This window comes from Lactuca saligna, chromosome 9 (assembly GCF_052625555.1).
Source record: "Lactuca saligna cultivar CGN05327 chromosome 9, ASM5262555v1, whole genome shotgun sequence".
Classification (NCBI taxonomy): Eukaryota; Viridiplantae; Streptophyta; class Magnoliopsida; order Asterales; family Asteraceae; genus Lactuca; species Lactuca saligna.
The window spans coordinates 93,659,767-93,731,855 of NC_136425.1; the positions used below are offsets into that span (position 1 = coordinate 93,659,767).

General features: G+C 38.3%; 1 protein-coding gene across 1 annotated transcript; it reads left to right on the forward strand.

Annotated features, from left to right (window-relative positions):
* Positions 1-19,753: 19,753 nt before the first annotated feature.
* Positions 19,754-20,230, forward strand: LOC145016588 (uncharacterized). Its single transcript, XM_078974856.1, has one exon. The coding sequence runs from the start codon at positions 19,754-19,756 to the stop codon at positions 20,228-20,230; it is 477 nt and encodes a 158-aa protein (XP_078830982.1).
* Positions 20,231-72,089: the final 51,859 nt, after the last annotated feature.

The window sequence follows — 72,089 nt, forward strand, 5'->3', positions numbered from 1 at the left end:
TTACCCTAAGTTGTTTTGAACTTATAAACTTGTTTTTTAAATGTGGTAATGTTCATGCTAATCCATTTTCAAAGATAATTGTCAATAGATTCATGTTTTGTATTAGTTTAAAGGTTAGACTAATTACATGAAAAAGTTTGATTTGAATTATCTTGTTCTTATGAGTTGCTTAGATTAATAGAAAAGTTGAGTGAAAAAGTTGTTTTCAATCCAAATTAATCTAAGAGTTGAGTATAAAATGTGTTTGTGTAACTTATCCTTATGTTACATGAAGAGTCACATTAAAGACTCATAAAACTCATAAAGTTGGCAAAGGTTACAAAAAAAGATGAAGAGTCTTGTCCTTAAGTTATGGAGGTTCAAGAGTCACTTCATTAATAAATAAATAAATAAAATATGTAACCTTAATTAATTCCATAAGTTATAAAATAAAGAAAAAATTAATTCTTTATTAGTTTAAAGTCTTCCATAATTTGTCCACAAGTTATGGAACTTGAAGAGTTTTTGGATTAAAACTACTTTAAATACATAAGTTATGGAATTAATTAGTTTTGAATAGTTTCAAAACTTGCCCTCAAGTTTTGGAATTTGTAAAGTTTTCTCTTATGAATACTTTAATTCCAAGTTAGCCCTTAGAATTTTAAAAGTTAAAATTCAATCCTTATACTTTATAATATTATAAGTTAATAGTATTTATATGTATAAGAGTAAAGTCGGTCTTACCGCTAGTACGCCTCATTCACGAAGCCGGTCTATAAGGTGGGTATAAGGTTGTTGCCTATAAAATGGCAACTTAATGGGTGTCTACTCTCACCCACCGCTTGCTTGACTGGTGGAGGGTCGTTAGCCGAACGGGTTTGACATGACTATAATTCTCCCTTCATTAAAAGTATTAATGATAAATACTAAGTAACTAAACTCTTAATAATTCCCAATCTTAGTTACTTAGGAAAATGTGAATAAGGTGCTAATCCATGAAATTACACTTTGCACTTTGTTTGAGTCGGTTAGTGGAGCGCGTGTGGTTAACCGGCACACTAACTCGTATTTAACAAGGTAGGCAAAGGGTGACATAATGTTTATCATAGTATCGGTGGAGCGTGTGTGGTTAACCGGCACATCGATTGAGGAATAAACACTTAAGGGTACCAAGTAATTTGCATGGTTACTTCACACCTTGTTTTGTGATCCTCGGCATCCCAGTCACAAAACCTGAAGGGCACACTCGAGATTGAAACATGCCATTGAACAGTTCAATGAATCTCAAAAGATCTAGGAGTTTCAAAACCAATTAAAACCTAATAATACATTCCGTTTATCTTGGTGGAAATTGGTGAATCGTCATTCACCTACCTTCAAATTGTTTTATAGCTTGGATTACGGCATACCTCTTCCAAGTTATAAAATAATTTGTTGGGTCCTAGCCTTAATATTTCATATTGGGTGTCATATTAAGTACTCAAAGATCAACTATCTTGAATATCTCCCATAACATGTCTGAATTAGACATTTATGATCTTCCCAAATCTCTTGAAACAAGCATTCCTAATGAAGATGATGTCCCATGGATATCATACTTCTTTCTCCTCCTCCAAATTATTCTCCCTACCCCACAAGTTCTTTAAAAGTTTAAGGTCACTCAAGCCCTATTGGCAAGGCAAGGTCTAGGTGTGACCACATCTTGGAGATGTAGTCACATATTGACAAGCCGGGAGAGTTGGGTGTCAAAGTCTTGAGAAAGTTGGTGGTTCAATCACTTTCTAAGTCACATAGTGAGTTCCTTTGGGACACCTATGAAAAAGACTATGACAAGACCCTTAATGATCTTATCTATTGTTAAGATCAACTTCCTGAAACTTTATGGACATTGACAATAGTGACACAGGAAATCCAGGAAAGCATTCTCTTCCCAATGGAAAGGGATCGGCCATAGTCAACTCGGTTGAACAAATGGTAAAGAGAAAAGCTAAGTCTGTGATAGTCCTATGTACCATTATCAAAGGTTCCATATGTTTATATTGCCAAAGTAAGGGTCATTAGCTGCGAAGCTGCCAAGTTTACCTAAGGATGTTAAAGTCAATAAGATTGACTCTACTTCAGGTAAAGTCCACTAATCTAACTCTGTTAAGTTTCTATTCTGAGATTCCGGATACATAATGTGACTGGGTCACATGGTAATGTTTTAAGAATCAAAGAAAAGTAAAGGAACTTAAAAGAAAGAATATGTTGAATCTGATCGCATAGATGGATTTCTATCGCGTAGTTTGAAGATCGGATTCTTGAGCTACTTCTTAGGAGTTATGAGATATTGCTAAGGAATAGACAACAACAAGTTTTCGTATGGATTGTAAGGATAAGTTTTTCCGCATAGTTTTAAAATAAAAAAAAATTGATTTTATTTATTTTAAAAAAAAATATCCTTACAATGGCATTTGAGGAAAAATTGTTGCTTATATGATTCCATTAATAGCAAGAGTGGAAATATGAAATTGATTCCTTCATTTGTGGTAATGTCTAAATTTACCAAATAAGGAAAGATTCTCATCACCCAAGTCTCAATTGGACCGGAACTTGGAATCATGCGAGTTGTATAGCATGATGAATGAGAACTTTCAAGTATTGGAAAAATTAAGACTAATTACTTATTCACATGGATGTGTGAGTCAAGTAATGGACTAAGGAATCGAGTACATAGTCATGTGCACTGATTAAGTCCACCACAAAAGGTGTAAGGCTATTCGTCATAGTTTACTAAAGCTCAGTAAATATGATTATACTTACAAGCTTAAGTGTAACTCTGAGACATTGGAAAAGGTTTCAATGCATAGTAGAGCGGATAAGAAGAATCAAATTAGGCAGAAGGATAAAAGTTTCTCAAATCTGAAAAGATGGGAGAGTACTTTAGTATCAGCTTTGTGATCATCTTAATGATTAAGAAACCATATCAAAAATTTGTTCTCTAAGGAAGTCTTAGTGCATTCTTATGACTAAGAAGAAGGGATCTTGAAATTGTTGAAATGGTTAAATCAAGAAGATGAGTCATACTTCGTTTCAATACAAGTCTTAGAGTCATACTCCAAGATTGTAATTTGAGTGACATGTCTTAAAGAAGGTTTAAAACACTTGACAACTGTAAGAGTAAAAGTTTTCTACTCTTGTACATTTGAAATTGGTAAGTTGTGATGTTTTGGATAAAACAAAGACCAACTTAGGCTAATTGTGTGAAGTGTTTGTCTTGATTAGAATCCACACTATCTCTTGGATATTTGACAAGGGAGTCTTATAGGTCAAGAGGACAGTGGGAGTCTTAAAGGTCTTGAAAGTCTCAAGAACTAATCAAGAATGAAACCTGAAGTTCTTCACTAGCACACGACTTGAGGTTTATAACCTATCGTGTTGACATATCCTATGACCATTCCAGTTAAAGTTGGCTTTGCATATGAGTTCTTAGAGTTCTCAATGTGTTGCACAACAACTTGGAAGCAATGGTAGGCCCTTGAGCTACCAGGTGGCAAGAAATTAAGATTGAGTTCAGTCCATATGAGTTTGGATTTGTCATTAACCTTGTCTTGTGACTATGGTTTTGACAATTCACATGGATAAGAACACATACACCATTAAATCTAAGTGTCATAAAGTTTCTCTCCGATTCATGAAAATGATGGTGAGGAAACACTTTCACTAAGTAGAATTTAGCTAGATAGAAAATGTGATATTTTGCATTCTCAAAGTCGTTAGTGGAGCGTGTGTGGTTTACCGGCACACTAACTTGGACTTGTGAGAAATGGCAAAGGTCAAAACGATCAAGACTATGATTACGGCATCCCTTTTCATAGTTCTTAAAATTGTTTTGACACACCCATGAGCTATCTAAGGGAAGGTGTATGTTTTTGATAAAGTCTTATCAAAACAATCTAGTATCAGAAATCTGAACTTTGGTAACAAAGTCAATAAAGTATTGATTTCTAGAAGTCGAGCTTTCTGAGTATATGTCAAAGCTAGTGGGAGCATAAGTGTTATGCTAATAATCATCATGTTAGTGGGAGCATGATAATTACAATAAGTATTGCAAGCTAGCAATGTTAATTATAGAAAACAAAAGGTTTCAATTGGGAAAAAGTTGTTTTGCTATAATTAAGGGAGAGGAAATTATACTTCATCTCAAATCTATAAGCTTAGATCGTGAGGTTTTAATCATTTAGTCAAGGATATATATGAATTTCATGTTGGAATGGCTCAACATAAGGAAATTCTGTATATGGGTCCATTATTTGCGTTCTTAAATTTGATTATGATTACGGCATCCCTTTTCATAATCTGAATTATGAGAACTTGGCAAATTGAAATGGAAATGTTATAGCAAAAGATTGGTTTAGTCTTTATGTAAGACGTCATGAATCGTGTCCCATATGCTTCGGATATAGGATCGATTACATGTGCTATATTCATCCTTTCTAAAAATTTCCCAGTGCCTGGGGCATTAAGAAGGAAAAAGCTTTAGAACTGGATATGACTAAAAGGATTAAACAATTGTCGAGGACAATCTAAGGTTTACCAAAGATTGGTTGCTCAAGGACAGTTGGAAGTGTAGTGATAATTCTGGAAGGACCATATTGACATAATCTGTAAGGAGGCAACTCTTGTTCAGAAATGATAGTCAAAATGAATCTGGAAATGTTTCAAAGTCAGAGATTTGAATCTGTTTAAGATTAGGAAACTTAATGCAAAAAGGATGTTTCCAAGGAGTTGATCTCCTTTGGAATACTCTGTAATGATTGTTGCCAAGTCTTTGTGAATTTGTGCATAATCATTACAAGAGAATCAATGCATATAAGTTTAGAATCTAACAGATTTCAGTAAATGACATGAATTTGGAATTCTTGCATTTGCAGTAAGGATTGTGAAAAAAGAATTATTGAAGTTATGTTCAATTGATCCAGTTCACAAAGTAAAGATCATAGACAAACATAGTATGCATACTTGGTGTATGGCATGACTAGTGTTTAGAAAACATAGTGTGCATGCTTGGAGCATGGGACAACTATTGTTTTAAATTCAAGAATAATGTTGATAGCTGAAACAATATACAATAAATAATGTGTAATCATATGGTGATAAATAAAAAGTGTTTTATTTATATTCATAAGTTCTGAGACCATATTGGATTCAATTATTATTGTGTTTCACTTTGCATGTTTTGACTTCCCGAATAAACTAGGTTATTCTTCCGGAATGACTAAGTTATTCAAACCATCCATAGTCGGTCATATGTTGGAAGTAGATATGAATTAAGACTGTCATGGGTTGGCTTGTAGAGGTCTAAGTTGTTGGACAAAGGGCTACAACACTCATGAGTGCTCATAAGTTCTGAGTATTGGATTCAACCCGCGCTCATTGGAATCACTTCATGGATTTTATCACGAGTGATCATGAGACGATAATATCTTATATTCTTCAAACCTAGAGATATGAGTTGTTACTATGAGTTGGTTGTACATTGATTGCACGAAACTGCATTTGGTAACTCGGTGCTATAAAACGTGTCTTTGTGTATGATTCAACAAGTAGTAGAACAAGCCATATGAGTCGAAGTTTATCCATTCCTTTTACCTTCGGGATGAAAGCAATATCTGTGGGCCCCTCGATGATTTGATGATGAAAAATGGAAGTGCTCGGCCGGGCCAGGACTGATTTGATTTGTTCAATTAGTCAGTCGTCATAAATCGGAAATCGGGAAACAACTAATGGACAGAGAGAATGATTATAATCCATGTCTCAGTCCATATGATATCTAGAATGGAGGAATATATGATCCCTTATCTAATGGACAAGTCGTTGACAAAGATCAGAGTTCATCTACAAGGTCAGAGTTCGACAGAAGCTTTTGAGAGCTACGATTGCTAGTTGGTTCCTGAAGTCATACGCAATAATAGTTTTAGACTTATCCAAGTGGGAGACTGTTGGATTAATGTCTAAGTCCATAACTATAATTGGTAAGACTTGACCCGACCCGGCATGGTCCATTTGGGTTGCATGTCATCATGCACTTGGATAGACTATAATGAGAGAAATAAGACACTTACGGTTATTAATATATTATAAGTTCTAGTATATTAATAATAAGAATAATGAGATTATTTAATTAGTATTGATCAAGAATTAATCTAGAATTAATTAAGTGATCAAAAGAAGACTAATTAAATATATGGGTGATCCAAGATTCCTTATGTTGGACTAAGTCCATGGGGTGACCCATGGATACTCCATGGAGGTTAAAACCCATGGAGCATAAGGAATGGGTAAAGTCATGAGTTACATGGTGTAACCCTAATAGCCACCATATAAAAGAAACCCATGGCTCAAGAAATCGTGACTATGACTAACACTATGTGTGTATGTATGAGGGCTACACGATTTCATGAAGTGTTCTAATTTCTCTCTAAGTTATTCCAAGTGTATTTGGTGTTGTGTGAACCATTTGAGGTGTCACACTTGGGGCACTAAGCACTCAAGCTTCATGAAGACAAGCACCATTAAAGAGGTATGTATTCTATCTTGTTATATCCATTATTTTGTATGCTAGATTAGGATAATACCTTGGATGTTCATATTTGCATGTATAATAGAGAAAACATAGATCCAAGGTATTTAGGGTTGCATGTACACTTAGGAGTGTTAGAATGCTCATAACCCAACATTTTCCTGTTCTTCTACACTCTCGAAATCTTCATCAGTGTAGTTCTCAATTTTCTTGTCAACCACCTGCCCCGCAACTGTAGTGGTCATTCTGATTGGGTCTTTTATAATGCATTTCCAAATTTTGAAGTCCTTCATCTTTATGTATTTTTCAATTCTATATTTCCACTCGGGAAACCCATCATCAGACATGAGCCTAGGAATTCGCGTGGTGTTGCCCATGATAGCATCGAGCTCTTGAAAACGGGTTTGATTTTGTGATTCCATTTTTTATTTAAGTTAAAATTAATATTTAAAGGTGAATTAAAATTAACTGTTAAAAAAAATTTTAATTTACTGCTGAAACGAAGTTCACTGCCGGAAATTGTTTACGGCCGTAAACTATCAATTTGCGGTCGTAAACTGTAAAATACACGTTTTGAAATCGTGTTTTAAGTAAATAATATTATGGAATATTATGTGAATTTGAATTTTGAGTTCTAACAGATAGGTTTTACTAGAAATGAAGTAAAACTATGTTTAGAATCACTCATAAAATGTTAGAAGTCTTATGAGATTCCAATTAAAAATCAAATAGTAAAATATAGCGAAAATATAAAATTTGGAATAAGTAAATTTTTATTATTGAAAGTTGTAGATAATCTCGTTAGAAACATTTAGGCGAAAACCTCATCGAAATCCGAGTTATAACGAAGAAGTTATGATTAAATGAAGATCCGTGATAAATCCGGAAAATAACTTGTCGCGTAAAAATTTAGTTTTCGATAAACTAATTTTTAGCCTTAACTTGTCATGTAAATGAAAGTTGTAGAGCTCGTGAAAATAATCAACTTTCATATAAAGACCGTTTGAATCTGCTTCGTATAAAGAAGTTATGATTTTTCGAAGTTTCAGCTTAGCGGTAGCCAGCTAAAAACTCGAATTTTAGATCGAGTGATGTTTAGCCGACACAACCTAAACGAGAATTGAAGGTCTTGTCATTAGTAGTGCAATGGTAAAAAGTCTGACGAAAACAGACGTCGGATGAAGAAGTTATGAATTTGTAACGGATTTTCCTGTCCCGGTCTGTTAAAAATAATAACATTAAAATTAAATCAAAATTAGCCGACGAAGTCTAAACGAAAGTTATAGAGCATACTTTTAGCTTCGTGTGCATATAAAGAACGTCAAAAACGGAACTCGTGTGCAAACGTTATGGATTTTACAAGATTTGGCACATTTTTCATTTAATTTTCGTGTGAATAGTAAATGCCACGTCACCCTCGCTCGGAGTTGGACACGTTTCCGAAGCTGCAGCGTGGCAATGCCCGAGTAGCGACGCGTGTCGCACTGACGTCCGGAAGGCCACGTGATCCTCGCATGCCACACGTGATCCAAACCTCGTGCCATCTTCCCATTGGACCGAAGATGGGTCCAATCCGAGGCTACCATCTGCGAGCGAGTTGTTCCGACCCTCGCACCCGAAGCCGCGCCCTGCTGGTAGTTGGTCCGAGCCTCGCAGCCACCTGCCTCCCTCGCATGCGCGCCATCTGGAGCCCCTCGCTGCTGCCACGTGTTTCTTCTTCCTTCGGATCCGAGCTCCTCCTCCCCTATAAATAGACGGCCAGCGAGACCTCTCGGGTAGTTTGAGAATTTTGGCATATTTCACCCCTTTTTCTATATTTCGACTATCCCGACATCCCCCGAAGCCCCGGTACTTATTCTAAAGCCCGAAACACGCCCCGAGACTCCCGAGAAGCCTAGAAAATTTATCTTTTCGGTTTCGAAGCTCTACCTTCGCAGATCCTGGTTTTCAAGAAAACTACCGGTTTTCAATGATGAAAGTCATATTTAGAGCCGAAGTACTGTCCAAATTAATATTTTAGGCCCCAGTTATTTCACAGGGAGTTTAATATATAGAAATAATTTTATGTTATGTCTTATATGTGCTACGTGCTTTTTAGTGTTATTATTCCGGGTTATTTTCCCAGGTTATTTTTATTTGCTATTTTTAATAGCAAAGAAATACCTTTGACCATGTGAATAGTGAAAGGACTTAGATTCACGTTGGTACTAGTATGTAGCCTCTAGCCATGTGGAACATGTCTTCGTAAGAGAATGAATTTTATTCTATGGTAGTGGCAGAAGGTTAGACAGGGCTATAAGCCTGAAATCTACCGAAATGTTAATCCGAAGTTGTATATCTTCTGTGCCGTTTGATCCAAAGCTTTATTGATATATACCAAGCATGGAAATTGTTATGTCTCATTGATAGTATATCTTTAAATCAAATCAATGATTGATATGAAATGTTTGTCACATGATTCACATATGCCCTTGTTGTTCCTTGTTCCTCTTTGCTTCTGCCCTATTAAAGTATATATATGGCATAGCGTTATATTGTATCTATTATTAAAGTCACTAAGCGTCACCACTTACCCTCTCGATGTTTAACAAATTGCAGGAGATAAACATCCAGTATAGTTATATACTAGTAGAAGATTTTTGAATAGTTTGAAACTATTGTATCGATAGAAGCTTATGAATAGTTTGAAACTATTGTATTTTGCACTCCCATATGTATAAAACTATAGAATCCTAGGAAGTTATGTAATATATAACACTTTAAAATAGTCGGTTTGTATTCAGTAGTTTGTAATCTCTTTATCAATGTAAAATATTGATTTTATGAATATGCAAGTAGCATGTTTTGGAGTAACTATATTGTGAAGTATGAAAGTTTGGGTCTTTCATAAATACGAAAGTTAGGGTCTTTCATAAACCTGATGATTTTTCGGTTCAAAAATTTTAATAGTAATTCAAGAAATTAATTTATTTTACTTTCAATAATTCAATATGGTTAAAATACGGTCTTCAAGATTAACCGACTTGCACCAAAATAAGGTTTACGACCCAAGAATCTAGACTTCATGGTAGATGAATTTGACTAGTTTGCGGTCGTGAACTCGGTGTTTACGGCCGTAAGCTTGGACCGAGAACACAGAATCTTCGATTTTTGGATGATACAATAAATCCCCTTTTCTGAAACGCACGAACTAGCACCAAATAAACGACTGTAGAATTCCTTTGACGCCGGTCTCACTCTGATACCAATTGTAAGGTCCAAAATCGGATCTTACCAGAGATCAAAAGCAGACAACAATCACACAAAATGAAATAATAAGCAAAGATTTAACATACCAAGCTTGCATACGTTTTATAGCTTTAAACGTCTGATACAACTTGGTGGGAACGTGAACACAAAAGGCATCAACAACCAATACGTCTGACACAACCCTATATATATAGACACCTGAGACAGTGTGGAGTTTACGACCATAAGGTGTTTACGGCCGTAAACTCAGTTACAACCGTAAACTGACAATTAAAGCTAATTAGAAACATACCCCTATTACTAACTTCAAAACCTAGACCGAACCATTGTTCTAAGCCCTTAAGAATACAAGAGCAAAAGCAGTCTATGACCGTACACCCATGTGTAGCCGTACACCCCTCAAAACACCCCTAAAGGGCCTTTAAAATGCAATTCTAGCTTCAGAACTTGATGAGCAGTAGTCCCACAAGCTTCGCCACCATTCAAACACACTTTAGTACACATGTTACCATGAGTGTACATTCGTACACTTCCTGGCCATACACCCACGGCCGCGCACTCCATTTAGTGTCCGTACACTACCTTTAGATGAATCACATGTGATTCTAACACTTGGTCCAAGTGTTTCCTAGTCCCTAGAGGTGTTTCCTTGCATTTGGTTGCTTCTAAACACTATATTCATGCCAATATATGTCATTATATGTCATTTAGGACACGTTGTCTCTCGGGATTTCACTTGCAGAAGTTCTTATCCTTACGCACTAATTTGTTTGAATCACCTACATCAGGTGAGTTCATATCCCTATAATCAATCTTTTAAACTGTTTTAAATGCTAAGTTGAACACAATGTTAATTGTGTAAATGTTTTGTTATAAATATCTTTTAAAGGATTTCTTATGTATTAACAAGTGATCAAAACGTCTCAAAAACTCTTTTAAAGTTATGTTACTTTATAGTTTACAAAACTCTTTGTTTTTAAAGTACAATCGTAAGTTAATAGATAAATCGAGTCTTCTTTTCAACTTAGTATCATTTCAAGTAAACGTACTAGTAAACTATAATAGGTATAGTTTAGGGGTTTAGTTCATACTATAACAAGCACATAAAAGAACATATTATAACATGTACAGAGAAGATCATACTCTAAGGAGTACAGGGAGGAACACACTATAACAATAACAGATGAACAATTCTTGAATTACACACTTATACGATGTTCTTAGTACTGTAGGAGTACATCATATCCTTAATTCACTTTCAGAACAAATTAATATGTTAATATATATTTCCGAGTTTGCATTAACACTAGTACGATTACACGTAGCTGGGTTAGTAGGCACGAGGTGATAAGACATAATAATATATCTTTCTAGGTTTGCGTTAACACCAGTACGATTACATGTACCTGGGTTAGCACGCACGAGGTGATAAAACATAATAATATATTTTTTCGGGCTGGTGTTAACACTACTACGATTGCACGTACGTGGGTTAGCAGGCACGAGGTGATAAATCCTAATAATATATCTTTCTGTTGAAACTAGTATGATTACACATACCAGGATTAGCAGGAACGAGGTGATAGCAATATATTAAATCGAAATTATTTATACAAATTTACATAACTTATTTGTAACATGAACATTAAGTGGAAAGGGACCTTTAATGTTAACTTTATGATTCATTAGTGTATACATCACAGATATATATATATATATATATATATATATATATATATATATATATTAATTTGGTCTAGGAGATAGTAGGATATGTGCTTTCCACCTTACTTCCTGTTGCTTGTTTGGTTGTGTGCTTAGGGCAGATGTACCGAGTATACTATCTATCCGATTCTAGTTATATATGTATTTCATATACACCAAGTAATCATAAGGACTACCAGGTATAGGTCAGATCATAGTAAACTAATTCAAATACATCGTTTTCTATTACAAGAAAATACTTTTCAGAAAGAACACGAAGTAGACTAAACTAGAAACTTACCAGTAACGGGTTTAATCCGTTTTATTAAACCAGTATAACTTAAAGGATGTTAGGTGGTTAATACTATAATACCTTAGTTTATACATCAGGGGTATATATAATTAATACCTGTTCGGTAGTTGGATGTGTGCTTTCCGCCTTACTTCCTGTTCCTTGTTTGGTTGTGGGCTTAGGGCAGATTCAGACAATTAACTATCTGTTTGATATTAGATTATATATAGATAGTATAAACTATGTGATTATAGAAGGAACCACGGTGGTTACCATTTTTACTAAAAGAAATAAGGGTTTTCTTAAAGAATGTTTTCATCAAATATAAAGGAACTGTTATAGTTAACTCCGTGACTACCAAGAGAATATGCTAGGGTTATATACAACAATGATCTCACAACCAATGGGAGGTGTGCCTTCTGCCTCATTTCCTGTTCCTTGTTTGGTTGTGTGCGTAGGGTAGATACACACAATCTATTGTTTGTTTCCAATGCTATTTATATAACTTGTATCCACTTAGTACTCATACAAATGATTGTTTGTAGAGTCATTTTTACTTATCTTTCATCAAAGCAAGAAATATAGGATTTTCTGGAGGAACAAGAAAACTTTTCTAAACAGAACTTACAACTTACTACAACCTTCTCACAACTTACATTACATCACTAAAGTCTTATGAAATCACCAGCTTTAGTGTTGATCGAATCTTTCAAAGTAACTTGTATTCTCAGGAAACTAGTAGACAGGTACGTGCGCTAGGAATTCAGAAGATGGAGCATAATAGGTTCAAGTCTTGTTTTGTTATTTATTTTATAGTCTATATTATGTGAACCACATAATTTGTAAACACTTTCTTTCTAATAAAATGGTTGTTTCTTACTTTGATTACTATGATGCATGTCTTGTGATACTAAACATGACGTCCTCGACCTCCAAACGTTTCTGTCGTTCCGGTTTTGGGGTGTGACACATATACACACTATAACATATGATTTCAAAAATCACATGTGATTAAAAATATTGAAACAAATCAAAAATCATACCTGATTTAAATCTGTCCGCGTTAGAAAATATTATGTTATTTTAAACATAACAAATACTAAAACAAATCAAAAATCACACGTGATTTAAATCTAGTGAAATTAGAAAACCATATGTTATTACAAACATATGAACACTATACCATATGATTTCCAAAATCACATGTGATTATAAATATTGAATTAAATCAAAAATCATATCTGATTTAAATCTGGTCTCTTTAGAAAATCATATGTTATTTCAAACTTTCTTATTCACATTACAGAATCATATATGAGATTAAATCACATATGATTATAAAGAATCTTTGCTTATACATTTTTATATACTTAAATCACATGAAATTTATATAGAATTCAATCACATGAAATTTTAACAGTAGAAAATCACATATATGATTTAAATTTGTTATGAATAAGACATATTCTGGAAAAAGCACATGTAATTGCCATCTATAATATACATAAATATATTAAATCAAAAATAACACTAAAGCAAAAGGAAAAAAGTTGACTAAGGTATAAAATGAACCAAAATCACATATGATTATGATCTATTATGAAACATTTTATGCTTAAAAAATTGAAAACTAATAGTCACAAATGAATGTTAATCACAAATGAATGTAATAAAATTCTCTACATCATTTCTTGGCATCAAAACTGCTTGGACAAGTACAGCTGTTGTGTGGTTCTTTTTTACCACATATTGAGCATTTTTTGGACTTCTTTTGAGCTATCATAATTAACTTTTTAATTTCACCAACAAGCCTCTTATTTCCACATCCTTTATTGTATAGAACATTTGGAAAAAAATATTTCACCTCTTCCGAAATAGTAACATTATAGAGTTTCTCAAGGACATCCGAATTGTGATTGGTTCTTCACTTGTAGAATTTCTCTTCACATCATTCAACAAAAGTTGTGTTTTTTCAGCAAAAGATGCTAGCTTCTGCTTCTCAACTCTAAATATATCTAAAGCAGGTTCAAAATTAAAAAAAAAAAAAAATACTTTATTAACCATTTTCATAACATCTACATCCTCTTCGTTAAAAACGTCTCTCGATAGATGATAATTTGAAGATATTACATCCTTTCTCCATCGCCTAAGAAATATTGTTCAAGTATTTCATTAAAAATTTTGTACATCAATACTCTAAAAGCAAGTCTGCAAAGTATACCAAAATGATTAAAATGTCCACAAGTACAATTCCCTTCTTTTTCAGCATATTTTAGTTCCACCTATAACAATAATAAATTACATATGATTATACAAGTAAGCATCACACATTCTATTGTGTCACAACTAGCAACTTAGGGCTTAGATCGTGAAGCTTGTACATAACAATTTCCTCTATGTAACCTTGTTGCATCTAATTAGTGAAGCTACATTGTTATATGAATTCATGTGTGCATACATTTAGAATCAAGTTGAAATAGCCTCATGTAAGCCCAAATTTGATCCAATAGCTAAACAAAATCAATTTTGGCCCTTTGCCCAAGAGTCTTTGGCCCAAACGCCCTATTGGACCGAAAACTCCCATCCTTGGGCCTTATGGGGCCGAAAGCTTTTCCTTGGAACTTATTGGATCCAATTAAATCCGAAAAGCCCATACTCACTCCAAACCAAAAACCCTTCTACCCTTGAACTTTAATGGACCAAAAACCTCTTAATTAGCCAAGCCAAAACCCGAAAGCCCATGAAATTAGCCCATTTAGGCCAAAATCATATAGGATTTTGGTTTGTACAAGACAAAAAAAAAGAGAAAATAAATCAAAAACATTAACACCTCATGCCTTTACATTCTGTTACTCTTCATGTATCCACACCATGCATATTTTTACCTTCCATACATCCACACCCTACACCACATTGTACACCATGAAACCAAGTCAATTTTTCTCTCTCTCTTCTTAAGATCGGTCGCAAGCACCTAGACATATACACAAACTAAACACATTTTCACTCAACCTACTCTCCAAAACACTCTTCCTTCCTTCTCTAATTTTTGTATACCACCCTCAAGAGCAAATTCTTCAAGAAACTCATAAGAACTTGGTAAGTATTCTTGAAAACCTCTAGTTTTTTATACTTCTTTAAGCTAAAACTCCACCTTTACACACACCATTTCGTGTGTAGACCCTAGAACACTAGCAATTTTCAAGTATTGTTTAGGTTGTGCAAGGCTAGGCTTAAAATCTTCTTCACTTCCTTCCTTTAACTCATGAAATCAACAAGCTTAGCTTCATACCCCATGCTTTTTCGTGTTTTTCATGTATTTTCGCGGGGGGGGGGGGGGGGGGGGGGTGGATATAAGTCAAGTTTTATTTAACCATTGGATATTTACATCCACCTACATATTTATGTAACAATTTGAGCTTATAATGTTGAATATATCATGGTGATACACTAGAAACTTGTGAATTAGATGCCTCATGTTTTCTAGATTATGTTTATCCTTTGAACAATTGCATGCATCATGGTTATGTGTTGAATATGGAACAAATACTTGTGTAAAAAGGTTATTATCTTATATACCTTCAAAAAAATCGTGATGAACATGTTCATTAACATACTTTTAAAATAAAAATTTGTGGACATGGGTTCCTCACTCAAAATTTTCGAAATCATAGTATGTATATATCCATGCATGTGTACTTTTGGATACATACATACCCCCTTTTTAAAAACCTACACTAATATTTGGATAAAATATTGAGTTTATCATTTATTGTCTAACAAAAGTCGTGACAAATTTTATTTAAACTTAAACAACATATTTGGTGTGATAAACTTGCAAAAATCAGTAAAAAGGATGTTAAACATAAATACAAAGGTTGATATTTTTATAAAAATAATATTATTAGTAAAATAGTCGTAAAGTTGTCATCATCATTTTTGGATGGTTTATAACCCAAGATAATATGCTATTTTTGCAACATATGTTACAACTAGACATATTCACTAAAGTCTAATTATACAAAATGTTGTAAATAGTTTAACCAAAATCACATACAAAACAGTTTTATGACAGAAAAACGTGAGTGGCATAAACTTTCTATCACAAAACTCATATTGCATAACTAATAACATGTATGTCATGAAATCTGGGAATCACACGTCATAAACCAGCATATTACCAAATTCTGTAAATTGTGTGTCATAAAACATTTGTCACGAATTTACACTAGTGATGTTATTTAAATATTCAATAAAGAGAGTAGAACTTTGTATAAAACGGTTAATGCTCTAGTGAGACACTATCTTCACCATACCAACCTAATTTAAACCCTAAGTCCTATAATTATAATCAAAGTCTCTTGGAGGGAGATCGAGATAATTGTGTATAGATCTATATGGGGATTGACACACCCACACCTGAGTTGTTCGCTACAGCTAGATAGGGCCAGTCTAGGGTGACAAATATCTTACCAAATCTAACACTTGAAGAATGTCATGACAGGCATAACAGTGACATCAAGCATGGTTATAATGACTCGCATAGTGATTAACAATTCCATCTTGATTTACGGGAAAACTTACACTTCACTAGTTTTATAAAGTATAAAACTACACATTATTTTCAATACTTAACTGTCACTATTCCAGTCTTAGGATCTAAGACTATAGTTTCATACAATCAAAAAATATGGGAGTGTCTGGGAACATACATTCACATGATTCAAATAAACGTGCATACATATATTCATGGTTTTGGAAATGAACATACAATTCACTTTTATGGAAAATATTGGATTTTCTCGAAGCATACAACATTTTTTTGTTAAGCAAAATAGATACAAACTATTTTCATAGAAAAATGCTTTTAAACTCACCAACATTCTATGTTGACACTTTTCAAAACAACTTGTATTCTCAGGAAACTAATAAGCAAATTCTCGACCCCATTGATTTTGGATGTTTGTTGCATTATGAAATTTAAAATTTTTTCGCTTATGTGTAACATTTAAACAATTAGAAATTGTAAACTTATGAACATTGTAATTATGTCCATTTATATTCAATTATGATGATACGACACAATGACGTCATCCGTTGCCGAAAGTTTCCACCGTCCTGGTTCGGGGGAGTGATAGATTGGTATCAGAGAATAATTTATAGTGAACTAGTATATCTAGTCATACAAGATATACAACTATAAATACAATGGGACTAAAACACTTTGAATAAAAGTATGCTTTAAAAATATAAGTATTTTATAAAAAGTATACCCACATGTGAGTACATTAACAGTAGAGTCCTAATATGAAAACAAATAAAAAGTATTTGGAAGAGTTGGACATCGCGACTAAACTTAGACAGTTATGTAGTCATATCTAGGGTAAATATAGTCTAATCAACTATATTTAGTCGAGATATGACCAACATGTGTTTTGGAGTGGTCGAGGTGGACAACAAAATCTAAAACTTACCAACTTTAAATCAAAAGGGGTCTAAAAATAAAACTAAAAGAAATAAAATACTATAGGGGTATTTTGGTATTCTATCTATTTTCTCGTACTTATATATTCTCGTACAGACGCCATGGCAGACTTTCATCACCTAGGAGATCCTTTTCCAGCAAACTAGGGGAACTAGGGATGGATAGAAGAGGATCTATAGGAGAATTTGGAAGAGATCGAAGAGGAGGAGATCGATGAGGAGCTCGACGACGAGGAGGAAGAGGAAGATGATTCAGTCGAAGAGTCCAAAGTCATTGACCCTCCCTACATGGCGAGGGAATCAGCGCATCGATGGTGCTACAATGACCCTAAGCCTCTCTGGGCTTATGATATTAAGAGATGGAGCAGGCACCAGAGGTAGTGTCCACCTTTCAGTATGGAGAGAGGGTTTTATGATCTTTTCCATGGAGGACCTTCCAACCGAACACTTTGTGTCTTGGTTCGACAGATCTCAGATATCAGTGATATGGCTCAGACGACATCAAACCGAGTCGGAGAGATGACAGCTCTTGTGGAGCTCATGGCTGCATGCACCCAGGACCTCGCGAAGGATCTCCACCATATGGACCGACTTGTTGTGGACCTTACTACCGCGCGAGCAAAAGTATGGGAATACCATATGAGACATACTACTCTTGAGTAAAGGGTACTAGAAGTCGATCGCGGACTAGCTAAGCTACATGGTTCTTCCACTTCATCCCATACACGGCATGGGACTACTTGGCGAGGGTAGGATCTATCCTACTCCCCCACTATGATAGACTATTGGGTATGCGTTAGTGCTACCGCTTCTTTTATTTTGCAGGATCGACCCTACGTTTAAGTAATTACACTACTCAGAGGGTCGTTATGTTGTCGGATTATTAACTTGATGTAGTATATTATGTACCACTACTTTATTACTAATGAAACAAATATGTGTTTTATTTACGGACGTTGTTGTCTTTTATTTATTATTTGTTCATTTTTATTTGGTATAAAAGGATTTCAATTACATGTACAAAGTAATACTCAATAACTACTAGCTTGACATACATATAAATGCAATGTTACATTACAATAGTGTTCAAAACGTAACTCTACTAAAAAAACTTACCGTAAATTCCATCTGTTGCAGTAAAATGCCGCCCCGAATGTACACCAAGCACAAGAACACCACAGCAGCAGCACCACCACCACCATCACCGCCTCCACCACAAATTGATTCGGCTGCATTCCAGGCAGCAGTTTTAGCTGCAGTCACTGTGGCTTTGGCACATATCAATAACAATGGTGCCAATAGAGGCAGAAGTGGGAATGGAACGGGCAGTTCTCACCACGGGGTTAATAAAGGGCCTCAACGAGTATTCACATACAAATTATTCACAAATGGGAAGCCAAGGCCATCCAAAAGAAGTGGGGGTGTCATAGCCCTATCTCGATGGTTTGAGAAGACGGAATCAGTCTTCGAAATTTGCAGATGTCTGGAAAAAGCAAAGTGAAATTTGCAACATGTACTTTTGCTAATAGAGCCCTTTCATCGTGGAATGGCCACATCAGGGCTCTAACACTTCCAGTAGCAAACTCGATGGCTTGAGAAGACCTCAAGACCATGATGCTTGAAGAGTACTATCCTAGAGGGGAGGTAAAGAAACTAGAGAAAGAATTGTGGAATCTCGCTATAAAGGACTCCGACATTGAAGCTTACATTGCCAGATTCAACGACCTGAAAATCTTGTGTTCAGGAATGATCACCTATGAGAGTAAGAAGGTTGAACGTTTCATTTGCGGGATAACTCCCCCAATTCAAGGGAATGTAATTGTTGCAAACCCAACAACGTTCGACAGCACCAAACACCTCACGCCAAAACTATGTGACCATGGAGTACAAAAGGGTGCAACGACTTACGTCACTGAACCGAAGAAAGGAAGTGATAACAAGAAAAACTCAGGAAATAAGAGAAAGGGGTAACAAACTTAGGATCTACGAAGAAGCAACAGATAGTGGCGCTTCACGCTGCTACCACTCCTGTCACACCAGCACCGACCAAGCCATATGCCGGTAATCTCCCAAAATGTGATATGAAACTTTCATCATCACGGTGTGTGACAAGAGATGCACTGCACCAGCTGCAATAAGAAAGGGCATACCTCCCGATACTGTAGAACACCAACACAGCAGACCAATCAACCTACCAACGCTGGTGTAAGACAAACATGTTATGGGTGTGGAGAGACTGGCCACTACAAAAGAAACTGTCCAAAGGCCAACAATCAAAATACAGGACGAAAAGGAAGAGTCCTAGCAATAGCACATGAGGAGGCTATGAAGGATTCGGCAGTAGTCACTGGTATGTTCCTCCTTAACAACATATATGCATGCATTTTGTTTAATAGTGTGGCAAAAAGAAGTTTCGTGAGTCATAAATTTAAATACCTAGTCAATCAAATCCCCAAAAATTGAACAAAACTTTCACGGTGGAAATGGCTAATGGGAAAACAGAAACAACCAATGACGTATTCATAGGGTGCACATTAACTTTAAATAACCACTCTTTTCAAATCGACTTAATGTCGGTTACTATAAGTAGTTTTGATGTGATTATCGACATGGATTGGTTATGCACCCACCGTGCGGATATTATGTGCTACGAGAAGGTCGTTCGCCTTCACCTACCCAACAATGAAACCCTAGTTATATATGCTGACAAAACAGGTACGAATCTTCGTCTCATCTCTTGTATCAAGGAACAAAAGTGCTTACACAAAAAGAACCACGCCTTCCTAGCCCACGTGGTGGATAAAAAGAAAGAAGAAAAGAACATCAAGGACATCTCGGAGGTGCATGATTTTCCCAATGTGTTTCCTGAAGACCTTCCGGGAATACCTCCCGAACGACAATTGAAATTTCGAATCAACTTTATACCCGGAGCCACACCGATCACCAAAATCGCCATATAGACTAGCTCCTACATAAATGCAAGAGCTTTCCAGTCAATTGACTGAATTACTGGACAAAAGGTTTATAAGGCCAAACTTCTCTCATTGGGGAGCTCCAGTCCTATTTGTCAAAAAGAAGGATGGTTTGTTTCACATGTGTATCGATTAACGTGAGCTCAACAAGCTCACCATCAAAAATCGATAACCTCTTCCCCGAATTGATGATCTATTTGACCAGGTTCAAGGAGCAAGTTACTTTTCAAAGATAGATTTAAGATCCGGATACCACCAACTACGGGTCGGAGAAGAAGACATCCCTAAAACTACCTTGCGAACCCGATATGGTCACTATGAATTTGTCGTAATGCCCTTGGGTCTAACGAATGCGCCTGCAACATTTATAGACCTGATGAACTGAGTAAGCCGACCCTATCTTTACAACCTTGTGATTGTATTCATTGATGATATACTCGTTTATTCACAAAGTAAAGAACAACACAGCCAACATCTGCGGCAAGTTTTGGAAACACTAAGGGTAGAGAAGTCGTACGCAAAAATCTCCATGTGCAAGTTCTGGATCCACAAAGTGGATTTTCTGGGTCACGTGGTCAATAAAGAGGGAATATATGTGGATCCCTCCAAGGTTAAGGTAATTGAAGGTTGGGCAACTCCAAGAACCCCAACGGAGATCAGGCAATTCTTAGCCCTTGTTAGTTATTACTGGAGGTTCATCCAAAATTTCTCCAAGATCACGAAGCCACTCACCGCATTAACTCAAAAGGGTGTACCTTTCATTTGTGAGAAGAAACAAGAGGCTACTTTTCAAACATTCAAACAAGCTATATGTAGTGCTTCGGTACTATCTCTCTTAGAGGGAACGGAGGACTTCGTGGTATATTGTGAAATGTCTAATCATGGGTTAGGTTGTGTAATGATGCAACACGGAAAGATTATAGGCTATGCGTCAAGGCAACTAAAGACCCATGAGGTGAACTATACCACTCATGATCTGGAGTTAGGAGTTTTGGTCATCGCTCTAAAATTTTGGAGGCACTACCTATACGGGACAAAGTGCACTATCTTCACAGACCACAAAAGCCTCCAACACATCCTGACACAGAAAGAACTTAACATGAGGCAGCGGTGATGGTTCAAGTTCTTGAACGATTATGAGTACGAGATCCGTTACCACCCGGGCAAAGCCAATGTGGTGGCAGATGCTTTGAGCAGAAATGAATACTCAGGTCACCGAGCAAGAATGCTAAAAAATAAACATTTATTCCCATTTGTCTTCACATATCAAGGAGGCTCAATGCCTTGAGGCCAGAAAACATCGCAAATGAAGCCTTGCGCGGGATGGACAAGAATCTTTCAATCAAAGATGACAGAGCCTTCTACATCATGGATCGGATCTGGACCCCCTAATTTTGGTGGTTTTGAAGACGTGGTCATGAACGAAGCCCACAAAACAAAGTACTTCATTCATCCGGGATGCGAAAATATGTACATGGATCTCAAACAACATTATTGGTGGCTGAATATGAAAGTTGAATAGCTACCTACATAAGCAAGTGCCTAAACTGAGTTAAAGTAAAGGTAGAGTAACAGAAGTCCTCGAGTCTACTACAACAACCATAAATACCCAAGTGGAAGTGGGATTAGATAACAATGGATTTCATAACCAAGTTGCCCAATACAACGGGCAAACTTGAAACATTTGGGTCATCGTAGACCAGTTGACCAAATCCTCCCACCTCCTGCCAATAAGTGAAAGCGATAAAATGGAAAAGTTAACCAGGATATACATAAAGAAGATTGTGAGATTACACGGCGTGCCAATATCTATTATATAAGATAGATATAGTAGATTTACCTCTCGGTTTTGGTAGTCGCTTCAAAGGTCACTGGGGACCGAGCTCGATCTGAGCATTGTCTATCATCCCCAGACAGATGGACAAAGTCAGAGGACCATCCAAACCATAGAATATATTCTAAGGGCATGTGTGATAGACTTTGGCAAGGTATAGGATGTCCACTTGCCACTGATTCAGTTCTCGTACAACAATAGCTATCACACAAGCATCAAGTCCACTCCCTACGAGTCCCTATATGGACGAAAATGCAGATCACCTCTTTGTTTGGCGGAGGTAGGAGACACACAACTGGCGAAGGGACTGGTACCCAAAAGAACCCTAACCGGTCCTGAAATCATTAGAGAAACAACTAAGTAGATCGTCCAGATTAGGGAACGACTACAAGCGTCCAGGGACAAACAAAAGAGCTACATGGATAAAAGACAAAAGCCTTTGGAATTTCAAGTGGGTGATCATGTGCTACTAAAAGTTTCTCCTTGGAAAGGGATGATACTCTTTGGGAAGCAAGGAAAAATGAACCCAAGATACATCGGACAATTCGAAATACTTGCCATGACTGGTTAGTGGCTTACAAGCTATAGTTACCACCAGAACTCATCAATGTACACCCTGTCTTTCATGTGTCAAACCTGAAGAAATGCTTATTCGATGAAACACTGGTTGTCCCGCTTGATGAGATAGAGGAGAATGAAAATATCCATTTCGTCGACGAACCGATGGAGATAATGGATAATGAGGTGAAACGAACAAAGGAAAGTCGCATTCCCATTGTAAAGGTACGATGGAGTGCCAAACACAGACTTGAATTCACATAGGAACGCGAAGAGGAGATGATGCAAAAGTACCCCCACCTTTTCCCTAGTTGTAGAAGGCTACTTTAGAATGAATTTCGAGACGAAATTCCCTCCGACATACAATAATCGAAATTGAAAAAATAATATAGTTTAGATCTTAACTTGATTGCTATATTGCAATAACAATTTGAATCCTTCTTGTAATTGACTTCTGAAAGCATAGTGCCTCAAATGTTGCACCTCTAATGGATTCACTAACACCATATGCAACAAGATGAATAATGAGAGAGGTAGGACGCTCCAAAAACATCCTAGGGTTTCTCTTAGAAGGTTAGGGGCATTTTTGGCTTGCCAAGGGTTCCTTTTATGCTTAGGCTTCTAGGGTTTTCGATTAGGAAACCCTAATACATTTGCTTAGGCCTTAAGTAGCCCAAAGACCCTTCAAGAAGGCCCTTGGATGATTTCTATATGGATCCCTATATAGAATTCATCTATCCTTCCTTTATGGATCCTAAGCCCAACTTTGTAACTATCTTATAATTACAATATATGTCCCCTTTATTTAATTAATCTCTTTCAGCCACAAAATTAATTCTTAATAAATTGTTGACTAATATTAATTAAACAATATAATTTCCCGTTTAATATATTTTTCTTATAATATGTTAATAAATCATAGTTAATCTTTTTTCTCCTTAATTCATCCTATCAATTGCTATGATGAAGGCAACCCAAAAGGATCATGCTCACAATCGGGTCAAGTACATACCAAAATAGTAATGGGCTTAAACACCTAATCCAACAGTCTCCCACTTGGATAAGTCTAATAACTATATTGCATATAACTTCAGAACCTAATCAGCAATCATAGGTTTCAAAGTTGTTGTCAACTCTACTCTTATCATATACGCATTCTTTAGATAAGGGATCATATATTCCTCCATTATAGATATCGTATGAACTGAGACATGGATGTTAATCGTACTCTCTGTTCATGTGTTGTTTCCTAATTTTCGATTTATGATGACTGTCAACAGACTACAATTGAACACATCAACTTAGTCCCAGCTTGGCCAAGCGCTTAGGGTGTCATCCCTAAATTATAGAGGGGTCCACAGATATCACTTTTATCCCACTTTCGGTAAAAGGAATGGATAAACTTCGACTAAAATGCTCGCTTGTACCTGCTCATCAAATCACCCACAACAATATGTTTTATAACACCAAGTTACTGGTGCGTTTATGTATTATCAATGTGAAACCGACTTAGAGAATACAACTTACACATCTCGGTTTCAAGAATATAAGATATTATCGTCTCACCAATCACTTGTGATAGAAATCCATGAAGCGATCCAAATGAGTGTGGGTTTAATCCAATACTATAATCTTATAGTAACACTCATGAACTCTGCAGTATACTTGTTCTATGTATAAACACTTTAGACAATCTACAGACGGATTCATGACAGTCTTCTTTCATATCTACTTCCAAAGCATGAGCGACTATGGAGGGTTTGAATAATATTATTATTCAGGAAGTCAAAACATGCAAAGTGAAACACAAGAATAATACTTAATCCTATATGGCCCCAAACTTTTGAGTATAAATAAGATACCTTTATTTAATCACCATATTGATTACTCATTATTTGTTGTTTCAGATACTCAACTTATTAATTGAATTGTAACAATAATTGTCCCATCCACCAAGCATGTAAACTATGCTTACATATGGTCCATACTTTGTGAAATAGATCAAATGAAAACATTTCCAACGATTCACATTTCACAACTCCAAATCCATATCATTAGTGTAAGAATACGAAATTCTTGCCACTGCTAGATTCTAAAATTTGATGTAACGATCCTTTTGTAATGTCATAGAGCCAAAGCCACCAAGACTTTGCCAATGAAATTACAAATTGCTCTATTGGAGATTGCTACAATGAAATTCCATAGACATGAAGTCTCATATCCAAAGTACATTCCATTGAACTTTAACACTGAATTTTTCAAACAAAATTTTCGATTTTTATAAAAGCATAATTCCATCAATATTCATAGAACAACCCCTTTTTAATTGTTCAACATTATATTACAAAATCCCAAGATCAAAATGTCAAGCTCCAAACGTGTGTGTACGGATCAAGCCGGCGCCTTCCCACGGTCGTCACTAGTACCTGAAACAAATAACATCAACACTGTAAGCACAAGGCTTAGTGAGTTCCCAAAATACTACATATAACACATATTAGCCACTCAAGACTATAACTCTGTGGGTCCGTGCACCCAAACTCTGTGAACCCTCAGGTTCTAATTCTGTGAACCTTCCGGTTCTAGCTCTGTAACCATGCACAGCATCAAACACATAAAAGTAATGCAGTACAACACATAACATACATGGCATACAAATACTCTAACACATAACTCTAGTTACCAACTCAAGGTAAAGTATAGTGAGAAGACTCACCTCGTGTGTCTCGTAAACCGTAACCCTGAAATCACTAAACACTCGATCCGCCGAGCTGAAGTCCCCCTATAGCACAATATATCTCTAATTAACACTTTCTCAACTAGGGTTGACCATACCATAACAGGACAATCTAGGTCAACGCTGGTCAACGGTCAACTCTGACCGGACTCGGCGAGTGCACTATGGCGACTCGGCGAGTCTGAGCGCAATCACCAATTTCCCTGAAACCCTCTCTTGACACGTCGAGCATCCCTTCCCAACTCGACGAGCTCCACCTGGCACGAGTTGTGGGGCCACCACGACTCAACTCGCCGAGTCTCAAGAACGACTCGGCGAGTCCGGTTTGACTCGGTCCACCTGTCCATCCTGACTCCCCCCTTGACCCACTGAGTTCACTCATCCCAACTCGGCGAGGCCACTCGCTGAGTGGTCGTGCAACATTCAAGCTACTCGCCGAGTCTGTTCTTCGGACTCGGCGAGTCCGTGCCATGCACTGACTCAATCTTGCTCAAAAGGCCAGACCCAGTCCACTAATCCATAGATCCAGTCCCCCCATGCTTATTTAGCACGTAAAGTCACAATCTTGATGCATAAATATCCTCTACATGATCACAAATGATGATTTTGACTCTATTACTTCAACACAAGGCCAAGGACTCCATTTTCACCCATAAAGCTTGATGAGTGAGGCCCTCTGGACCTCTATGGATCCAGATCCATGGTCTCAACTCAAAGAGGGAATGAAAAGGGCACCAAATCACCCCAAAAATGATCATATTAAGCCCTAACTTGCATCAAGTTCATCAAACAGGAAATTGTCCGAAAATAATACCTCTAGAGTGATGATCCAAGCTCCAAATCCACGAAATAGCAACCTCCTTTGCTTCCTCTTGCCTAGAGCCTCCTTCTTCTTGCTAAACAACACTCACAAGGTCAAGATTTGCTCTCAATCCTTCACCAAACGCTCAAGAATTCTAGGGACACACTCTGGGGGTTGGATGAGCGCAAATGACGGCCATAAGGCCCTTTAAATAGGCCACAAACCCGGAGATTTAGGGTTTCACTACACAGCGCAGACTCGCCGAGTCCATACCTTGGACTCGCCTAGTCCAAGCGCGCACCTTCGCTCAATCCCGCGTCTCTACTCGGCGAGTCTGAGCCCCGACTCGCCGAGTCCCTCTTACAAAATAACATAATTAAACTTTCATTATACCTGGTAAAAATCCGGATGTTACAACTCTCCCCCACTAGAACTGGACTTCGCCCTCGAAGTCCCGCTCTAAAACAGCTCCGGATGCTGCTCCCGCATCATATCCTCCGGCTCCCAGGTCGTCTCTGATCCCTTCCGATGTTGCCACTGAACCAATACCAGCGGTACCTCCTTGTTCCTCAAAACCTTGATCTTCCGATCCCTAATAGCCACTGGTCTCTCCGCATAGTTCAGGCTTGCATCAACCTGAATATCCTCAAGTGGAACCACTGCCGACTCATCGGCTATACACTTCCTCAACTGCGATACATGAAAAGTGTTGTGAATCTGTCCCAACTCTGCTGGTAACTCCAGCCGATAGGCTACCCGGCCCACCTTGGCGATCACCCGAAACGGGCCAATAAACCGGGGTCCTAATTTGCCCCTCTTCCTGAACCGGATCACTCCTTTCCAAGGAGAGACCTTCAGGAGAACAAAGTCGCCGTCTTGAAATTCCAACTCGGACCGGCGCCTATCCGTGTAACTCTTCTGCCGGCTCTGAGCGGTCAATAACCTCTGCCTGACCAGCTGTATCTGCTCTGTCGTCTGATTCACGATCTCTGTACTGCCCATTACCCTTTGCCCAACCTCTCCCCAACATATGGGAGTCCGACACCTCCTACCATATAACAGCTCAAAGGGCGGCATACCAATGCTCGAATGATGGCTGTTATTGTAGGAAAACTCCGCTAGAGGCAAATACGAGTCCCAACTACCCCCAAAATCCAATACACAAGCTCGAAGCATGTCCTCGAGTGTCTGTATCGTCCGTTCACTCTGACCGTCGGTCTGGGGGTGGTATGCGGTACTAAAATGCAACTTAGTACCCAATTCCTCATGAAATTTCTTCCAAAAACGGGAAGTGAAACGCACATCGCGGTCTGAAACAATCGAGATTGGCACCCCATGCCGAGATACAACCTCCCTCACGTAAACCTCCGCCAACTTCTCTGCTGAAGAACTCTCACTGATGGCAAGAAAGTGAGCGCTCTTTGTCAACCTATCCACAATCACCCAAATTGCATCAACTCCTCTGGCAGTCCTCGGCAATTTGGTGATAAAGTCCATAGTGATCTGTTCCCACTTCCACTCGGGAACCTCCAATGGCTGCAACTTGCCATGCGGTCTCTGGTGTTCGGCCTTTACCCTTCGACAGGTCAAACACCTCTCGACAAACCATGCTACATCATTCTTCATACAGGGCCACCAATACTCCTTCCTTAGATCCAAATACATCTTTGTGGCCCCGGGGTGGATCGAAAATTTCGATCTATGAGCCTCCTCCATCAATGTAACACGGGTACCGCCCACAAATGGTACCCAGATCCTGCCCTGATAAGTCATAAGGCCTCGACTATCCGATACAAACTCAGAAACCATCCCAACAACCCGCTCTCTCCTCTGCATCTCCGGACGCACGGCCTCGGCCTGAGCCCCACGAATGGCATCCAGAACTGGAGCTATCACGGTCAATCTCAAACATACATCTCGCAGGGGAGTGCTCTCCGCCCTGCGGCTCAACGCGTCGGCTACCACATTAGCCTTGCCCGGGTGGTACAAGATCTCACAATCATAGTCCTTGACCACATCTAACCATCTCCTCTGCCGCATATTTAGGTTAGGCTGATCCATCAAGTACTTCAAACTCTTATGGTCCGTGTAAATCGTACATCGAACCCCATACAAGTAGTGCCGCCAAATCTTGAGGGCGAACACCACTGCCCCCAATTCCAAATCATGTGTGGGGTACCTTGTCTCGTGAGGCTTCAACTGCCTCGATGCATAAGCTATCACATGACCTTTCTGCATCAATACCGCTCCCAATCCTAGGATCGACGCATCACAGAATACCACAAAACCTTCCATACCTTCCGGAAGGGCTAATACTGGAGCTTCACACAACCTTTGGCGAAGCGTCTCAAAAGAGGTCTGCTGCTCGGGACCCCATGCAAATGCCACACCCTTCCGGGTCAATCTGGTGAGTGGAACCGCAATCTTGGAGAAATCCTTAATAAATCTCCGATAATACCCTGCCAACCCGAGAAAACTCCGTATCTCAGAAGCTGACCTCGGCACCTCCCACCTTATCATTGCGTCAACCTTGGCCGGATCGACCAATATCCCCTTCTGGTTAACGAGATGTCCCAGAAACTGGACCTCCCGTAACCAGAAATCGCACTTGGAGAACTTTGCGTAAAGCTTCTCCGCTCTCAAAACCCCAAGCACCTCCCTCAGATGCTCCTCGTGCTGCTCACTAGATCTCGAATATACCAGAATATCATCAATGAAAACAATCACCGACCGATCCAACATCGGCCGACATACCCTGTTCATGAGGTCCATGAACATAGCCGGGGCATTAGTGAGCCCGAAAGGCATCACCACAAACTCATAATGCCCATAACGTGTCCTGAATGCTGTCTTCTGGACGTCCTCATCCCGCACTCTCACCTGATGATAGCCCGACCTCAAATCAATCTTGGAGAACCAAGATGCTCCCTATAGCTGATCGAATAAATCGTCGATCCTCGGCAGCGGGTAACGGTTCTTGACCGTCAGCTTATTCAATTCCCGGTAATCAATACACATGCGATGCGAACCATCCTTCTTCTTCACAAACAAGATGGGTGCTCCCCATGGCGAGCTACTCGGCCGAATAAACCCCTTCCCCAGCAACTCCTGAAGTTGCGAGGATAACTCCTGCATCTCTGGAGGCGCAAGGCGATACGGCACCTTAGCAATAGGTGCGGCCCCCGGAACCAAATCGATGCCAAACTCCACTTGCCTCGCGGGAGGCACTCCTGGTAACTCTTCGGGAAATACATCAGGAAACTCCCGCACCACCGGAACTTCCTCCACAGAGCTTGGTCTCTCGGAGATCACTCGCGTATCCATCACATACGCTACAGAACCCTTACAGCCCTGCTGTAAACACTGCCTCGCCCTAGCAGCCGAACAAAAGGCTGATCCAGAACGTGTACCCTCGCCGTACACTGAAAGAACTCCCCCACTAGGATCTCGTATAGTCACCAGCTGTCGCTCGCAATCGATAACCGCACCGAATCGGCTCAACCAATCCATGCCCACTATAACACAAACATCACCCATCGCAATCGGAATCAGGTCGATCGGAAACTCGACCCCGAATATCTCCAATACACATCCCCGGAAGACCTCTGTAGCACAAATCACCCTGTCGGCGGCTATGGAAACCCGCAGAGGCCGACTCAATACTCCACGACTAACACTGATACGCTGACTAAATACCAAGGATACAAAAGATCGACTCGCACCCGAGTCAAATAACACTAAAGCAGGTACAGAATTCACAAGGAAGGTACCTAAGCATAGCATGATATAAGCATAATATCTCAACACCATAAACAATAATGAAAAGGAAACATACCAGCCACAACGTCGGGCGCGGCGCGGACCTCTTCCGCAGTCAGCTGGAAGGCTCTCCCCCGAGCCCTCGGTGCCTCGGCCTTCACGGGCCGACTCTCTGCAGCAGTAGCTCTGATGGCGGCGGGAGCAGACCCCTGAGATGCTCCGCGCAGCAGCGGACACTCCGCCTTCCGGTGTCCAGTCTGGTTGCAGTGGAAGCACACTGCAAATCCCTTGGGGCAGTCCTTAGCCATGTGCCCCTCCTTGCCACATTTGTAGCAAGACCCTGCCCGACAGGCGCCATCGTGACCCTTGCCGCACTTCCCACAAGTGCGGCCCTTCTGGCTCCCGGGTCTGGGATCAGCGGGCTTGGCCCGCTTGGCTGCCGGCTGGGACTGTGCCGGTCGCCGATCCCTCCCCATAGACTCCGCCTCCTCCCTGGCCTGAGTCTCAAGCTCAATCTCCCTCTTCCAAGCATTTGCCTGAAGCTCGGCAAATGTCCGGTACGAGGAGTTCGCAGCGAACTCCCGAATATCCTGCCTCAAAATGCTCAGATAACGGCTCATACGTGCCTGCTCGGTGGACACGTGCTCAGGGCAAAACATCGCCCTCTCCTGGAACATCCTCGTAATCGCTGTAACCAACTCGGTACCCTGCTTGAGGGTCAGAAACTCCTGCGCCAGACGTTCCTTCTCCACCTGAGGAACATACTCATCCCGGAACATGGAAGTGAACCTCTCCCAGGTCACTGCCGAAAGCTCAGTCGGTGTGAAATGCGCAGTCACAAACTTCCACCAGTCCTTCGCTCCCAAGCGAAGCTGGTTCAATGCGAACCGAACCTTCAAATGCTCAGGGGACGAGCAAGTGAAGAAGCATCCCTCCATATCAGATATCCACCTCATAGCTGCCACCGGGTCCTGCGTACCATCAAACTCTGGTGGCTTGGTGTTGCTGAACTCCCTGAACAACATCGCATCACCTCCCTGGGGTCTCGCCGCAGCAATCGCTGCGGTAGCTGCTGCGACCGCAGCCTCAGAAAGAGCGGCATAGCGCTCGTCAAATGCCTCAATCAAAGCGGTCTTAATAGACCCGAACATCTCTGGTATCTCGGCTCTGATGACCGCAGCCACCTCCTCATGAATGATCTGCCGAATGTCCTCATCACTAGATCCGGCATCCTCCGGCATGTGTCGTGTCCTCACCATGATCAACCTCTGAAATACAACATGCGATAATTAGAATTCACTCAAATACTCTTACATTCAACAATCCATCCCTCCTTGATTCTTGGCATCCCCGGATTCTTATTTGGACTATGTACCGCACCGGTGCTTTGAGTAGTACGGGCCCAATACTACTGTCCGCACCGTGTCAGTACACACCCCAAATCGTCCTCTTCGGATCCCAGTCCCCAAGTACTCTATTATACTTAAATCACTCTGGAACAAATCTCACACAAAGCCCTAGCTGCTACCTAATTACTCTTAGCATCTCATAGCAGCTCACCATTCCCTAAGCTAAGGCATCACAAAACAGGCCACTCTAGTCCTATCAGCAATACCTAGCCTGCTCTAGCATGCAAACACATCACAATATTAATTATTTCATAACAAAAGGTATTTTGGGAATTCACCGTTCGGGCGCTGACTGATCGTACACACGTTTCTTCCTGGAAAACCCTTTACTCTTAGAAAATTTTGGTTTTTATTTTTGAAAGTATCTCTTTAATTCCTCAGTTTGAGTTCAAATACTCCCGAAGGTGTACCCGAATCCCTCAAACCAAGGCTCTGATACCAATTTGTAACACTTAATTTTTCAAACAAAATTTTCGATTTTTATAAAAGCATAATTCCATCAATATTCATAGAACAACCCCTTTTTAATTTTTCAACATTATATTACAAAATCCCAAGATCAAAATGTCAAGCTCCAAACGTGTGTGTACGGATCAAGCCGGCGCCTTCCCACGGTCGTCACTAGTACCTGAAACAAATAACATCAACACTGTAAGCACAAGGCTTAGTGAGTTCCCAAAATACTACATATAACACATATTAGCCACTCAAGGCTATAACTCTGTGGATCCGTGCACCCAAACTCTGTGAACCCTCAGGTTCTAATTCTGTGAACCTTCCGGTTCTAGCTCTGTAACCATGCACAGCATCAAACACATAAAAGTAATGCAATACAACACATAACATACATGGCATACAAATACTCTAACACATAACTCTAGTTACCAACTCAAGGTAAAGTATAGTGAGAAGACTCACCTCGTGTGTCTCGTAAACCATAACCCTGAAATCACTAAACACTCGATCCGCCGAGCTGAAGTCCCCCTATAGCACAATATATCTCTAATTAACACTTTCTCAACTAGGGTTGACCATACCATAACAGGACAATCTAGGTCAACGCTGGTCAACGGTCAACTCTGACCGGACTCGGCGAGTGCACTATGGCGACTCGGCGAGTCTGAGCGCAATCACCAATTTCCCTGAAACCCTCTCTTGACACGTCGAGCATCCCTTCCCAACTCGACGAGCTCCACCTGGCACGAGTTGTGGGGCCACCACGACTCAACTCGCCGAGTCTCAAGAACGACTCGGCGAGTCCGGTTTGACTCGGTCCACCTGTCCATCCTGACTCCCCCCTTGACCCACTGAGTTCACTCATCCCAACTCGGCGAGGCCACTCGCTGAGTGGTCGTGCAACATTCAAGCTACTCGCCGAGTCTGTTCTTCGGACTCGGCGAGTCCGTGCCATGCACTGACTCAATCTTGCTCAAAAGGCCAGATCCAGTCCACTAATCCATAGATCCAGTCCCCCCATGCTTATTTAGCATGTAAAGTCACAATCTTGATGCATAAATATCCTCTACATGATCACAAATGATGATTTTGACTCTATTACTTCAACACAAGGCCAAGGACTCCATTTTCACCCATAAAGCTTGATGAGTGAGGCCCTCTGGACCTCTATGGATCCAGATCCATGGTCTCAACTCAAAGAGGGAATGAAAAGGGCACCAAATCACCCCAAAAATGATCATATTAAGCCCTAACTTGCATCAAGTTCATCAAACAGGAAATGGTCCGAAAATAATACCTCTAGAGTGATGATCCAAGCTCCAAATCCACGAAATAGCAACCTCCTTTGCTTCCTCTTGCCTAGAGCCTCCTTCTTCTTGCTAAACAACACTCACAAGGTCAAGATTTGCTCTCAATCCTTCACCAAACGCTCAAGAATTCTAGGGACACACTCTGGGGGTTGGATGAGCGCAAATGACGGCCATAAGGCCCTTTAAATAGGCCACAAACCCAGAGATTTAGGGTTTCACTACACAGCGCAGACTTGCCGAGTCCATACCTTGGACTCGCCGTGTCCAAGCGCGCACCTTCGCTCAATCCCGCGTCTCTACTCGGCGAGTCTGAGCCCCGACTCGCCGAGTCCCTCTTACAAAATAACATAATTAAACTTTCATTATACCTGGTAAAAATCCGGATGTTACATGAACATCATTCTTTCATAAAAGTTTCTAATCTAGACATAGATTCTCGATATCCAACTCCCAATATGGAAACATTCCCATATTTTCCATATAACAACTCATTCTAAATTGAAGCTTAACTATTCATAGTAATGTCAATTTGGTCCATCCATTACTACAATTCTAGTTGTCAACAAGCGACCAATCATTGGCGAACCTTAGATTGTCCTTGACAGTTGTTTAATTAATTTAGTCAAATCCGGTTCTAGTCCCTTTTCCCTCTAAATGCCCTAGGCATTTGGAAAACTTAGAATGGTCAAATATTATAGCAAATGTAATTGATGCTATACCCGAAACATAAGGGACACGATTCATTAACGAAAAATGTGATACTTTACCAGTTTCTTGCTATAATATTGGTATTTGCCATGTTCTCACAATTCGAACTATGAAGAGAGATGGCGTAATCATAATCGAATTTTTTTAGAACGCAAAAAATATATATCCTTGACTAAATTGGATTAAAATTTCTCGATCTAATCTTTTAGATTTTTTGAAACGAAGTACAATATTCTCTCTCTTAATTATAGCAAAACAACTTTTCAATCCCTGCGTATTTGCAAAGTGAAACTTTTTTTTTTAATTAATATTGCTAACTTGTAAAACTTAAGTAATAATAATAATTCTCCCACTGACATTATGATTATATCCATACCAGCATAACATTTATGCTCCCACTAGCTTTAACATGTATTCAGAAATCAGCTAAACTTATAGAAAACAATACTTATTGACTTCCAAAGCTCATGTTTCTAATACGATAAGCTTCGATAAGTTTTTATCTAAGCTTCTCAGACTCATACACCTTTCCTAAGATAACTCACATGTGTGTCTAAACTAATTCAGAACATATATTACTAAGTCCTAAATGTTCTGACTAATCGCCAAATCTCACAATTCGAACTATGAAGAGTGATGTCGTAATCATAATCGAATTTGGGAATGCAATTTACATAATCGCTATCTTCTTAAATTCTTCGTAGTGAAAGCGTTTCCTCACAATCATTTTCATGAAGGAGAGAAACCTTATAACACTTAGATTTTATGGCGTATGTGTTCCTATCCATGTGAATTTGTCATTACCATAATCGAAGATAATGTTTAAGGAAAATCCAAACTCTTATGGATAGAACTTGTCAATTCTTAATTTCTTACCATCAAGAGTCCCACGATTGCTTCCAAGTTATTTAGCAGCTCACATATACTAGTCAATGTACTTTCATTTGAACAAGGTGCTTTTCCTTTATGCATTCAAATGAGAACTCATATATATAAGTAACATTACTAGAATGGCACAGAAACAAGAATATGTCAACACGATAGGTTACAAACATCAAGTCGTGCGCTAGTGTTTAATAATAGGTTTACTCCTGATTAGCTCTTGAAACTATTCAAGATCATTTAGACTCCCATTGACCTCTTGACATATATGATTCTCTTGTCAAGAAACATTTCTTGACAACTAAATATCCAATAGTTAGTGCGGATACTTATTAAGATAAACACTATACACAATTAGTCTTAGTTGATCTTTGTCTTATCCAAGACATCACAACATACTGATTTCAAACATGCAAGAGTAAGAAAAACATTTTTTTCTACTGCACATTTGATGAGTGTGTTAACAACTGCTTAAGATGTGTCACTCAAGTCACAATCTTGGAGTATGACTCTAAGACTTGATTTTGGAACGAAGTATGACTCCTCCCTATTGATTTAACCATTTCAACAATTTTTCATTCCTCTTCTTAGCCATACTAGTGCATGAAGGTGTCCTTAGAGGATTAACTGTGATATGGTTTCATAATCAACAAAACAATCATAAAACACGATACTAAAGTATTCTCCCACCTTTTCAGATTGGAGAAACTTTTATCTTTTTGGCTATTTGATTCTTCTTATTTATTATGCCATTCATTGAAACTTTTCAATGATTAAGAATTACACTTAATCTTGTAAGCATAACCATATTTACTATACTTTTAGTAAATCTTGACGAATAATCTTATTTTTCTTTGTGGTGGACTCGACTAGTGCACAACATTGTGTATCAGTTCTCCTAATCCATCACTTGACTCTTTGTCAAGGAATTAGTCCTAATTTTCCAAATATGAAGGTTCTGATTCATCATACAATACAAGTCGTATGATTCCAAGTTTGAATCCAATTTAAACTCGGGCGACAAAAATCTTTTCTTATTTGGTAAATTCTTGACATTACCATAAATAACATAACTAAGAATCACATCCATTTCAAAATTGCTAAAAATAGAAATACACCAACATTAATTTTCATTTTTGCCATTGCAAGGAAATATGTAAATAAAACAAAATCAAAATTTATATTATTTATAAAAGGTGTAGAAAAACTTGTCCTTGCAATGCAATTCAAATGAAAACTATTTTATTACATATTCCTAAGCATTCATCGAACCATGCGATTAGAATCCATTTCATCGCGATCAGACTCAACTCAGTTCTTCCTTTTAGCTTCCTTTCTTTTCTTCGATCCTACAACACATTAAAAATGCAATCTTATCACATCACGTATTAAGAATCTCCAAATAGGAAGTTAATAGAGTTAGATAGTGGATTTTACCTGAAGTAGAGTCATACATCTTGACTCTCCCATCTCTTAGATCTCTCATGTAGTCAGGGATAGCATTGTAACCAATGCCCCTCTTTTGGAAGTAGAAACATATGGATCCTTCTGGAATTGTACACGGGACTATCTCATACTCAACCTTTCTCTTGCATAAAGAAAACTTTTCTGGACTTCCAATCTTGCCATTGCCCATAGAAGGTTGGGATATTGATTTTCTATACAAATTTGCTCAACCAGTGTGCCAAATCATTAATCATTCAATAGCAATAAGCAAATAAGTCAAATCAGTGAGGGTCACGTCGTGGTCCATCATATAGTACTCTCTAACGAACTTACCCTATAAATCGGGAATTGAGTGAAGAACCAATTCAACACCCAATTTCATCGAGACATCGACGCCCAACATTCCTAATATATCAATATGCAACTTCATATCAAGAACATGAGGACATACCAACTTTCCATCGTCGTGTCTTTTCGCCAATAGGGCTTGAGTGAGCTTGAACTTTTCAAGTCTTCGAACATGTGGTTCAGGGTGAATTATTAGATGATGTGGAGGAAGTAAAGAGTGATTTCCATTTCCACAATCCAATCATGGAACACCATCTTCAAGTGGAAAACGTTTTCAAATGGATTCAGGAAGGTCATAGTTATTAGACTTTGACGTCTACAAAATAAGAGAAAATTCAAGTTAGTTGATTGAGTCCTTAATCAAAAAACCCTAGATGAGATATTAAGGCAAGGACCCAACACAATATTCTATAATTTATAAGAGGGATGTTGTAATCCAAATTGAACAACATTTGAAGGTAGGTAAATCACGATTTACCAATTTACACCATGAAAAATGAAAAGGAAATTTAAGTTTTAAACGAATAGAAACTGCTAGATCTTTTGAGATTCACTAAACTTTTCAATGGCATGTTTAAATCTCGATTGTGCCCTTCATTTGTGACTGGGATGCTGAGGATCACAAATAAGGTGTGGATAAGCATGCAAATCAGCTTGGTACTCTCGATGTTAGAAATCACCTAATCAATTTGATGGTTAACCACACACGCTCCATTGATCTATGATAAACACCAAGCTACCCGTTTCCATCCTTCATTGGTCCCACATTAATGTGTCAGTTAACAACACACGCTCCAGTAATCGACCAACAAGGTGCAATGAGCAATTTCATGGATTAGCACCAATTCCACATTTTTCCTAAAGTAACTAAGATTTGGGAATTTATAAAAGTGTTTAGTTACTTCATATTTCATTATACTTATAATGGAAGGTTGTGTCCTATCATACCCGTTTGACTAACGACCCTCCACTAGTTAGGAGTGCGGTGGGTATGAGTGGATACCCATTCAATCGCCATTTTATAGGCAATTTCCTTAAGCATCCCTTATAGACCAACTTCGTGAATGAGACCTACTAACAGTAAGACTGACATTTACTTATACGCATATAATATTAAACTTTTAATTCTATAAAGTATAAGGGTGTATTTTACACTTTTAAAATACTAGGTGGTGTAATTTAATAAAATTATACTTTTAATTTAATTAAATATAAACCATATCATTATGGATTTATTAACACTTTTTTAATTATACACTTAATTAACTTAATAAAACCATATGGGTGGAATTCGAACTTTTCAAAGAACTAGTGTTTTACAATTTAATATTTCAAAAATAATACCTTTTAATTTAAATTTTAAATTCCAAAACTTGAGGAAAAATTTTGAAACTTTTCCAAAATATTAGGGTTTAAAATTTAAATATTTAAAAATTCACTTTTAATCAAAAATTTAAATTCCAAAACTTGAGGAAAAGTTTTGAAACTTTTCAAAACTATCTAGATCAAATTATAAATAATTCAATTAATCAAATAATTGGTAATTATCTAAAATTAACCTAATTCAATTATTTGAAAGATAATTCATAATATAATTCAAATAAATCAGTTTTATCACATAAGGCAATGAATATGTAATTAATTTGAAAATTATCTTCTATTTTGGTGTCACACCCTGCTAAAGCGGAAACGCAAGATATGACAGCGATAACGGTTTCATTGCAACTCATAGCTTAAAATGAAACAAAGTACAAGTTTTTCCAAGACAACATTGTTCAAAGATAACTTCATAAATAACTTCAACACGATGCAGCATGCTCTATGATGATGAATCTTTATATCTACTTACTAATTATTTCCTGAAAAAGCATGTAAAATGAGCGTCAACTATGAAAATAGTTGGTGAGTTCACAAGTTTATAAATCGAGCATGAATAAAGCTTTTCGTAAATACAAGTACATTGTTTTAATGATAAACAAATTTGATTGCTATTAATGAATACAAGTTTATTGCTATAACGAGAAACGAGTTTGTATGTGTATGAGCAAACAATGAGTCTCAACCAAACCTATGATTGAATCCCTATCGAGATCTATGTTTATCGTTCCATAGATGAATATGGTATCATGCACTCCAGCGATTCGGGGCGAGTGAGGAGTTGTCAATTCCTAATAGTGCTATTCATAATGACCATTGGCTCAAAGAGTTAATGGTTAGAGATAAGGGAAGGGCCTTAGTACGATAAGTTCTCATGTTCCATGTTGCATAGACATACATAAAGAAACATAGCAATACAATAGCAATCATGTTTGATACAAATCAATTTAAATACAACATTCAAATAATAGTTTTTCTGGACATCCTTTTCCACCCCAAAACATAAAACTGAAAATAGGGGAGTGCGTGAATACTCACGATGTTTCGTGTAGGCACAAGCGGTACTTCGGGATGCACCAACATCTTACTACTGGGATCCTACGACATCAAACACACACACTAGTGAGTTTGCATGTCGAAATCTAATGCTAATATACTAAACTCTATGTGACAACTGCCAATTCAGGTCATTCTCGGACTCTTGCATCTTTATAAAAACCATTCATTCACAACATGCCATGACCTAGTAGTATAAATTAGGTCAAAAATCTTGCATAAACTAGGATCCAACTAAGGTCTAGGACTAATATACTTGATACTTACAATTCTAGTAAGTTGCTTAGCTATAATAGGAAATGCCAATACTATAATTAGAATAAAGCTTCAAGCTTTGTTATAATTGAAATAGGGTATAAAACCCTAAAAATAAATTAAAACATTCTAATTATACTTCAACATGTTGTTGAATATCAAACAATATTCCAAAAACCCTAAAGAGCCAAAAATCCAAAGTTATAAATTATAAAGCTTAAAAACCATATAAAATTTGGCTATAAACTTCCTAATATCAAATTGTTATTAATTCAATTATGAATTATAGTCAATGAAATAGAAATTAAATTACCAAGTATTAATCATAATTTATTTGTTGAAAAAAAGATTTTTAAATAAATCAAATTGCTTAATAAGCATTTTTATAAAAAAATGAATGTTTTTATATAAATGATGGAGGTGAAGTTTATAAAGTTTAAAATTTTGCAGAGGAATGAGAGGATTTTCGTGAGTTTAGAGAGAGGGAAGAAGAGAGTTAAGTGTGTGAAGAGTGGAGTGTAAGAGAGTGAAGAAAGAAGAGGTGGAGTGAGGGTTTTGACTTAATGATTGTGTTTTGGGAAGAAAGAGTGTATGGGGAGGGGAGATGGTCGGTTCTTACATGCATTTAGGCCTCCTCTCTCTTCTTCCCTCTCTCTAAACTTATGAAAATCCTCTCATTCCTCTGCAAAATTTCGAGATTGTAAAGCCCTTGAAGTGTTCTTACTTCCCTCAAGATCATAACAAAGGTAAACAACATCATCTTCTTCCATAGTTACATGATTTTACTTCTTTTCTTTCTTAGTTTTCTCTTCTTTTCGGATTCTATGCCATTCCATGGCTAGAAATCTTTATATTCTCCCTTGTGGTTTGTAGATTCTGACCATAACACAATGCATGTGTTAGAGATGGTGAAAATCCGGGATTAAACCCATACAAGGAGTGAAAAAGATGCACATATGATCATGTGACATCAAAACCTAATATTTCATGTTCTTCTCCATTTATTTTGTGTTCATGCATGACCAAAATCATTTAAACCATTTCAAGTACATCTTGGATGCTAATTCATTCCATGCATGTGTTAGAAATCGTACCTTACCAAAGACATGCATGATGTTCTTGTTGATAAACCCTAATAATGCACACAAGCAAACATGCAATCTGTCAGATTACTTTGTTTGACTTTGAACGGCCATAACTCAGTCATTTCTTAACCAAATCATGATATTCTTTTTGTATTGGTTAGTTCCACGAGTTAATTTTCAAACCCAACTGGTCTTACTGTAAAATATTAAATATCCAATTTTTGGAAATTTTTACAAAATGGTTGCGCATACAGCTCTTTTTCTGTGATCAGTATTTTTGTCCTGCATAATCAATGGTCTTAAACCCAACCATAAATATGATGAAAAATACCTTAGAAACTTTACATATCTAGTGAATGATGGTTGAAATTTCGTGGCTTAAAACCTCACTGAATGGACTACACAAATTCATGAACTTTAGCCACATCTACACTTCATGCATTATTGCATGCAACCTTTCTCAAGTTGTTTGGAACCATTATCCTCATTTCTCTTCTGAATACATTTTTAACATTTTTCCTTTTGAAAGCCCTTGCATGCATGAGATAATCTGGAAATTACCAAAAGCGTTTATTATTTCTTTGATTTAAATTATTGCTAGAAACCAAGGGCATAAATCACATAAAATACCTCCAGAGGTCAATAAATCCGGAACAAATTCATGGATGACCCCTATGATGGATAATGACCCCTCACTAAATTTCATTAATTTTTGTTGCTGTTTGGTATGATTTCCGATTTTCTTTTTGTTAGGATATAATAAATCACAAACCCACTTTAGAGAGTGAAAATTGTATCTAACAATTTACCTTACCTGTGATGGGTGCCTCCAGAAAATAATTTCAAGATTTTTCATCATGTCTCACTAATTTTCCCAATTTTTGGTAATTATAATGGCCTAAAAATAGGAAAAATAGTTCTGATTATCTACAATTCATGAAAATTTACCAGGATATCATAGTGTATAGTAGGAGGTTACATAAAAATTTTGAGGATTTTTCTCTACTGTAAACTATTTTTCTCTTATTTTCTAAAGTTAATTGCATTAAAATGCACTTAAATACACATAAATACTCAAAACCAGTTTATACATTATGAAAGCCACTTTTGATATTTTTTCCAGGATATTTATACTGTAAATGATGTTACAAAAATTTATGGTAATTTATTTTAACTGTTTAATATTATTTCTTTAATTAATGACTATTTAAAGGAATAAAACAAGTAAAAATAGAAATACCCACTGAAAAATATCTTTTACATTTTTTCTAGTCTAGTTACGTATAATAACAGTTAAATAAAAAGTTTAGGTAATTTTGGAAACTGTTTTCTATTTATTTCAATTTTTATTGGAATAAATGCTCAAAAATTATAAAATATAATTAAACAACTTGGAATTCCATTTTTATATTTTTCCCAGCTTAGTATTGACTAATAACAGTTAAATAAAAATTTTGAGAATTTTTATCCCTCGAATGCTATTCTTCGTGAATTTATGTTGTTATAGAGACTTTAAAAAAATTGGAAAATTAATATTCCAAAGTTGTAATTAATCACACGACTTGTAGAATTTCATTATTTCAGCAAAAGTGTAACCAATTAATATAAAATTCAATACTAAACCATAAATTGGCATTTCACTATATGTAAAATTTAGTATATTAGCATTAGATGTCGATATGGAAACTCACTAGTATGTGTTTGATGTCGTAGGATCCCGGTAGTAAGACGTTGGTGCATTCCGAAGTACAACTTGTACCTACTCAAAACATTGTGAGTATTCACGCACTCCCCTTTTTTCGGTTTTTATGTTTTGGGGTGGAAAAGCATGTCCTAAACTATTTATATTCGTTGTATTTATTTAACTCGTATAAACTTGGTTGCTATATTTAGCCTATTGTGAGTATTCACACACTCCCCTATTTTCAGTTTTTATATTTTGGGGTGGAAAAGCATGTCCAGAAAAACTATTGTTTGCATGTTGTATTTAAATTGATTATTATCAAACATGATTGCTATTGTATTGCTATGTTTCTTTATGTATGTCTATGCAACACGGAACATGAGAACTTATCGTACTAAGGCCCTTCCATTATCTTTAACCATTAACTCTTTGAGCCAATGGTCATTATGGATAGCGCTATTAGGAATTGACAACTCCTCAATCGCCCAAATCGCTGGAGTGCATGATAACATATTCATCTATGGAATGATAAGCATAGATCTCGATAGGGGTTCAGTCATTATTATGGTCATGCGATGACAGCATATTATGTGTTTGGTGGGCTGTTCCTGATTGTGGTGTTGATGCTTCTTGTGGGATAGCGATTGGCTTTTGGTTCTGATTTCAGTATTTTATTTTATTTTGTTATGAAATGAAAACCCATGTTGGGTGTCTTTTGGGAAAAACATTTAACACTTTATTTTGGGATTGATGTATTGGTTTGGTTTTAAGATTATCTCAAATGGTAATGAAGAATTTTATTTTATGTTTGAAAACTTTTACTATGAGGTCAAAGCCTAAAATTTATTTGGTAAATGGTTGAATAAAAGAGATTTTTCTTTTCTTTTCTTTCAAAAATCTATATGCCTAGTATTAATGCAAACCAATGATTTGACAACACTTACGGTTTTCAAAATAGTAGTGAACTACATATTATACATTATTTATGTATTTATACGTATTTCTTCTCCTGTGTCATAGAACCATGGCAGGAAGGCCTAGTCGCGGGCGCCCACAGAACGAAACACCCAATGTTGCTCAAATGGTAGCACAACAACTCATGCAAGCAATCCCAAACATTGTTACTCAAGTAACTGCAGGACTTAATGCTAACCAAGGAAGTAGTGGAGGAAACCGGGGAAACAATGAAAGAGAATGCAACTACAAGTCCTTTATGGCCTGTAAACCTAAGGAGTTCCATGGAAAGGAAGGTGTGGTCGGGTTACTGAAATGGATTGACAGCATGGAGTCGGTCCTTCACATTAGCAAATGCCTAGAGCGCAACAAAGTTGAGTATGCAACTTGCCTACTCCAAGATAGGGCATTGACCTGGTGGAATACCCTGGTGCAAACCCGAGGTCGTACAACAGCATATCAACTAACTTGGGAAGACCTAAAGAAGCTACTGATAGAGCAGTATTGTCCCAAGGATGAACTTCAGAAGCTTGAATCTGAATTCTAGAACCACTCTATGGTTGGAACACAAATAGAGAGGTACACAGTCCGATTTCATGAACTAGCAAAACTGGTACCTCACATGGTTACTCCTGAGGAGAAACGGATAGATCGATACATCTGGGGTCTGGCACCAGAGATTTGGGGAATGGTTACCTAAACAAATCCAACTACCATTCAAAGTGCAGTAAGTCTAGCAAATCGACTAACCAATGATGTGATAAGGATGGGATCATCGACAAAGGAAAGCTCTAGTAGCAAGAGGAAGCCAGCAGATCAGGGAGAGAAGAAGTATGGAGGCAAGTCAGGGAGGAAGCAGAAAGTCTCAAGAAACTTTATGGTAAGATCCCAGGAGCAAGAACCAGTGAAAACTCTAGAACGGGAAGTGCAGGAGCGAAAGCAGTACTCAGGGCCGCTTCCGAAGTGCAATAAGTGTAACTTCCATCACAAGGGAGCTTGCCCACTGTGCCAAAACGGTAAGCAAATAGGCTATTACTCGAAGTATTGTAAGGTGAATAAGGAGGGAAAAAGGACATGTTACAAGTGCGGGAGTACTGATCATCTCCGTAGAGCATGTCCCAAACTGAACACTGGACCGGGTAACAATGGACAAGGCCAAGCCAGGCAAAACTGTCAAGGAAATCAAGTTGGACGGCCAAGAGGTGTAGCCTTTGTGATTGGTGCAGAAGAAGCTCGTCAGAACCCTGAAGCGATAACAGGTACGTTTCTCTTGAACATCCATTTTGAATTAGTAATATTCGATGCGGGAGCAGATAGGAGTTTTGTTTCTTTAGCATTTAGACCGTTAATTGGCTTGAAATCGGTAAAGATGAGGAATGCTTATGCTATTGAACTTGCTGATGGGTATGAAATTAGGGCAAGTGATATAATTCCTGGTTGTACTCTGAATTTAGCTGATAAACTCTTTAGCATTGACCTAATTCCCACAGAGCTAGGTAGTTTTGATGTGATAGTAGGAATGGATTGGTTATCCAAAAATAGAGTGGACATTGGTTGTTACGAGAAAGTCATTAGAGTGCCTCTCCCTAATGGAGAAACCCTTATCATACACGGTGAGAAGCCAGGAAGAAGTTTAAACATAATATCAAGCATGAAGGTTCACAAGTACATCAAAAAGAATTGCATTGCATTCATGGCCCACGTGCTAGAAAGAGAACCTGAAGCGAAGCAACTCAAGGATATTCCGGTGGTTCAAAACTATCCCGAAGTATTTCCGGAGGAATTGCCTGGTCTACCCCCTTATAGACAGGTCGAATTTCGGATAGACTTAATTCCTGGAGCGGCACCGATAGCAAAAGCACCTTATCGCCTTGCACCATCCGAGATGCAAGAACTATCCGGACAACTTCAAGAACTTCTAGACAAAGGGTTTATTCGACCAAGTTCTTCACCTTGGGGAGCCCCAGTGTTATTCGTCAAAAAGAAAGATGGTTCGTTCCGAATGTGCATTGATTACAGAGAACTGAACAAGTTGACAATCAAGAATCGATATCCCCTCCCTAGAATAGATGACTTGTTCGATCAGTTGCAGGGCGCTTCCTACTTCTCAAAAATCGACCTTCGGTCAGGGTATCATCAGCTAAGAATTCACGAAGAGGACATTCACAAAACAGCATTTAGAACCCGTTATGGACATTATGAGTTCTTAGTCATGCCTTTTGGACTAATGAACGCACCCGGTGTTTTCATGGATTTGATGAATAGGGTCTGTAGACCATACCTAGACAAGTTTGTAATTGTATTAATCGATGACATACTTGTTTACTCGCGGACCAAAGAAGATCACAATAGACATCTGAAGCTAGTGTTGGACCTGTTAAAGGAGCAGTAATTGTATGCCAAATTCACTAAGTGTGAATTTTGGATTCGGGAAGATTTCAAGATGGAAAAATTGGCCCAAATCTACATCGACAAAATTGTTTCTCTGCATGGTGTACCCCTGTCTATCATTTCTAACAGAGATAGTCGTTTCACATCTCGATTTTGGTGGATGTTACAGAAGGCACTAGGAACCAAGATAGATTTGAGCACAGCTTATCACCCTCAGACAGATGGGCAAACAGAGAGAACAATACAAACGTTTGAAGACATGCTACGAGCGTGTGTCATCGAGTTCAAAGGAAATTGGGATACTTATTTTCCTCTAATTGAGTTTTCCTACAATAATAGCTACCACACAAGTATCCAATGTGCTCCATATGAAGCATTGTATGGACGCAAGTGTCGTTCGCCGTTATGTTGGACAGAAATTGGAGACAGACAGTTGACTAGACTCGAACTTATCCAGGAAACATCTGACAAGATTGCTATCATCAAGGATAGGCTTAAAGCTACTAGAGATCGTCAGAAAAGTTATGCGGATAAACATCGTAAACCATTAGAATTCCATGTAGGAGACAAGGTACTTTTAAAAGTGTCGCCTTGTAAAGTAATTGTACGATTTGGTAAGAAAGGAAAACTAAGCCCGAGATATGTTGGACCCTTTGAAATCCTTGAAAGGATTGGTCCGGTAGCGTATAAACTTCAATTGCCCCAAGAGTTAGCGTATAAACTTCAATTGCCCCAAGAGTTAGCGTATAAACTTCAATTTCCCCAAGAGTTAAGCGCCACTCACGACACATTCCACGTCTCTAACCTTAAGAAATGTCTAGCCGACGAAGCATGATAGTACCCAAGGAGGAAATTAAGATCAATGATAAGCTGAACTTCGTTGAGGAACCGATAGAAATCCTTGATAAGGAGGTAAAACAATTTAAGCGGAGTAAGATCCCGATTGTGAAAGTTCGATGGAACTCAAAACGTGGGCCGGAGTACACCTAGGAGCGCGAGGACTACATAAAGGAAAAGTATCCACAACTTTTCCCTTGTGACGACAAACGATAACATAGAATGAATTTCGGGATGAAATTCTTTTTAAGTGGGGGATACTATGACAACTGCCAATTCAGGTCATTCTCGGACTCATGCATCTTTATAAAAACCATTCATGCACAACATGACATTACCTAGTAGTATAAATTAGGTCAAAAATCTATAAACTAGGATCCAACTAAGGTCTAGGACTAATATACTTGATACTTACAATTCTAGTAAGTTGCTTAACTACAACAGGAAATGCCAATACTATAATTAGAATAAAGCTTCAAGCTTTGTTATAATTGAAATAGGGTATAAAACCCTAAAAATAAATTAAAACATTCTAATTATACTTCAACATGTTGTTGAATATCAAACAATATTCCAAAAACCCTAAAGAGCCAAAAATCGAAAGTTATAAATTATAAAGCTTAAAAACCTTATAAAAGTTGGCTATAAACTTCCTAATATCAAATTGTTATTAATTTAATTATGACTTATAGTCAATGAAATATAAATTAAATTACCAACTATTAATCATAATTTATTTGTTGAAAACAAGATTTTTAAATAAATCAAATTGCTTAATAAGCATTTTTATAAAAAAAAAAATGAATGTTTTTATATAAATGATGGAGGTGAAGTTTATAAAGTTTAAAATTTTGGAGAGAAGAGGCCTAAATGCATGTAAGAACCGGCCATCTCCCCTCCCCATACACTCTCTCTTCCCAAAACACAATCATTAAGTCAAAACCCTCACTCCACCTCTTCTTTCTTCACTCTCTTACACTCCACTCTTCACACACTTCACTCTCTTCTTCCCTCTCTCTAAACTCACGAAAATCCTCTCATTCATCTACAAAATTTCGAGATTGTGAATCCCTTGAAGTGTTCTTACTTCCCTCAAGATCATAAAAAAGGTAAACAACATCATCTTCTTCTATAGTTACATGATTTTACTTCTTTTCTTTCTTAGTTTTCTCTTCTTTTCGGATTCTATGCCATTCCATGGCTAGAAATCTTTATATTTTCCCTTGAGGTTTGTAGATTCTGACCATAACACAATGCATGTGTTAGAGATGGTGAAAATCCGGGATCAAACCCATACAAGGAGTGAAAAAGATGAACATATGATCATGTGACATCAAAACCTAATATTTTTAATGTTCTTCTCCATTTCTTTTGTGTTCATGCATGACCAAAAGCATTTAAACCATTTCTAGTACATCTTGGATGCTCATTCATTCCATGCATGTGTTAGAAATCAGACCTTACCAAAGACATGCATGATGTTCTTTTTGTATTGGTTAGTTCCACAAGTTAGCTTTCAAACCCAACTGGTCTTACTGTAAAATCTTAAATATCCGATTTTTGGCAATTTTTACAAAATGGTTGCGCATACAACTCTTTTTCTGTGATCACTATTTTTGTCTTGCATAATCAATGGCCTTAAACCCAACCATAAATCTGAGGAAAAATACCTTAGAAACTTAACATATCTAGTGAATGATGGTTGAAATTTTGTGGCTTAAAACCTCACTGAATGGGCTACACAAATTCATAACTTCAGCCACATCTACACTTTATGCATTATTGCATGCAAATTTATCATCCCGAAACATTGCTTTAAGACTTGATTCTCATCACATCTAGTAAAAAGAATAATTCAGATAGTTGTTTTTCCGATTAGTTATCTTATTCACAATAAGTTGAGCATCGGTAAATCCAATAATATAATCCATATCTATCTTAAAAAAATTTTAATCTACAACCTTGCCACTTACATCCTGAAAATCACCTTTCAAGGTTGATTTGAGTTTGTTAGCTTTTGTAGCACCCATTTTCGTTGTAGAAGCCCGAACAATGAACTCCTTGTCAGAATATGAAAGACTCCTTGAAATTTTGAAGTGAAATGTATCTTCAAGCTCGTGCTTGTGCATTTCTTGAAACTTATCAAACCAATACTCAACCATTTATTTGATACATTTCACAATAATTTTAGCTTTACAATCATTCACCCTGTAGATTGTATTACGTTCTGTTGGATTCATTTTTGGTTTAACCATCTTGTTGTAAACCATGTATATGTACTTTGTTATATCACCATCTTTCCTTAATGTGTTCATACGAACACCAAAACCAGCCTTCTCTACATATCTTTTATAAAATTTAACTCCATAAAGAACATCTTTGAACCTCTTTGACTTTGTTGGTTTAAACTCTTTTGGAAAATCTGGTTTGATATCATGTAGAACCTCTTACATGCAAAAATATGATACACAACTTGTACTCATCATACTGCTTGAATGTGCATCATTGGAAGAAGTAGAACATTCACCTATATAATCAAACAATCACATGTGATTAATAATAAATTTTGAATATAATCATATATGATTGGAAGACAGAACTGAACATAGATAAACTAAACATGTGTCCATAGTAATTAAGATATTAAAAAATGTATAATCACATATGATCAACACTATATTATACAGACTTATTAAAAAAACTAATAAATAATCACATAAGATTAATAATACAGATTAAATTCTAAATACATCAATAATTGAAAAAACAATAAATTACTTATATAATCATAACTGATTCAATAAGTATTAAAATAAAATTTACCTGAAACACTATAGTTTTGGTTTTTATGACTTGAATGTGCAACATCTTCAATACTCTCAGCAAAAGTAACATTTGAGTTTTACACCTAAACAGACAGACACACACACACACACACACAAAAGACACTCAAAAATCAAAAACACCTAAAGAACACAGAAAATCATGCTTTATTTGTCACACCCCAAAACCGGAACGGCAGAAACGTTCTGGGGTGGATGACATCATCTCAAGCATCACAACATATGCAGTATAGTAATCAAAGTAAAATAACCATTGCATTAATAGTAATAATTTTACATAGGTTACATTTCATAGCAACATCAAAGTAAATTCATAACATAACATAGATGCAGCTTGGTGCTAGGTTGTCTTCGCAAAAGCTCCCGGGATGTACCTATCTATCGACGACCTGAGAATAAAAGTTATTTTGAAGGCGAGTATCAGCATTTTTATAATGCTGGTGAGTCAATAAGTATTTAGTGTCATTTGTATAAATACACATTTTTATTCAAAATATCTTTATGAAAGATAGTCATCCAGAATCTATGGTGTATTAGCGTTCTTTCCAGAAAATACTATATTTTCTAAATAAAAGCACACTTCTACCAAGACCCGAAAGATTTATGTTTTTAAGGAGTAATTTTCCTAAAATACTATCATTACCAAAATACATTATTGACTTTAAAGGAATTATGAGAAAATCACAAGTAAAAATACTAGGGGAAGACAACATATACCTCAGCAGTAATACTGCTGACTAAAGCAAATGAAAACATAGACTCCAGGAGAGTATCGTATGAATGATACGCCTGGCTCAATTTAACACAAGGAAGCACAGACTCCAGATAGTATCGAATGAACGATACAGCTAGCAAAGTCTAAAACAAGGGGTGAATGTGAGCTCATATATAACCATGCTGATCGATATACCTCAGCAGTAATACTGCTGACTAAAGCAAATGAAAACATAGACTCCAGGAGAGTATCGTATGAATGATACGCCTGGCTCAATTTAACACAAGGAAGCACAGACTCCAGACAATATCGAATGAACGATACAGCTAGCAAAGTCTAAAACAAGGGGTAAATGTGAGCTCATATATAACCATGCTGATCGACAATAGAGTATCCGCTGACCCTCTAGGTCACGCGTAGAGGTAGTTGCATTATGTCACCCATGGGCCTTATCGGTGCGGACTGTAGCTAGCAATCAGGGTGTGGGAGCGTCGGTCCCGTATAGATCTATACACATGATGTTCGCTCTCCTTCTTGGAGACTTTGGTTACATAGCGATGGCGCTATGAGGCGTTGTAGAGGGAAATAGTGTATCACATTCTAAAGTATTATAGTAATAGTATAGACTCGCAGATGAACTGACTCCTGAGTAAATCTTCGTACTAGAGAAAGAAAGCGAGAGAAATAGAGAGAGAGATAGAGAGAGAGAGAGAGAGAGAGAAAGTGAGAGAGATAAAGACAGATAGAATCTCCTAACTATTCCTAAAATAGTTACTAGGGTTATAGAACATGAATAATTGAAGGATGCCTGTACTACTCAAGGAAATGAACTGGTTGAAGGAAACCTTTATGTCTATACATGTATACATGATATATAACTAATATTTAAACGACCTTCAGACAGATAACCGATACCCACGAGACCACATCCCAACGAGGAAGAGGAAATAGGGCGAACTAGTCGTTGTAAGTCATTTAAACATTATTTATATAACAATACAAATATAGGCATGCATTTAACAAAATAAAAGCATAGAAGAAAACTTTGGTAAAACCTTTGGAAAATCATTGCAAATAAGAATTTACGACTTGATGTCGTTTTGTAAGACAAGCTTTGAAAACCTTTGAAAAACCTTTCATAAAAAAGCTTTGAAAATGATTTGATAAAATAGTTTAAGTGAAGAAAACCTTTGTTTAAAACACTGCTATAACAGGTTTTGAAGGAAAACATACAGCACGGGAGACAGTTTGAGAAAAGATCTAAATAAGTAAAGACGTTTTGGAAAAGCCATCTGTATTATTATACTTGGTAATACAGATGAAAGTGTAGTAAATCCTTTTGCATGCGGGTTCTTAATCACATATGATTGATATGATAACTAGCATGTTTCAACTTGTATTCCCCCCCCCCCTCATAAAATCATTTAAAAACATTTAAAAGGTTAATTCAGGGGTATGAACTCACCTGCAGCGAGTGGATCAGATGGAAGTGTCGGTTGAGTGCTCGGTGTTAAGTGAAGACATGAACACACTTAATGACCTAGTAACATATGAAGACATATAATTAGTGATTAGACCACTAATTAAACACGTATAAGAACCGTAATCCGAAGAAAAACACTTTGGTCAAGTGTTAGGAGGCTATTGGGTTGCAATAAAGAAGTGTATGGCTTTATCCAAAAGTGTATGGTCAAATGACCATGTTTGTTGGAGTTTGTGGCCCAGGGGAGTTTACTCCTGGCCGTAAGCTCTCAATTCGGTCTCCAAACAAGTCATAAAACTACTATATCTTAAGTGGTTAAGTTCTTCAAGGCCGAAAAAAGAGATTGGGTGAGTTTAAGGTCCAATAATGGTCTTATGTGGAGTTTACAGCCTGGGGACCACTTCCCCATGAGTTTACGGCCGTAAACTCATGGCATTAAGTGCCAAATCATTGATTCAAGTCCCTAATTCATTGAGGTATAATTCTAGGTTAATGTCCAAGGCTAGGTGATGTGATTAGGGCACAGTTGCACCATTTGAGGGAGCTTACGGCCTAAGAAGGTTCTTCGGCCGTAAACCCTCATTCAACCCTCCAAAATCTAATGTTTAAGGTCCATAACACTTCAAGGGTATGATCTGAGCTAGTCTCTAAGCACAAGGAAGGAGTTAGGGGTATTTTGGCACCTTTTTTAAGGGTTTATGGCCTAAGAAGGTTCTTGGGTCGTAAACACCTTGTTCATGTCATTTTTGGGTGATTTCAATGGTATATGGACATGTAATAAGCTTTAAAACAACCTAGGGTAAGAGAACTTACAATTTGGGGCCGAAAACTTGAAGATTATTGGGGAATTCAGGTCTTGAAGAGAGAGAGGGTAGAGAGAGAGTGGAAAGAGTACGAATGAAGTGCACTCAACCCTTATATAGGGTGAGTTTGCATCCTCGAAGTTTACCGCTAGAGTTTACCACCCGATAACTCCATCTTATGAAGTTTATAGCATGCTTTTTGGTGTTAGGGCTTCAGTGGTTACTTTCCAAGACTTGATCGTTAAGTGTGAAAAGCTCGGAATCCTAAAACGTATTTTTAAATTGCTAGAAGATGGCGGAAATGAAATTTAACTTCCAAATGAAGTGTTTGACTGTAGAAATTATATATATGAAATATTAAGGTTGTCACATCATCCCCCCGTTAGAGGGGAATTTAATCCCGAAATTAGGGTTTAGGAAAGGTTGTAGTCATGAACAATCGGGTAGAGAGATGACGGTACTGTTGGAATAGTGTCTAAGGCTGCAACTATATTAGGCAAGTATTTGACCCGATTGTGCATGGTCTTTTTGTTGGATTAGTGTCTAAGTCCATAACTATTTTGGTATGTACTTGACCCGATGGTGCATGGTCCTTTTAGGTTGCCTTCACGAAAGCAACTTGATAGGATGAATTATGGAGAGAAAGGATTAAATATGATTTATTAATATATTATGGGAATAATATATTAAAGGAGAAATCATATTGTTTAATTAATATTAGTCAATAATTAATTGGTAATTAGTTTTGTAACTAAAAGAGATTAATTAAACTTAAGGGACTGGAATTGTAATTATAAGATAATTGCAATTTGGGCCATGGATTGCCTTGTATCAAGGGTTGGACAAATTCTATGGGGAAGCCCATAAGGAAATCGTCCAAGGGCTTGATTAAAGGGAGTCTATGGGTTGCTTAGGGCTTAAGCATCCAAATTAGGATTTCCTTGTTAGATAACCCTAATAGCCCAACTATATAAAGACCCCTTAAGGATCAAAAACGTGGATAAGCTTCTTGTTAGGGTTTCTACACGTTTTTGGTAGCCTCCAGTCTCTCTCCTCTTCATCCTCTTGCTTATGGTGTTTGTAAGCCATTAGAGGAGTGACACTTGTGACTATAAGCCTTCCAAAGTCAATTCAAGGAGGAATTAGGATTGTCATTGCTACATAACAATCAAGGTAATATCTTAAACCTAATTATATGTTAATATTGATTTCCATATGCTAGAATTAGGGTTTATAGTCTTGGATTCAAAGCATGTACAATATGACCAAAACCCATCACCTTTTGGGTTGCCTTCACCATAGCAACCTGACAGGGTGATTTATTATGAGAGAATAAATATTATTAATATATTATGAGAATAATATAAGGAATAATAATAATATAATTTGATTAATATAAGTCATAAATTAATTAGGAATTAATTTGGTGACTTTAAGAGATTAATTAAATAAGAGGGTATAAACTGTCAATTGTTTGATAGTTACACTTTGGGCTATATATCCTTTAAGGATAAGGGGTGGGCGATTTCTAGGGCTAAGGATAGCCATAAAATTTTCCAAGGCTTATCATGGAAGGATTAGGATTGCTTAGGGCTTACGTTATCCAATTAGGGTTTAAGGGTGAAACCCTAGGAGCCTTACAAGTATAAATAGACCTCTTGGGGTGGAGAAATCGGCACCTGTGTCTTTGGAAGAACCCTGTCCGATTTTTGTCCTCTCCCCTCTTTCTCAAATAATCCTCCTTGCTAGTTGGTGTTTGTAAGCCATTAGAGGAGTGACATTTGTGACTCTAGAGCTCCAAGAACAAGAAGATCAAACAAGTGTTTCAAGGTAAACTTCTAACTCTGATTTTGTATTGTTCTTATACCTTATTAGCCATTAGAAGTCTTGGATTCAATGCATGTTTAATTAAAGAAACCTAGATCCAAGCATTAGGGTTTGCATGTGCACATAGGAATGTTCATATGGCCAAAACCCATCAGGTACTTCCTATTCGGTTGGTCCCCGCGCTCACAAGTGAACTCTGGCCTTCGCTTGATGTTCCAGCAAACCTTCACTTACTGAGATGCGGATTTCGTTTTGTTCACTTGATTGCTCGGTTCACAATTCCTACAGGTTCCTTTACGAAGTTAGGGTTCCCAATGATTTATATCAAGGCATGTGGGATTTAGAGAGTTACGTCGGGCAAGCACTCTTTCAAGACTAGGACGTGGATTGATTTGGGGTGAAACTAATAGAATTCCGAAAGTAGTCGTGGTCTGAAGAGGGTTGGACCAATCTTTTGTAAATAATCTCGGATGGTCCTAAGCTCTCGGAGAGATAGAGCTCTTCAGTACTTAGAACATAATGTACTTCTATGGTGAGAACATCACTGGTGTGATCTCCATTTTGAAGTTCTAGACGTCTTTTCATACTAGCGGTGTAGTTCTTCGGGTTGGTTCTTAGAAGGCTCAGGTTATCCTTGGATTCATGTTTCCTGCTGATTGGCTTTCATAGGTCTTCTGGATCATTAGATGAATTGGATGTATATGGGTATCTATTTGTTGCAGGGTGTCCATCTCAGCCTAGTGCAAAATGAACCTGCACTTCTAATTCTTGAGATGTTTCTAATGGAAACTCTCAGGATCGGTGAGATAGGGATTTACCAAATGATTGTTTAGAGAGTTTTTAAACTTCTCATCAACGTCTAGTTGACTATTTCACAATATGATTCCTAACAGGAAAGAATCAAGCTTTTACTTGCTTTGTTGTTTTGTCACAATCCGAAAACTTTCCATCTTCGTAACCCGTTTTCTGTTAGTTAAGCCATTACATTCCAATTTTTCTGTTAACTTTGTTTAAATTAATAAAATTGGGACATCTCATTTTGACATCATAAGTGTCGGAACACATTATAATTGCGTGAAAACATTCCAAATATTTATTTGGAAAAATTATAAGTTTCGACGTTTCGACCACATCGGGTTATGGTATCCTAATCGGGTACGACCAAAAGCCCCGTTCAACGTCAGTATCGGGTAGAATTCCACCAAGCTCCAAACCTGAACCATATATAAAGTTGATTTGGGCCACATTTGAAGCTTTTCCCCTCTCTCTCTCTCTACTCTCTCTCTCTAGAAACTCAAGTTTGATCCAAAAATCATGCAAATCAAGCTCCAAATTAGTAAGTTATCCATCCTAACTCATAGATTAACAAGTTTAGCTTTCAAATTCATGGTAAAATCATGAAATAGGACCAAGAACATGAGTTTACGGTATTGGAATACCCCTGGGCCGCAAACTCACGTAGATGGGGTTTTTACGCCTCATAACCATTCCAAACCACATTTGGAGCTTAGATATGACATAGGGGCTTACAATACTAGACTTGGAACACCTAAACCATATCATTTGAGGGGTAAAAAATAGTTTACGGCCCAAGCACATGCTTCAAACGTAAACACCATTTCATAGGCCGTAAACCCCTTTAAAGGTGTTAAAATGCCCCTTAAGCACCTCATAAGCCTTGGAATAAAGTCTAGAACCATCCAATAATGTGTTAGGGACCTTAAACATGCAAGAAAACACCCCCTAAGGAGGTCATGGCTGTAAAATCCCCCAAGGAATGGTTCCTGGGTCGTAAACTCCTATAAGGTGGTCGATTGGTGCCCTAACTACCTCCCATGGCTTGTACTTTGGACAAGAAACTCTTCTAATTGACCTAGGCCCACCAAAACACATTAAGAATTTGTACATAAGAGTTTCCAGCCGTAAACTCCTAGTTTAATGCCATAAACTCCTCAAATGGTCCCTATGATGTTCACATTACCTTCCAATGCCTTAAAACCAAGCCTAGCATTACCCCACAAGAGTTATAAGCCCATTAAACAACCAAGAACACCCCCACCATGAGTTTACGGCTGTAAACTCATGGGGAGTTGGTCATTTGGGCCAAAAACTCCATAAGGAGTTTACTCTTGAAGAGCAAACTCCATATTCAAGCCATACACACCCTTAGATACTACCCGGGTCACACCTAACACTTGAAATGAAGTGTTTTTGCATTTTGGAGTGTACTGTCTTATCTAATTAGTGGTTCAAAGTCTAATTAGATACAATTATGTATCTCTTCATATTACATAGGAACCTCGCACGTTCTCAAGCCCCGAACTGACACTTAGCATCCAAGCGACACACTTCTCAACTGGTGAGTTGATACCCCAACGTTTTTCCATGTTTTTAATGTTTTCAGTGGGGAATACAAGAAAAAGTACAAGGATATCTTGTACTAAAACTTATGATTTCACTTGAAATGTTTCGTATTTCGTATGCTTTTAACACTGGGAACTGTATTAACCAGTCGTGAAACTTCCAGAGTAAACCGTCAAACTATTTGTGAAACTCGTTTTAAATGTTATATTTTATATTTCACAAATGAATTTCCATATCATTATTGTTAAAAGCATGAACCTTAGAACTTAAATACGTCCTTGACATCACTCCCCTTAGATACGAGAGTGAAGGACTAATAACATTGAACTTAGAACTTTAACACTCCCCCTAGTTACGATAGTGGAGGAACAATAACATTAAACTTAGAACCTAGACCATTCCTTGGTAATATTCCCCCTAGATTCGAGAGTAAAGGACTACTTTTAAAATTCATTAATCTTAAGATTGGAGACACGTCCTTGGTAACACTCCCCCTAGTTACGAGAGTGTAGGACTACCCCCGTAACCAAAATCTCTTGGAGGGAGAATGTGAGTTGAGTGTATAGATCTATATGGGATTGACAAGCCCACAACTGGTTGCTAGCTACTGTTGAACCGAAAGGTTCAAGGGTGACAAATGTCATAAAATGATATTGGCCCCTGTTTCGAGCCTTATCTAGTCTATTGTATGGTTATGGAACTGGTAATTTAGATTATGAATATTTTTATACTTACTTATTAGTTTTATATATGTTTTAAAACTAATGTACTTTTCAAGGATAACCGGGTTTTCAGGAAACATTACACAAACACATAAAGTATGGTAGATACTTGTACATTACTTTCAGAACCGATAACCGAGAACAAACTTTTAAGGAAAATAAGGGTTTTTCCTGGGATAACAAACTGTACATAACCGGATCGTATAACAAACGGATAACTAATCTTTACTTATAAGAAAATATGGGATTTTCTTGGATAACAAACTTTTTCGGAAAACCAAAGGAAACTTGTTCATTTTCAGAAAACAAACCGCTTATGAACTCACCAGCTTTATGCTTATTTTCAAACTACTTGTATTCTCAGGTTCACATTACACAGGTACCGTGATCTTTTGGAGAAGACGGAGCATTTTAGAAGTCACATCTTTACTTTTGTTTAAACTATTGTACAGTTAAAACATGTATCACTTTACTTTTAAACAAATGTAATTATTCATATGTAATGTAATATTTTGTGTTTACTATGCTTACTATGTACATTGGTTGTGATACTTACATGACGTCCTCCACCCCGGAACGTTTCCGCCATCGCTTTCGGTGTGTGACAGATTGGTATCAGAGTCATTGTTTATAGTGAACTAGTATACCAAACCTTACATGGTATAAGACGCCAAAGTGCTCTGAACTAAAAGTATACTTTAAAATATAAGTATTTTCAAAAGTATACAAGTATACTTAACCGTCGGGAACCGTAACTACGAGTAGAACAAAACATAAGTAATTGGGTGTTGTATGTTGCAGTTAAACCTAGGCAGTTATGTAGTCATGTCTAGGGTCAATACAGTCTGATCAACTATATTCATTCGAGAAACGACCAATATGTGCTTAGGAGTGACTGTGGTGTGCAGCATGCCTAAAACTTACCTAAGATCCAAATAATGATTCATCGTCGTAGCAAAACATAAAATACAATGGGAGTATTTTAGCCAGAGCCGAGTACATTGTAGAAATGCATTCCGAGTGCTGCTACTCCTTCATTCCTTAGCGATAGTTTATCTGCTTTGATAACTCATTCATGTTTCATCGCTTACTAGAACTTTATATATGTCATAAAGAGATATCTCTTGATTCAATTCAGAGGACTTATGATCCTCTCTTTCCTGGCTATTATAGATCAAGATGCCTCCCAAGAAAAGACCCAGCTCAAAGAACAACAATCCTCCTCCACGAACACCTCCCTCTCCATTTGATCCCGCTATGTTTCAAGCAGCTGTCAATGCTACTGTGGCTGCTACCATATCGCAAATGAACCTCGTTGGTACAAGCAGGTTAGGAGTTGGTACTCAGCCTGAAAACCAAGAAAGTAGCCAGGGACACCGGAAGGAGTGTTCTTACAAGGACTTCATGAACGCGAAACCCACACCCTTCAATGGCACTGGAGGTGTCATTACCCTAACCCGATGGTTCGAGAAAATCGAATCTATCTTTGAAATTTGTGCTTGTTCAGAATCCGATAAACTAAAGTTTGCCACTTGCACCTTCACCGACAAAGCCCTGACTTGGTGGAACGGCCAAGTCAAATCCTTAACTTTACCTATGGCTAATGCTATGGGTTGGGAGGTCCTGAAAGAGCTTCTGCTTGCGGAGTACTGCCCTCGGGGCGAAATGCAGAAACTAGAACATGAACATTGGAACCAGAAGGTGAAGGGTTCCGATATCGCTACTTACACTTCAAGATTCGATGATTCGGCGCTCCTCTTCCCAGGAATGGTTACCTCGGAGAGTAAAAAGATTGAAAGATTCATTTGGGGGTTGACCCAGCCGACCAAGGGAAATGTTTTGGCTGCGAAGCTAGACACATACGACAGTGCCAAATGCCTGGCACAGACTTTGATCGACCATAGTGATGACATTGAGGAATCAAACACCACTCCGAAGCCGACAAAGAGGAATGGTGAGAAAAGGAAATTTTGTAAAAAGAAGAAGGGTCAATCTTCCCAAGAGTCTTCAAAGAAATAGCAAACAGTGGCAATCCACGCTGCTACTACCCCTGCTGCTGTTTCTGCCATTGGATCTACAGCTCAAACACCTACCAGTAGATATGCTGGTACCCTTCCCATGTGTAACAAATGCAACTATCATCACCTCACTTCCAGCCCATGTCGGGAAATGCTTTGCAACAAATGTGGCAAAAAGGGCCACACTACGAAAAACTGCAAGACACCAACTCAATCAACAAATCAATCTTTCGGAGCTGGTGTTGACCAGGCCTGCTACGGATGTGGGGAAGTAGGGTATTTCAAGAGAAACAACCCCAAGGCAGCTACAACGGGTAACACTGGGAGAGTCCTAGCTATGGGACAAGAAGAGGCTGACGTCGATCCTACCGTTGTCTCGAGTACGTTCCTTCTTGACAACTCTTATGCTAGTATCCTTTTCGACTCTGTTGCTAAATGAAGTTTTGTTAGCCATACATTCAAACATTTTCTTAAACATAATCCTCAACCATTAACCGAAACATTTACCATCGAGATGGCTAACAGTGAGAAAGAAAGCGCTAGCGACATATTCATAGGTTGTACCCTTACCTTGAACGATCATCCATTCCCCGTCGACCTAATACCAGTTTCCATTAATATCTTTGATGTTATTGTTGGCATGGATTGGTTGAGTCCCAATCATGCTGTTACGAAAAAGCCATCCGTCTCAACCTCCCCACTGATCAAACTCTCATGATCTATGGCGATAAACTCAGTTCCAATCTTCGTATCATATCTTGCATCAAAGCTCAAAAGCTTATGCGAAAGGAGTGTCACGAATTCCTAGCTCATGTGATCAACGAGAAACAAGAAGTTAAAGACCTCGAGAGCATCCCCGAAGTCTGCAACTTTCCCGATGTCTTTCCCAAAGAGCTCCCGGGAATTCCTCCCGAACGTCAAGTCGAGTTTCACATCGACCTAATTCCTGGAGCTAATCCTGTAGCAAAATCTCCGTATCACTTAGCTCCAGCAGAAATGCAAGAGTTATCCAGCCAGCTTAATGAGCTACTTGACAAAGGGTTCATCAGACCGAGTTCCTCACCCTGGGGAGGCCCGGTTTTATTTGTGAAGAAGAAGGATGGATCCTTTCGGATGTGTATAGACTATCGCGAACTGAACAAACTGACAGTCAAAAATCGTTATCCTCTTCCTCGTATAGACGACCTTTTTGATCAACTTCAGGGAGCGAGTTACTTCTCGAAGATATACCTCAGATCAGGGTACCATCAACTTCGAGTGCACAAGAATGATGTTTCCAAGATAGCATTCAGAACTCGGTATGGTCACTACGAGTTCGTGGTGATGCCCTTCGGTTTAACCAATGCACCGGCTGTGTTCATGGACTTGATGAACCGGGTGTGTCGTCCTTTCCTGGACAAGTTTGTCATCGTGTTCATTGATGACATACTTGTCTATTCCAGATGTGAAGTAGATCATAAGAAACACTTGAGGTTAGTGTTGGAAACACTTAGGATGGAGAAGTTGTACACGAAGTTCTCTAAGTGCGAGTTCTAGATTCGCAAGGTAGCTTTCCTTGGTCATGTGGTAAGCGAGGAGGGTATACACGTTGACCCATCCAAGATCAAGGCGATAGAGAATTGATCGGCACCGAAGACACCCACATAAATCCGTCAATTCTTGGGTCTCGCTGGCTACTATTGCAGGTTCATCCAGAATTTTTCTAGAATCGCCAAACCCCTAACCACTCTGACACAGAAAGGTGTACCCTTTTGTTGGAGTGAGAAGCAGGAAACCGCATTCCAAACATTCAAACGAGCCCTGTGCAACGCGCCTATTCTGTCCCTGCCCGAAGGGACAGAGGAATTCGTTGTCTATTGCGATGCATCCAATCAGGGGTTAGGCTGTGTGCTTATGCAGAGAGGAAAAGTTATTGCTTATACCTCAAGACAGTTTAAAGCACACGAAGCTAACTACATGACTCATGACCTGGAGCTAGGAGCAATGGTCTTTGCACTGAATATTTGGAGACATTATCTCTACAAAACTAAGTGCATAATCTTCACTGACCATAAAATCTTGCAGCACATCTTCTATCAGAAAGACTTAAACATGAGGCAGCGGCAATGGGTAGAACTACTCAGTGATTATGAGTGCGAAATCCGCTACCATACCGGTAAGGCCAATGTGGTAGCAGATGCCCTGAGCCGAAAGGAGAGTTCAAGCCGCAAGGCGAAGACATTGACGATGACCATCCATTCGCACTTATCCGCACAGATCCGAGAAGCCCAGCTGGAAGCCAGAAAACATGTCAACTGAAGCCTTGAGGGGAATGGATAAGAAACTTGAGATCAGAGGTGACGGAGTCTGCTGTTTCATGGATAGAATCTGGACCCCAAAGTTCGGAGGTTTCAGAGACGTAGTCATGACCGAGGCTCACAAGACCAAATACTCTGTTCACCCAGGTTCAGACAAGATGTACCTGGATCTCAAGAAACAATACTGGTGGCCAAACATAAAAGCCGAGATTGCAAACTTCGTGGGCAAGTGTCTGACTTGTGCCAAGGTAAAACTCGAGTACCAGAAACCTTCGGGTCTGCTCCAGCAACCCAAGATACCTGAGTGGAAATGGGAGATGATTACCATGGATTTCATCACCAAGTTACCTAGGTCTCCGAGTGGGTACGATACCATTTGGGTAATTGCCAATCGTTTGACAAAATTCGCTCACTTACTTCTGATTAAAGAATCATTCAAGATGGAAAGACTCACGCGAGTATTCATCCAAGAGATCGTCTGACTGCACGGTGTGCCTGTGTCCATTATCTCATATCGAGATAGCAGGTTTACCTCAAGCTTTTGGCAGTCCCTCTAGAAAGCTCTTGGAACTAAGCTGGACATGAGTACGGCTTATCATCCTCATATGGACGGATAGAATGAGAGAACTATCCAAACCCTAGAGGACATGCTGAGAGAATGTGTCATTGATTTCGGAAAGTCGTGGAACATCCATTTACCTTTAATCGAGTTCTCGTATAACAACAACTACCACACTAGTATCAAGGCTGCCTCGTTTGAAGCCCTTTACGGTCGTAAGTGCAGATCCCCTCTATGTTGGGCCGAGGTAGGGGACACGCAGCTAGCTAGGAGTCGAGTCCCCGACAGTGATCTCACTGGTCCTGAAATCATTCGCAAAACCACCGAGAATATCATCCAGATCCGAGAATGACTGAAAGCTTCACGAGACCGATAGAAGAGTTACGCTGACAAACGACGAAAACCATTAGAATTCCAGGTTGAAGATCGTGTCTTGTTGAAGGTCTCGCCTTGGAAAGGCATGATACGCTTTGGAAAGCATGGAAAACTTAACCTGAGATACATAGGACCTTTCGAGATCCTCGCTAGGATCGGTCTTGTAGCCTATAAACTCCGAATCCCTCAAGAACTTAGCAACATCCATCCAGTCTTCCACATCTCAAATCTTAAGAAGTGTCTATCCGATGAAACCCTCGTGATCCCCCTTGACGAGATCGAGATCAACGAGAACTTGAACTGTGTGGAAGAAACCATCGAAATCATAGATCGAGAGATCAAACCTACGAAACAAAGTTGCATCCCGATAGTGAAGGTTCGTTGGAATGCCAAGTGGGAACCCGAATTGGGAGCGCGAAGACTCGATGAAATAGTAGTATCTGCATATCTTTTAAATTCCATGATTTGTATCTTAACTCTAAATTTCGGGACGAAATACCCTCTAACGGGGGATAATGTCACAATCCGAAAACTTTCCATCTTTGTAACCCGTTCTCTGTAAGTTAAGCCTTTATGTTCCAATTTTTTCATTAACTTTGCTTAAATTAATAAAATTGGGACTTCTCATTTTGACATCATAAGTGTCGGAACACATAAGAATTTTGTGAAGACATTCCAAATATTTATTTGGAAAAATTATAAGTTTCGACCACGTCGGTTACGGTAACCTAATCGGGTACGACAAAAAGCCCCGTTCAACGTCAGTATTGGGTGGAATTCCACCGAGCCCCAAACCCGAATCATATATAAAGTTGATTTGGGCCTCATTTGAATCTTTTCCCCTTTCTCTCTACTCTCTCTCTAGAAACTCAAGTTTGATCCAAAAATCATCCAAATTAGTAAGTTATCCATCCTAAGTCATAGATTAATAAGTTTAGCTTTCAAATTCATGGTAACATCATTAAAGAGGACCAAGGACATGAGTTTACGGCCCTGGAACACCCTTGGGCCACAATCTCACATAGATGGGGTTTTTGAGCCTCAAAACCCTTCCAAACCACATTTGGAGCTTACATATGACTTAGGGGCTTACAATACTGTACTTGGAACACCTAAACCATATTATTTGAGGGGTAAACAAAAGTTTACGGCCCAAGCACATGCTAGGACCACAAACACCATTTCGTAGGCCATAAACCCCTTTAAAGGTGTTAAAATGCCCCTTAAGCACCTCATAAGCCTTCGAATAAAGTCTAGAACTATCCAACAATGTGTTAGGCACCTCATAAACATGCAAGAAAACACCCCCTAAGGAGTTCACGGCCGTAAACCCCCCCCCCCCCCAATGGAACGGTTCATGGGCCGTAAACTCCTATAAGGTGGTTAATTGGTGCCCTAACTTCCTCCCATGGCTTGTACTTTGGACTAGAAACTCTTGTAATTGACCTAGGACCACGAAAACACATTAAGAATTGGTACATAAGAGTTTACAGCCGTAAACTCCTCAAATGGTCCTTATGATGTTCACATTACCTTCCAATGCCTTAAAACCAAGCCAAGCATTACCCACAAGAGTTATAAGACCATTAAGAACCCAAGAACACCCCCACCATGAGGTTACGACTGTAAACTCATGGGGAGTTGGTCATTTGGGCGGAAAACTCCCTAAGGAGTTTACTCTTGAAGAGCAAACTCCATATTCAAGCCATACACACCCTTAGATACTACCCAGGTCACTCCTAACACTTGAAATGAAGTGTTTTCGCGTTTTGGAGTGTACTGTCTTATCTAATTAGTGGTTCAAAGTCTAATTAGATACAATTATGTATCTATTCATATTACATAGGAACCTTGCGCTTTCTTAAGCCCCGAACTGACACTTAGCATCCAACCGACACACTTCTCGACTGGTGAGCTCATACCCCTACGTTTTTCCATGTTTTCAATGTTTTCAGGGGGAATACAAGCAAAAGTACAAGGAAATCTTGTACTCAAACTTATGATTTCATTTGAAATGTTTCATATTTCATATGCTTTTAACACTGGGAACTGTATTAACCAATCATTCAACTTCCAGAGTATACCGTCAAACTATTTGTGAAACTCATTTTAAATGTTATATTTTATATTTCACAAATGAATTTCCATAATATTATTGTTAAAAGCATGAACCATAGAACTTAAAAAGTGCTTGATATCACTCCCCTTAGATACGAGAGTGAAGGACTAATAACATTGAACTTAGAACTTTAACACTCCCCCTAGTAACGAGAGTGGAGGAACAATAACATTAAACTTAGAACCTAGACCATTCCTTGGTAATACTCCCCCTAGATTCGAGAGTAAATGACTACTTTTAAAATTCATTAATCTTAAGATTGGAGACACGTCCTTGGTAACACTCCCCCTAGTTACGAGAGTGTAGGACTACCCCCGTAACCAGAATCTCTTGGAGGGAGAATGTGACTTGAGTGTATAGATCTATATGGGATTGACAAGCCCGCAACTCGTTGCTAGCTACAGTCGAACCGAAAGGTTCAAGGGTGACAAATGTCATAAAATGATATTGGCCCCTGTTTCGAGCCTTATCTAGTCTATTGTATGGTTATGGTACTGGCAATTTAGATTATGAATATTTTTATACTTACTTATTAGTTTTATATATGTTTTAAAACTAATGTACTTTTCAAGGATAACCGAGTTTTCAGGAAACATTACACAAACACATAAAGTATGGTAGATACTTGTACATTACTTTCAGAACCGATAACCGACAACAAACTTTTAAGGAAAATATGGGTTTTTCCTGGGATAACAAAGTGTACATAACCGGATTGTATAACAAACGGATAACTAAACTTTACTTATAAGAAAATATGGGATTTTCTTGGATAACAAACTTTTTCGGAAAACCAAAGGAAACTTGTTCATTTTCAGAAAACAAACTGCTTATGAACTCACCAGCTTTATGTTGATTTTCAAACTGCTTGTATTCTCAGGTCCACATTAGACAGGTACTGCGATCTTTTGGAGAAGACAGAGCGTTTTAGAAGTCACGTCTTTACTTTTTTTCAAACTATTGTACAGTTAAAACATGTATCACTTTACTTTTAAACAAATGTAATTATTCATATGTAATGTAATGTTTCTTGTTTACTATGCTTACTATGTACATTGTTTGTGATACTTACATGACGTCCTCCGCCGCGGAACGTTTCCACCATCGGTTTCGGGGTGTGACATGTTTCATGAATAGCAATCTCTGCTCAGGGCTAACTCAGTCCTTAGAGATTTTCTAAAGTGTTGAACTATCTCGGGAGGTGGTTCTACTATTTCTATGTGAGGTAGTATTCTTGGAACACCTAGTAGTCCAATGAATCACTAAGACATGACCTATTCTCTAAAGTGTCGATTTATTTTAGTTGCAGAAAGCGCATGCTCTTGTATAACCCATTGACAAACACCTAGACCGGTGTCGAGTCTATAATATCTTCGGGATCTGGGTTATAAGGCTTAACGCAACCTACATTTGTACTTTATTCAAGTATTCTTGGCTGCGGAGGTTATCCTATGGTTCTTGGCATTCTAGTATTCACTTCTGAGAATGCAGTCTATCGTCTACAGGGTGACGGTGATTTCTTCCACGTGAGGAGGCAGAGTGTCCTAGGCACTACTCGTCAGTAACAGCGTGGACGAAGTGCCTGAGTAGTGCGTGCATTTTCTACAACTACTCTTTCGGTGGTTCTGAGTTTCCTTGATTTAAATTAAGTCTAGAAAGTATGGGGTTCCATCACTCGGCACTTCTAATTTCCTCATCCACTCTTCTCAGAGTTTAACTTATCGCAACTTCTAGGTTTCCAGGATATCTGCTGAGATGCTTAATTCGTGGGATTAAGCGCGAATGGATCGTCGTAGTCCATGTTCTTGACTCTTATGACTTGGGTTACTTTTCCAACTGAGGGTGTTAGCTACTATGTTGGTTTAACCGGGATGACTACAAATTTCGGATTTGTGTTCATTTTAGTAGCTCAACCTACCGTGGTTCTCTCGACTCCAGTTCCTATTCTATGGAATAGGATGAAGTGTTTTTACTTTAAGGTTCGTGGTAGAGCTCATACTTGGCTTAATCACTAATACTTGGTGTACGCAAGCCGTATATAATTGAGATCGACGGGACGTTTAGTTGTATAGCCCCACCCCATACCCACAACCCAACATGGAAAAAGGAGTAGGGAGGAAGCACACATCTTAAATTGTATTGATCTAAATTATATACCACTCTAATGCATGTACTCAGTAGTAGTAAGTTAATCCCATGAGTTTCTTTTCTTGATTCTCGAATCTGATTGTGAGGTGCTAAGGGTCTTTCTAGGGGATCTACGGAGTAGGTTTCGGGTAGTTATCGTCTTCTGGAATACTTGCAGTGTCTTTTGCTTCGGGTTCTATTTGTCTAATGAGGGGTTGGTTAACAGCGTGCGGTACCCTTCTCATGGGTACTTCGGAAGGTTTTAGATAAGAGGGACGACTGACGGATCGCATTAGGTTTTATTATTAGGTTTGGAAGAACCTTTATTTTCCGAAATGGCTATGGTGAAAGTTCTTTTTACACAGCACTAGGAATTTACACATGGTTGCACTAAGTCGAACCATGATTGATAGAGGTGTCGAAGTTAGCATACATCAACATGATATTGAATGAGGGTCGATAGGGCCATGTGCTGAACGGGCACACATGTTCTTAGCGCCTCGGGTTTCGTCACGTGTATCGCTATCGCGGATACTTGGACCGATAGAGTTGACGTGGAACTATAGAGGGTCCTGAGGGTTCAGAATATTGTACTCTTCATGAATGGATTCTCACGAGGCCTTTCTATAATCACCTAGCATACACAAGTCATATATAATTAAGGTGGGAAGGACTGTTGATTGAGCGACTCCGCCCTAAATCCATAACCAAACGAGGAACAAGAAATAAGGCAGCATCACTCACTCGAGGTCTATCCATCTTAATTATACATGGCTTTAACGTATATATATCGAGCCATGATAGCTTCACTTAATGAAATCTTGAATTTTTACAACAGTGTTGATACTTTCACCTTAACGGAAGAGAAATTACATTTCGAATTAGCTTTTTAATGTTTTCGGCTAGTTATCTAGGATTAAGAGACGTACCAAAATTTCTAACAGCATCCTTGATGATTCTCCCTAGGTATTTAGAGTTATACCCCTCCTGTGCCCTTGTCGTTTCCTTCTGTTGGGTAGTTCTTCCTGAAGTGTCCAATCTCACCACATAGATGGCATACTGGATTGGTCGCCACATTGGTGGTTGATGTAATGAACTCAACCGGGGTTCTACAGAAGCGGGCGACATGCCCCTTCATGTTGCACCAAACGCAAAAGAGTCCTCAACATGTACCATGATGATGGTAGTTACACTTGCTGCAGTGGCGGAGGCTTCCTAGGTATGGTCTTCCAGGTGTCGGGATGGAAGGGTTGGCAGGGGTATTGACTGTCTCAGCTCATTTCCCTTCAGAAGGTCCTTGAGCTGAGGTACTTCCCTCCTCGTTCTTGAACTTTCTCTTCAGTGGAGTTGGTTGAGGTTCTTGGGTGGCTGGGTACGTGGGTGTTGGTTTCTGTTGTCCATTGCTAGGATCGGGAACCTCGATAGGGCTCCTGCTAACATTGGCGTTGTTATCATTCAGATGAGCCATGACAGCTGCTACGGCTGTCGATACTGCAGCTTGGAACGTAGCTTCATCGAATAGGAGAGTCGGTTTCTTACCATCAGATTGGTTACGTTTCTTCGGAGGCATGGTTTTTCCTACACGGAAAAGGAACATAAACAGATGCGAGATGATGATTAACTATAAACGCATGTATCCTTACTGTAATAGGCAATTATTTTTCCTACGCCTTGGATATTGGTTATCTGAGTGTCAACCTACATCTCTATGATGCAGTCCAGGTATCAAGGTGTGAGTAAGAGTATCGGAAAGCCATAAGACGAGGGTCGTTCTTACTAATTTATTTTTATATTGGAGAGATCCGCTCTCCGGTTTTGGAAACATTTGAGGACAGTTCGGAACAAAAATTACAGAAGAAAAAGGCTCATGAAGACTTATGGCTAAACACTCTCAATTGAGGTTTTGGGATCCGTTTTAATCGTATTACTTGCAATGGGAAAAGGCGGTTTACCTAACACATAGTGTGAGTAGTGTAATCACTAACTCACTAAATTGTATTATTTTATGGTTGTATTAGCGTGACAATAACGAGGAAAAGGCACTTCTCGGGTTCCATGTATTGGCTCCCTCTGTCTACCTCTTATCCTTGATTGGGATTGGCGTTGGTTTTCTTCGGGTAGTTACCTAGGGATCCCTTCTCGTGTAAACATATTGAATTTCTACTCCATCATACTTCCGATTCTGACTCTGAGTGTCATCACTTCATGATGGATGACTGGAAATCTCGGAAGGTCAGACGAATTTCCCACCGATGTCCCTAAAAAGGTATAGGCACTTGGTGGTTTCACTAGTCTCGTCCTAGTTCATTTATTTCCGAACTCGAAATCTTCTCAATGAACTTCTTCTGGGTCTGAATCAACTCTTCTGTCGAACACTAAAGTGGATAAGGTTTTCTACAGGGTTCGTGCGAGAATAGAAATGTCTAAAGAATCCTAAAAGATTATTACAACATTTCACTGGGTGATCCATATTGAGTCCTGCTACAATTACATAGGGTACACAAATTATATCTAACTTAGATCTGATAGGCTTTCGAATATGTGATACTACTCTATATCCACATCCAAACAAGGAAAAGGAAGTAGAGCGAAACCACACATTCTTAGTCTATGGGATCCTTATTATATATAACCTTGGAAGTATACCCTCTTTAATCATAGGTATATCACTAAGGATCTTTTTAGTTTTTCACACAAGGTTATCTATGAATCCTAAAATACCCCTATGGTATTTTAAATACTTGTTTAATTCTTAACTTCTGAATATGATTCTGGGATTAATGTGAGTCTTTAAGTATTCCAAAATACTCCCATAGTATTTTAAACTGTCTGTTTGGCTCTAGCATTCCTATTTGGTAAGTTTCATATTCGTTGCACACTACCATCACTCCCAAGCACACGTTGGTTGCATCTTGAATAAATGTAGTTGATCAGGTTACATTTATTCCAGCTTATGATTACATAACTGCCCAAGTTTGATGGTAATGGTCAACATCCAAAGAGTTTTATTTTATTCTTCTTGTGATACTTTTGTTAGATTGTTTAGATTCTGGATGTTCTTATACTTTGGTAAAATATGGTTATATTTTAAAGTATAATTCTTGGTCAAAGTGTTTTATCCCAATGTATTTATAGGTTGTATATCTTTTATGAATTGATATACGGATCTCACTATAAACAATGCTCTGATACCAATCTGTCACACCCCAAAACCGGAACGGCGGAAACGTTCTGGGGTGGATGACGTCATGTCAAGTATCACAACATATGCAGTATAGTAATCAAATTCAACAACCATTGCATTAATAGTAATAATTTTACATAGGTTACATTTCATAGAAACATCAAAGTAAATACATAACATAACACAGATGCAGCTTGGTGCTAGGCAGTCTTCGCAAAAGCTCCCGGGATGTACCTGTCTATCGATGACCTGAGAATACAAGTCATTTTGAAGGCAAGTATCAGTATTTTTATAATGCTAGTGAGTCCATAAGTATTTAGTGTCATTTTTATTCAAAATAACATTATGAAAGATAGTAATCTAGAATCTATGGTGTATTAGCGTTCTTTCGAGAAAATCCTATATTTTCTAAATAAAAGCAGTCTTCTACCAAGACCCGACAGATTTATGTTTTTAAGGAGTAATTTTCCCAAAATACTATCAATACCAAAATACAGTATTGACTTTAAAGGAATTATGAGAAAATCACAATTAAAAATACTAGGGGAAGACAACATATACCTCAGCAGTAATACTGCTGACTAAAGCAAATGAAAACATAGACTCTAGGAGAGTATCGTATGAATGATACACCTGGCTCAGTCTAACACAAGGAAGCACAGACTCCAGACAGTATTGAATGAACGATACAGCTAGCAAAGTCTAAAACAAGGGGTGAATGTGAACTCGTATGTAACCATGCTGATCAATGATAGAGTATCCGATGATCCTCAGGTCACGCGTAGAGGTAGTGGCATTATGTCACCCATGGGCCTTACCGGTGCGGACTGTAGCTAGAAGTTAGGGTTTGGAAGTGTCGGTCTCGTATAGATCTATACACATGATGTTCGCTCTCCTTCCTGGAGACTCTGGTTACACGGCGATGGCGCTATGAGGCGTCGTAGAGGGAAATAGTGTATCACATTCTAAAGTATTATAGTATTAGTATAGACTCGCAAATGAACTGACACCTGAGTAAATCTTCGTACTAGAGAAAGAGAGTGAGAGAGATAGAGGGAGAGATAGAGAGAGAGAGATACAGATTGAGATATATATATATATATATAAAGAGAGATAAAGTCTCCTAACTATTCCTATAATAGTTACTAGGGTTCTAAAACATGAATAATCGAAGGATGTGTGTACTACTCAAGGAAATGAACTGGTTGAAGGAAACCTTTATGTCTATACATGTATACATGATATATAACTAATATTTAAACGACCTTCGGACGGATAACCGATACCCACCAGGCCACATCCCAACAAGGAAAAGGAAATAGGGCAAACTAGTCGTTCTAAGTCCTTTAAACATTATTTATATAACTATACAAATATAGGCATGCATTTAACGAAATAAAAGCATAGAAGAAAACTTTGGTAAAACCTTTGGAAAATCTTTACAAATAAGAATTTACGAATTGATGTCATTTTGTAAGACAAGATTTGAAAACCATTGAAAAAGCTTTGAAAATGATTTGATAAAACAGTTTAAGCAAAGAAAACCTTTGTTTAAAACACTACTGTAATAGGTTTTGAACGAAAACATACAGCCCGGGAGACAGATTGAGAAAAGATCTAAACAAGTAAAGACGTTTTAGAAAACCCATGTGTAGTATTATACTTGGTAAAACAGATGAAACTGTAGTAAATCCTTTTGCATGCGTGTTATTAATCACATATGATTGATATGATAACTAGCATGTTTTAACTTGTATATCCCCCCCCCCCCCAATAAAAGCATTTAAATTTTTTTAAAAGGTTAATTCAGGGGTATGAACTCACCTGCAGCGAGTGGATTGGATGGAAGTATCGGTTAAGTGCTCGGTGTCAACTGAAGACTTGAACACACTTAATGACCTAGTAACATATGAAGACATATTTTTACATATAATTAGTGATTATAACACTATTTAAACACATATAAGCACCCTAATGTGAAGAAAAACACTTTGTCAAGTGCTAGGAGGCTATTGGGTTGCAATAAAGGAGTGTATGGCTTTATACGGAAGTGTATGGTCAAATGACCATGTTTGTTGGAGTTTGCGGCTCAGGGGAGTTTACTCCTAGCCGTAAACTCTCAATTGGGTCTCCAAAAAAGTCTTAAAACTACAATATCTTAAGTGGTTAAGTGCTCCAAGGCCAACACAAGAGATTGGGTGAGTTTAAGGTCCAATAATGGTCTTATGTGGAGTTTACGGCCTGGGGACCACTTCCCCATGAGTTTACGGCCGTAAACTCATGGCATGAAGTGCCAAATCGTTCATTCAAGTCCCTAATTCATTGAGGTATAACTATAGGTTAATTTCCAAGGCTAGGTGAGGTGATTAGGGCACATTTGCACCATTTGAGGGAGTTTACGGCCTAAGAAGGTTCTTGGGCCATAAACCCTCATTCAACCCTCCAAAATCTAATGTTTAAGGTCCACAACACTTCAAGGGTATGATCTAAGCTATTCTCTAAGTACAAGGAAGGAGTTAGGGG

Coding starts and splice junctions, on each gene's coding strand:
- LOC145016588 (XM_078974856.1), top strand. CDS start 19,754: ATGGCTAATGGGAAAACAGAAACAACCAATGACGTATTCATAGGGTGC.